This window comes from Urtica dioica, chromosome 7 (assembly GCF_054948205.1).
Source record: "Urtica dioica subsp. dioica isolate 48M chromosome 7, U.dioica_male_clone48M_v1_H2, whole genome shotgun sequence".
NCBI lineage: Eukaryota > Viridiplantae > Streptophyta > Magnoliopsida > Rosales > Urticaceae > Urtica > Urtica dioica.
In genome coordinates, this window is record NC_142762.1 from 37,082,921 (window position 1) to 37,155,009 (window position 72,089).

Here is a 72,089-nt window from a genome sequence, read left to right on the forward strand (position 1 = left end):
AAGCAATGGCTTGTTCTGAATCAAACCTTTGGCTTGACGCCATGAAAGTTGAGATGCACTCGATGTATGTCAACAAAGTCTGGAAACTTGTAGACCTTCCTGAAGGGATTAAACCCGTAGGGTGTAAGTGGATATACAAGAAGAAAAGGGGTCCTGATGGGAACGTCGAGACGTTCAAAGCACGACTTATGGTGAAGGGTTACACCCAACAAGAAGGGATTCACTATGAAGAAACCTTCTCGCCAGTCGCGATGCTTAAATCCATCCGCATACTCATGTCCATAGCTGCAGCTCTTGACTATGAGATCTGGCAAATGGTTGTCAAGACAGCCTTCCTGAATGGCAATCTTGACGAGCGCATTTACATGGCTCAACCAGACGGTTTCGTGGAAGAAGGTCAAGAGACCAAGGTTTGTGAGTTGCTTAAGTCCATTTATGGATTAAAGCAAGCATCTAGGTCATGGAATATTAGATTCGATGAAACTGTAAAGAACTTCAGCTTTGAACAGTCAATAGATGAGCCTTATGTTTACAAGTTAATACACGAAGGCAAACTTGTGTTTCTGGTACTATATGTCGATGATATACTACTCATTGGTAGTGACGTGGGTAAGTTATCTGAGGTTAAGGTCTGGCTGGCAAAGCAATTCGATATGAAGGATCTAGGAGAAGCCGCGTACATTCTGGGGTTCGAGATAGGAAAAACCGGACACTGTCGCTCTCTCAAGCATCTTATATTGATAAGGTAATGGATCGCTTCTCGATGCAAGAATCCAAGAAGGGCCAAACACCATTTAGGCATGGAGTTTCACTCTCTAAGGACCAGTCTCCCAAGACTGCACAAGAGATTGAAGATATGAGGAAGATTCCTTACGTCCTACCGTAGGAAGCCTCATGTATGATGTGCTTTGCACTAGACCTGACATCTGTTTCGCCGTTGGCGTAGTTAGCCGTTTCCAATCCAACCCTGGACCCGAGCACTGGATTGTTGTTAAGCATGTTCTTAAGTATCTTCGAAGAACTAGGAACTTGATGCTTACATACTCAGGTACTGACCTGACTATGACGGGATATACCGACTCTGATTTTCAAGCGGATAAGGATTCCAGGAAATCCACTTCACGATCTGTGTTCATCCTTAATGGTGGAGCTGTTGTGTGGATAAGTATTAAGCAATCTTGCATTGCTGACTCCACAATGGAAGCAGAATATGTGGCTGCTTGTGAAGCATCCAAAGAGGCTGTATGGCTTAGAAAATTCCTTAAGTATTTGGAAGTTGTTCCAAACGTCGACGAGCCCATGACCCTTTATTGTGATAATAGTGGGGCTGTCGCTAACTCAAAGGAACCTCGAAGCCATAAGCGCTCTAAGCATATTGAGAGGAAATACCATTTGATTCGAGAGATCGCGCAGCACGGAGACGTAGAGGTGAAGTAGATCTCTGGCAGATCCATTCACCAAGGCCCTAGCGAACAAGGTCTTCGACCAACATCGAGAGGGATTAGGCATGAAGAACTACACACATCTTCTTTGAGTCAAGTGGGAGTTTGTTGTCAATGGTGCCCACAAGAAAAGTTGTAATCTTTATACTGTACATTTGATGTAATAAAGTCTCATGAAGACTCTTGCTTGTAATTGCTTATTCATTAATAAAAAGTTGAAAACATTCATTCATTCTTCCTTGTCTGTTTGAAGCTTTATGATAAAACATTAGTCTTTAGTCCATAAACAAACTAAACAACTTACGAAGAGACAAATGTAGATTTGCATGAACAAACTCTTCGTAGTTTGCTTAAAACGATATATTCGCAATCTAAGGGTCAAAGGACTATTGACCTCAGTATGATTGTTAGAAGAATCTATGATGTCTGGTTATGAGGCATTGAGAGTTGGAGACTCTATAGTTCTTCTAGATATCTTCCGAAGGTACTGAATTGACCAGTGCACTTCTAGAGATAAGATAAGAACAAACCATTTAACCTCTTATGTCTCGAAGTCACTACGTATGAATTGCATCGTGCTTACCTTAATCCTGAAATGAGACATGCCATTTCACACCTTACGTATTCTCATTTGAGAAAGTCAGAGTTCGAACTCACTATGTGATTCCGAACAAGGCCTATTGGTGAAGTACTAAGTTGTGAGAATGTCATGATTAACTTTGTGAAGTTCTCATAGATATGGAATTCATGTACAAGATTGTTGAAATGCAATGTATATCACATCATGCTTTGTTCCTTGGAGTGTGAATAAATGAACTGGCCAGTGTCCAAATTGAGTCCTGACTCTTTTGGATGAAACAATGTGACTTGTTAGCTCCTCGTCAATACATTGTTTCTAACTTATTCACAAGCGACAAATGAGTTGAGGAAATAACAGCTAGAAGGGTAAAATGGTAATTTTGTAAATCCCGACTAGCTTATGATATTCATGAAGGGTAAGCACTGATAATATTCGGTGGATCGTCTCATTACAATTAGGTTGAATTCTTGAGTAGAAAATAAATTCATTTGAACCGAGAGATTTTCAGTGTCAACTCTTTAGTGGAGTCAGTTGACATTAAGCTAAACTTGTAAAAGGTTTGTGAAGTTTTGAGTCCAAGTATTTAGCTCAAGCTTTGTTCATTTGGATCCATGAGGTCACTGTCACGAATCACATCGAGTAGGAATAGTTAAACTGGAAGCTAAGTCAAAACAAGAACGAAAATTGTCAAAAGGGTATTTTTGTCTTTTGAGACATAGGATGAAATGAATGTCAATAAATTTTTTGACAAGGTCATTTGATGACTTGATATCACTCGACCAAGTTAGTTCAATTGGGCCTTGTGGATTAATTTCATTTCATAAGAATTTTAATGAAAATTCTTAATGGGTATTTTTCATGTTGTCATGAACAAATGGAAAAGCTTCTAGAAGCCCTTTCTAGAAGGCTATAGGCGCCCAACATACCCAAAGAAAGAGAGAATATTTTGTGCATGAATGTATCAAGATACTTGCCAAAAGAAAAAGAGGAAACAAATTTCCTATACAAGGTAATAGGAATTTCGGCCAAGAGAGAGTCAAAGGCAATGGATGGAACAAAAGAGGAAACTAATTCCTTAGGGATGTGCATGAGGTGGGCGCCCGTTTTGGAGAATTGGGCAATAAGGGGTTGCTCATAAAAGCTTGAAAAATAAGAGGAAACTACTTCTTTCCAAGGCCAACCCTTCTCCTATAAATAGGACCCTCATTCCTCTCATTTTATTCATTCCACAAAAGTTAGAGATTGAGAGACTCTCTCTCTAGACCTTGTGGCCGCCTCTCTCTTTCTCTCTCTAGTCAATTTCGTTTTATTGTTTTGGCACCTAGGTCCTCATTTGACCTAGTGTTTAGCTCTGCGACTTCAAGACTCGTTCTTAAGTCGTAGTGTTTAAAAGTGCCCACACACTAATTCCTTTTATTTCGAGTGATTTAGTGATAGAAACTTTCGTGGTTGCTCGAGTGGCCGAGGAAGGAAGAGAGACGTGATGCGAGGGGAGACGAACGTTGCAACCTTTTTCCAAAAGCTTCTCAACGTTCAAGCGTCTAAAAAGGTAGTAAACTTCTATGCTCATATTAGTTTTTATTTACATGTGTTTGCTCTTTGTCTAGGTTAGTAAAAACTGTTTTACTTGAAAAATAAAATTTTTAAAATTCCGCCGCTTAACGAAGCGTTAAACTTTTTCTTAAACCCTAGATCAATTCCAACAACAACGGTCTCCAGGAGCACACATTTCATCTATATAATAAAATTAGGTTGAATTCTACCTTTCTTATGTTGACCAACTTTTTATCCGAGCATTATGTCAATGTTATTGTTTCTTACATTAACAGTGAACATGGCGATGACGCTATCACCGAATTTGATATTAAGATGGCTGAATCATTTACTTCTTTTCTCGGTCTTCATACTATGACCGCAATTGCTGTGCATTTTGATAAATATAAAAACGAAACAATATTTGAAGATTGTATTCAAGCAATGAAAGCAAAGTTTTTAAAATATTGGGGGGCTGAAAAGGTTCCATTATTATACGGTTTTGGATCCATTCTAGACTGCCGATGTAAAATCGGTGGATTAAAAAAGTTTCTTAAATATATTCAAAATCATTTCGAGGACCAAGATTACGTTGCACTTGATCTTGCGAGGATCGTGCAAGTCTTTTATGATCTTTTCAGGGTATACGAAGCGAAACTCCTCTCGCAATATCAAGCACAACGAAATCAATCACAGACGCAGTATCCAAGAAGACATCAATACACGAATCTCTTCGTCAACGCGCCCGCTTATAGCCCATCTCCTCAACAAGAAGCTGGGACAAGTCAACCGAGGTCGAGCCCAGCCGACACACGGCCCCATCCGGAGATACAAGAGTACGATCGGAACGAGTGGGTCAAACCCGATGACGAAGCCATCGACCTATTGGTTTGGTGAAGACAGATCGAGAGGAGGTTCCCGGTCTTGTCATCTATGGCACAAGACATCATCACCATCCATGTTTCAACCGTGTCATCTAAGGCGGCTTTTAGTAGCGCGGGCCTCATCATCGACAATAGAAGATGTAGCTTGAAACCGAAGATGGTCGAAGAATTGACATGTGGTAAGGTTTGGATTCAACATAGAAATCGAGCACAAGAAACATTTATGTGCTTTGATATTCTTGACGATTTTGAAGTTGATTTCGCAAATGTAAACATCAATGCTTAGTCTAACTTCTATAACTAAGGGATATCTACTAGTACAAAAAAGACCTTTGGGTGCGACTTTTTTCGCACCCAAAAGTCAATTTTCGCACCCAAAGATATCTGTAGGTGCGACTTTGGGTGCGATTTTTTCGCACCCGAAAGTCCGCACCTAAAAGTCTTGGGTGCGAAAAGTCGCACCCAAAAGTCTTGGCTTTCGGGTGCGACATTTATGTGCGACTTTCCGCACCTAAAGTCGCACCTAAAAAGTCACCAAAATCCATGGAAAAGGCGGGTAAAAGAGCATTGGGTGCGACTTTTCGCACCCGATAGTCATAAAGTCGCACCCTATAGTCATTTGTGGTTACAAGAAATAGTGCTTAAGATGTCGCTCTATTATAAAGTGACTTTAAATCTTTGAAAAACGTAATTATTAGTAGTGCTTTAGTTGTCACCTGATTTAAAAGTGACTTCGATTTTTAATTTATTTATAAAAATAAAAAAGCAACTAAATACGTTCAGCCTCAAAATAAACTAATTGATTTAGTCAACGAGATTAAACAACACAATCAAATTGCCTTTAATTTTGACATCTTTACACAGAGTAAACAAATTTGAAGTGAAGTCAATGCTCAAGGCACGCTATCGCAAGTACGTCCGCCCCTCCCCCTCCCCCTCAGGTGGGCTTCCGGGTTGATGTCCGGCTGGATGCACAGCTTCGACCCCGGAATGAGCTTTCTCGCCCCCGCCACCGTCTTCAGCCCCGCGTCCACTTTGCAGTAACACGACACCGAATCCACCTGCGAAACACAAACACTAATTGCGTCAAATTCATTTCCTAACATATATCTTGATTGAACGCTCAAGTTTTTAACATCACAAAGACTGTCTATTTCTACATATACAAGGTTGGCCAAGATTGATGCTTTTTTTAGGTGCACATGGTCAAAAGAATAGTCTACGAAATGAATTCAGGAAGTTGATAAAAATTTAATGAGAGAAAATAGCAAATAAAATAAAATCCAAACTTTCATCATAAAATGTTGCAGAATTGAAAACCCAGAGAGTGGAATGAGATCTTCAAAAACTAATGTAACACTACTACAAAGTCTTATATCTTGTACTCAAAATATCTATGTGGGTCACTCTGTAATTATACGGAAACAAGATTACCACAAGGAAAAATGAATAAAATTTAACCAAACAAAAAAATAAAATAAAAAATTCTGACTAACCAGATTTCCATCTGGGTATGTAAGACTGGAATTTCATGAATTCAAAAAGAGGAAAAAAAATAGATTGAGAGAGAGGGATTATACTGACCAGTGGAGCGACGAGCCCGATTTCGACGTCAGCGTGGACCCGGCAGGCGCTGAGCAGCGCACCCCAGACGCGCTCGTTGGGCTCGAGCGGCATCGACTTGTCGAGCCCATAGGCCTCGGCGACCATCCCGCCCCGACCCAAGAGATCGACCATGACAGAAAGCCAATACCTGCACCAGAAACCAAACCCGTATCAATCTCTGACCTTTAAAACCATTCTTTTCGGTAACATCAATTTTTCCGGAGAAAGATCTCAAATTTAACGTGTAAAGGGTTTTCGGTGACATCAAAGCACGTCCAAATCAAAACCCCCAAATTTCAAATGAACAAACCCTAATTTTCGGCCAAAACTTTCAAGGAAAAACCAAACAACAATTTCAATCCATGAATCCGAGTTCTAATCATCACAACCAAGCTTAAACAATCACTCATCAAAAGCCAATCAATTTCACCAAACCAACTCTGAATCCAAAAACCCTAAAATCAATTCCAAACCCTAATCCAAAAATCCATCTCAAGTTTGATTTCTTACCTAATCTTTGTGAGATTCACTCTTCTCGGGGGTTACTCTCTCTTCCTCCGGCGTTCTTTCTCGGGCGGCGGCCACGGCGAGCTCGCGACGGTGGTGCTTTGCTCGGTCGAGGCGCGCGAGGAACTGAGCTACGTGAAGACGAAGAAGATGAAGTGAAGGAGATGTATCGGCCGATACTCTTCTCTCGGCTCTCTCTCTCTCCTTCTCTCGGTCTCTCTCTTTCCCTTTCTCTCTTCTTTCTTTTCTTTCTTTCCTTTCCTTTCTTTTTTTCTTTTCTTCTTTTTTTTTTCCTTTCCCGTTTCTTTCTTTCTCTCGTGTTGGTGAAAACAAATAAGAGGGAACAAAATCCCGCTAAATTTTTAGACCAAATGTTTTGGACTTTTGGGTGCGACTTTGTCGCACCCAAAGGTATGATGAACTTTTGGGTGCGACTTTTCGAACCCAAATTTAAAAAAATCAGCGAAATTTTTTGTGCGACTTCAGTGACTTTTGGGTGCGAAAAGTCGCACCCAAAAGTCATCCGCACCGAAAAACTGTATTTGTTGTAGTGATCCCGGCCCTTGTCCGGGATAATTTTTCAAATAATTAACGAGGAAATAGGTGCTATTTTTCCTCGCCGTCGCACCTTTATAGGGGTTGTTATGCCGTTATTTTCACATGGTATAAATAACACCCCGAGAGCAAAAAAACGAAACATCAAGCTCATACACAAGACCCAAGCCCACAAGCAAATTCACGCGCCAAGCTCCGAGTCAATACTCATAAAATGTCTTCTGAAATGAAAATAAAAATAAGCTTATATTATAGAAATCAAACATATAACTGAATTCATATAAATATCAGTTTAAATAAAAGTTCATATTTAAAGCTTGAAATATATTGGTTTAGAATACCATTATGAATTTTCAAAAGATGTTTAGTTGATCTAAAGTTAATGATTTGCAAAATAGTTAAGGGTTGTCTAAAATTAAAAAAATAACCAAAATGTACAGTAATCAAGTTTCAAAAATAAAATTAATAATATAATCAATATTATTAAAAGTGATAAATTGTTTATAATAATTGTAAAAAAACTTAATCTTGATGTAAAAAAAATTTGACAACGTAATTTTGACTATTTTACTGAAAATTTGAAACTTGAGTTATTTTGTTAATCAATTAATTTCAAATGACTATTTTGTATAATTTTTCCTTTTCAAAATACATTCCAAAAGTTCTTTAATTTACAACTCTTAAACGTTCATATTCTTATATTTATTCGTGTCAAAATTTAAAGAATTGTATATTCCTCAATCATATTAGAATGATTGAAAAATACCAAAATTACATGTATAGATGTGATTAATAAACCGTTTTCCTTTTCTTCACGTAACTATCTTAAAAAAAAGAAAGAAATACAAATCTCAAATAATTGCGCTCATCAATCAATTTATTTTGCATACATTAGATATATATACATATCTATATAATAATGTTCAATATATATCCTTTGTGTTGTCGAGGGAGTTTGAAATTCAAATTAATTAGGTGGCAAATACTGTTAAGAGTCGCTGTATTGTTATGAGTATGACAAATTATTGCCTTCCCGTTCCGTCCGATGCACGGTCCAAAATCCTTCCAGCCTTTTCCCGGAGCAACCAATTACATGTCGCCATGTCATCTCTCGAGGCTCTCCGTCGCTTCACGTAACGAGGAATAATTTTGGTTTCGAGCAAAAAAAAAGAGGAAATTTTTTGGTAACACACGTGCCACTCTGTTAATATACGCGAAAACGAAGCAACACATTTTCTGCCACGTATACGACGTCTGCTGTGAACCTGTAGTCCGTCTCACACTAGATTTTTCCCCTCATGGGAGGAGACACGCGCTCTTTCCCGCGTGTTGCCTTTAAACGCGAGTGGAAAATGGAATTTGGAAGTAGCTGTTTCAATTCAAGCCGTCAAAATTGCTCACGAGGAATCGGTTTTTGCTACATTCCTCATTCTTTTTTTTTCTTTTTTCTTTTTTCTTTTTTTTTTGTCACTGTAAACATACACAAATTTTTTTATATACATACATAGTATTCTTTTTTTGTTTTTTTTTTCACGCAATATATTCTTGTACATTCCTATCTCTCTCTCTGCTATATATATATATATATATATATATATATATATATATATATATATATTGGTTTATTTTTAAGAAAATTTACATTTTTTACTATAAAAATTTACATTATTGGCTCATTTTTTAAAAAATTTACATTTTTTATCCTAAAAATTTATATTTTTATATACTAGTTATTTGTTTATCTTATTTTATTAGGTTATATTGTCTCAATCAATATTAGTGTTATATCATCCTCGTAATTTTCAGCAAATGAATGAATGTGTCTTGTTTTTTTTTTTTTTGGTAAAATATAAACGATATAATTATGGTTGATGAAGCGTGAGAACTTGTGGACAATTTGAATGCAAATTAAGCATTTGATTATGAAAGGACTTATTACTAAGTATACAATAATACATGCATTTTTTATGACCTCAAGAAATGATGCTTTCGCCTGAAACTTCAATGTTATATATATATATATATATATATATATATATATATATATATATATATACACAAATATAGATATATAGGGCGTCGTAACTATTTAATAAAATTTAAACTTGATTTTAAAAAACTAGTCAACGTTTCGTTTATTTTAATAAATTAATTATTTATCAAAATTTACGTATAATTATCAATATTAGCGTATGTAATTATCAAAGATAATTATATAAAATATTATTTGATTAATGAGACCACGTCCCTAAATATGACTAAATTTTAAACATATTTAAAATGTCGATTAGATTATGAATCCAACGTTTTAGGTGACTAGTCTGTGAGATTTTTCATAAAATAATAAATAATAGCACCTTGAAATGTGAGGTATCATGCACGATAATTATAAAATTGATAGTGTCGCATGCTATAACCTCACAATATTGTAAGGTCTAGCATTATTATTTATTTATTTATTTATTATATAGTTCAAATGTTCAATGCAATATATTTCCCAACGAATTGCTGTATGACATTTGCAAATCAATACCTTTCAGACTGATCAATATTGCTTAGACGTTACAATGCATGATTCATTACATATATGTATATGTATATTATATATATATATATATATATATATATATATATATATATATATGTGTGTGTGTGTGTGTGTGTGTGTCAATAATAGAAGTGAAGTATGAATGGTCACGTAAGATAAATATTATAGAGTTGTGAATAATTGTATTGTGATAAGATGATATATTTATCCCCCTAAAAAATAAGTACTATATTTCTAACAAATGGATGTATACGGTGCCTGGTTACATAAGAAAATGCTAATAATGATCTCCAATAACACTTCTTCTTATATAATATATATATATATATATATATATATATATATATATATATATATATATATATATATATTGGAAAATTTAACTACAAGTCATATTAAAACGTATTGCATAGTAGTCATGGCTATATATATTAATAATAGTTGATAATAATTTGTCCATATCATTCAAATATTTCAGTTTCCTATTTAAATTAAATTAGATATTTTTATTTAATTCAACTAATATTAATTAAATAGAGGATTTCTTTCCAAATTAATAGCAATTAGTTATTCTCTCATTATTTTAGTTGATTGTTCTTTCAAATTTTTTGTTTCAATTTTGTATGATTTTCTTTCCACGTTTTTCACTTTTATAAGTATTTTTTTTTATCCGCATAATTACTAATGAATATTAACAATTATTAACATATTTACCATATTTAGTTTTTGCTAGTTTTCAACAAATCATATGAGAGTTAATGGGTATAAATAGTTATTAATATGTATTACGAACTTAACTAATGAACCTCTCTCTTTTCAACCCCATCTCTACAATCTTCATACAAAAATTTATTCCGAGAGCATTTGCACGCCTTGAGATCGACGCAAAGAGAGGTATCAACCTAGAAATATATTCTGCAAGATTCGGAGATGGCTCCGTTCAACTCCATCGTCCATGTGGGATATTTCACCGTTGAGTGTATAAACACTATCTTAATTGCGGAGGAACAAACCTAATGCGAATGATTGGCAACAACAGGCTTTAGGATTAAAAATGTCATATGAGTTAAAAATTGACATCGAACAACTTCACTGCTTTTGATTTTTATTTGATAAAAAAAAAAACCCCACATTTCATAATCAAATTATAGAAATTTACGTAATTTTACTTAAATAAATCTATAAAATTTTATTTATCTTAAATTAATCATAGAAACTACAAAAATATTCAATAAATTTATTAAATGGTTTGCAACAATAATGTTTGTATGTCCGAACATTAGTTTATTTAATATCCAATTTATATAACAGTTATCGAACATCTAATTGTCAATTATTCGTTTGAATTGTCATTTTTGTCTGTATCTTCCAACCACATTTTAGTTATCCCGTTTAAATACCATGTTTAAATAACCATGTTATAATGATCCAGTTTGAATGAAACGGATTATTTGAATGTTGCGTCAAATAGACCCTTAGCTAATGACTAGATTGTAAAATTAAGTAAATGTTAGTTACAATGCAAAATTTATTAATGTTCTTACACTACCCAAAATACCAACCTTATTACACAAAACAATAATAATTAAAACCCTGTTTGATAATAAGTTCAAACCTTAAATCTTGAAAACACATCAGTATAAAGATAATAATTTGACATACAACAAACTAAAAGACGTAATTAAATAGATTTCAAGATATATAAATATCTTATAATAAAATTAAGTGCTATAATTATTTAATTAAATCTTAAATGATAGATCTTTCGTATCAGATTTTTGTACCGGATGTATAAGTTGTACGGTTCGGTGCATATGTGGTTTTAACCGTTATACAGGGGAGATGGGGGTTTTCTTGAAAAAAAAAAATAACATTATATAAGGCATACAAGTATCCCAAAGACTTAGCTTAGGTGACAAGATCTCTTGCATGTGAGGTGACATCTACGAGAGGTGTAAGGTTCAATTCTTAGGAAACACAATATTGCCGTTTAAAGATTATATCTTGTAATTTATGCTTAAATGTTTAATGTTATTGATGATATGATGAATTGAACTATTAAAAAAAATAGCCATAGAAGTTTGTCGATAAAAAATGCGAGCCATGTCTAAATCTCGGTCCGTCTCAAATCGAACAATATTGATTATGCATATTCTATTTCTAAAAATAAAATAAAAACGGTTTGTGTATTTAATATATATACATATACTTCAAAAAAATTAAAAAAAAAACGTCTTGCGTTATTTTATTTTTCTATTTTTTCAAACTGTTATTTACTTTTCGAGTTATGGTAGCATAGTATTAGTTTTCCAATTTTCATAGTTAGAGTATCTTGATTGAATACTAGTGATAAATAAAGTGCGGTATTAATGGATAGTTATACAATATCTGTTGAGATTTGGTGCATGAATACTTAGAACATTATTGCCCTAGAAAATATTAAGAACTTTATTAATGAATAAAAAAAGTGTGGTATTTATGAATAAATGGATATTGGCTATGTTTGGTTCAGTTTATTAAGCTTGATTTTAGTTTTTTCTAAAAGTTAAATCATACTTAAGTGTTTGGTAAAATTGCTTTTTCTAAAAGCTAAAAAGTGTTTTTGAATATTTTAACTAAAAAACCAAAAGCTACAATTTGTAGCTTTTATACATAGCTTTAGTTTTTGGTTTGTAATTTCTCTCTCTTAACTTTTTTTTTCTCTTACACTAACTTTTAATTCTAATTATCTTTATATGCTTTTATCAAATAATTTTTTTGACGTCACCAAAATTTATAATTTATTTTTTACATTCTATAGACACCCACTTTGATATATTTTTTATATAACAAAATATATCTTATTATTATTATTAATTACATTTTATATAAATAATTATCACTTATAAATATTAATATATATTTTACCAAACACTAAATCAGCTTTTGTTAACAGCTACAACTATTTTACAATAGTTTATCAAACACTCATCTGTTTTTTAAAACAACAGTTTTTTCATACAGCTATTTTAAAATCACTTTTTAAAAAAGTAAAGCTATGCCAAACACAGTCATTATTGAGAATTTCCTATATATCTAATTTACAATTATCAGCTTAAGGTTGATCTCATAGTCTGTTGCAACCCAGACAGGTTGTAATAGTTATTATCGACACACACACAGTTGTGTTTTTGAACCCATAAAGCATCAAAAGTTTTGGTACAAAGAAATAATGTGTATATCTTATTAAAATGCATTAATAACAATAATAAAGTGATTGGGTGGAAATTTAAAACCCGTTGTAAATGAGTTGTCAAATTGAAGGAAACGATATGAAGAATAATTTGTTGGGACTAGTTAATTTTTTATTTTTTTTTAATATTTTAATTAAAGTTTTATTTTATTAAGAAAATAATTTATTAAGCATAAGTAAATTAAATTAACTAAAACAGTTAATTTAATTTATTTCTATATGGTGGACTATTTTTTTAATAAAATAAAAAATTTGGCTATTTTTAAATGAGTGTGGATTATTAAGCTACTGATCTAATTGTTCTTGACCATAACTCATACATTTTTTGCCAGGAAAAAAAAATCCATAAATATCCATAAATCTTATATATCCGTAAGGTACATAAATCTCTTTTGTTTCATGCGTTGCTGTTAATAAATTTTACATTTATTAAGCAGTAAATTTATAGTAATACTAATACCCATAAAATGTATATATTAACAATATTCATATGATTTCTTAACACAACTATAAATCTAAATGTATTATGATTTTTATGGCAATTCCACCCCTTATGTTGATTGTAAGAGGGAACATCTCATATATCATATTCTTACTCCATCGCATTAGATCTTCAATTTATTCTATATTATAATCGGATCTTTGTTGATTTATTGTTTTACACTAATTATATATATATATATATATATTCTCTCCCTTAATATTAAGTATACACCCATTCAATCTACTCAATCCACCGTTAACAACATTTGTTGATTTTAGGTAGGATTCGAACCAAGGAAAGAAAATCTTTCATTGGTCTAAAAGTTACGGAAATTCAACCAAGTCCTCTTGGCGAAGCACGTGTCACATCTATCAAGAGCCTCATTATCTCTCGCAAGAAAATGCCTAAATACTTCTGTCTTGAAAATTCGGGATATGATCTAAGTGGAAAGTGATTTACAGATACATAATTCAATCTTACTGAAGGAAGGTCAATATGCACTCATCTAAGGGCTGATTCCAAAACTGATCGATTACGTAAGAAAAAATCTTTCGCTGGAGAAGTAATGATGCTTAGGGCTCATATGTATCAATAAAAGTATAAGAGAACAGTTGACCTTTCTCGATACGAGTTGAACCTGAAGGATTGAGCTCATGAACTGACTATATCAATGGACGCTCATAACATCGAGTAAAATATAATTATAGTAACAAGAAGAGTGCAGTCTCGGCTCATCTTGTGGTATGACGTTGAGATTGACGAATCGAATGAATAATTATTCGGATTCGTGAGATTTTTAGTTAATAGGTCCATAGTCCCCAAGGTGGCTCTGATAAAGATTGATAGAGACACTCGTAATAATTAGATAATTGATTACACACTCACTACTACAACTTGGTTGCAATATCTTTTGCATACGTAATAAAGTATTTTACGAATAACTTATTAATTGTTTAAGTAACTACGAAATATCACTTAGATTTAAATGAACTTGTAAAAGAGCAATTTAAATCAGCCCACAAGGTCCAATAGAGCTTCTGGTAGGTGTGTACAATATGCTACATGAGCCTTGGATTTGTTTGATCAAAACTCAATATGATTGAAGCTTTTCTCAAATAGGAAATAAATATTATATATTAAAATGATTCAATTTGGTGAGTATTTAATATAGTAATTATTTATGAGACTATCATGTAGATATTCTTTATTGTTCTATTTATTAAATAGTATAGCTTATTTTGAGAAACAAATGATATATTAATTGTGTTATTTATTGAGAGTATCATGGAGATATTCTCTACTATCCTATTTATAGAATAGTATCTCTTATTGTGAGAAATAAATAGTATATTAATGATGTTATTTATTGAGAATATCATGGAGATATTATATATTAATCAATTCTATATATCCTATTTGTGTTGATTAAGCTTGTCTTAAATATTATATCTGTTGTTGTTGAATGATTTTGAGTATCCTGGTAATTATTGTTTACGTTAAAAATTAACGATTGTTCGTGTTTTTTTTATACTCCCCATATGTAAACATATTGCAGGGGTTAAAAGATTGGTTACCAATAAGAAGTATTAGAACGATTGTTCGTGTGCAATACATGAGAATCGTAATCAACCATTGGGAAGTAATTTACTCACCGAGTGACATTAGAGCTATCCTTCATGTCTGATATCCACCAACCTGTTTTCCCAAGAATTGATATCAGAGCGATTGTTTGTGTTTGATATCAACTTGTGACTTCCCGACAATTGGTATCAGAGCAATTTTTTATATTTGATACCAACTTGTGACTTCCCTAGAATACCAATTGTGTCGCCAAGCGTTCCTTACCTCCTTACTTGCATTCGGACTAAAACTCTTTGAGTATAGCTGAAAGTTAATTAGCATGTTGCAAAAGAGTAATTACTCAAAAATCGTTGATCACTTTAAACTCTTTCAGGTTGGTCTGAGAAGAAAGAAGTGGGTCATCCGCGAAGATCCGCGAAGAGCAAGTGACTGATCTAGTACTCACAAGTTTTCAAATTTCTCGTTGGAGAATAATGCTACCTTTATCAAGTTGTTGACGCTAAACAAAAATCCATGGGTGGAGAGGACATTCATCACAACTTTCCTCCATCACTGAACCCGAAGTTCGTTAGCATGAACTAAAAAACACCAACTTTATCTTCTCATAACCCTTGCTCAAATCGAGCTTGAGACTCACCCATACTTTAACCCCATAGTTTCTTTTCATCATTGAGTGGAGAAGCTTAAATGAATTTTCAAGTAAAAAAATGGGTAAAAGGTATAAAAATAAATTTTGAGGGGAGGCTTGAGCCCCTTCGATCTACTGTAGCTCCGTCACTGACTGTGATATCATCAATAATAAACAGACCCGATATAAAATATTATGTGTTTGATTTATTATTCAAAATAAACTTGGATCTTATTTGTCGAGCGTATGCAACAACGATAACTAATGAATGACAATAGACAGGGTAGCGGTTTTTCTCCGCTACATCATGTTGTTTCTTAAGAGATACCGAAACTCACTCTAGAGGAGGAAATGAAAGATTTAATTTAATTTAATTTTTTTTTTTTTTTTTTTTTTGTATTGATAATACGTCTCATTAAGGAATTTAATAAAACTCTTTAAGTTATAATGTGTATCTACTCATTAACTTCATATGGTAACAAAATAAATTATCAATATTGAAATAGCTAACATAACTATTGAAATATATTGCTCATTAATAGAAAATATAACTTGTTAACGTAACTAAGAAATTAAAAAAGATTTTATATTTTTGATAAATTTATAAATCGAAATTTTAAAATAACAGGATAACACGTAATTCTATCAACTCTTGGAACATAAAAAGAAAAGTAATAAAAAAAAAAGAGAAAAGGAAAGACTTCTCGTTATATGTTTATTGCCCACTAAATCGGGCGTAGAAGTAGAGTAGACGACGATCACGAACGTCTATTCCATTTCTTTCCACATACCAAACAAAGGTAAAAAATCAAAAAGAGAATTAATAATATATCAAAGAAGTAAAATAAATATATAAAAATATTGAAAAGGAGTTACAGTGGGTCCCACTCTTAATCCACTTTCTTTAATTTCTCCTCTTTTTCTCCTCCATTTTCTCTTCTTATGTCTGTATTACAAACAACAATCCTCAAATCTCTCTCTCTCTCTCTCGATCGACTCTGTCTGAGAACTGTGTGGACTCGCAGACCAGACCATCATCGACTACGAGCTTCACGAATTCCCAGAACTCCGCGTCTTATATATCAGAGAATCAATTACAAATCAAGTAAACTAAATTATATAAATACGCAAATACATAAGTCTTAGCTTTTCGTGTCAACTATGTTTGGGACTGGTTTGGAGGTTAAGCCCGTATCTTTGTTCACTCGCTTGCTTTGACAGTAAGTCATCGATTATTTTTTTTCTCCGAGACTTGTTTTGGAGTTCAAAAAAGGATTTAAATTTTTTAAATTCATGGTTTTTTTGAATTCTCGTCGCATTGTGGACCCAAATTTTGTCAACTTCTGAAAGTTTGGACTGTGATTGGGGATCTTTGCCGATTTCCTGAATCGCGTTGTGGATTTAAAATCTTTTAGCGAGCAGTTCATTTCTTATTCGTTGATATCACAGTTACATAAGTACAAAAAAAAAAAAAAAACATCATAGTTATCACCGTTTGCGTTGGATTTTTCAGCGAATATATGAGTTTTGTTGGATTTCTTACTATCTTTCTGAGAAAAAGCTAGTTATTTATCAGTGTCGTTTCATTTGTTTATTTGATTTGTAATTTCTTGAATATCGTGCAAAAATGATCAATGGTCATGGTGGAATCCGATAAACTCTTGGATGTAAGTACTCTGTTTTTTATTTGATGAATCGATTATCGATGTAAAGCCTTAGATTTGAGGTCTCTGTTTCTCTAGTTTTCATTAACATTCCATCGGCAGCTTGATTTAGAATGTCTAGAGACTTTCACTTATTTATATATGTATATACATACATACATATTATTATATTTTTGGGATAGGACAGGACTTACATAAGTTGATATGCTTGTGTATTCCGTTTTCTATCAGCATATATATTATTTACATGAATAGGAATATATAATATTTTTGTATGTTCTGAAAAAAAAAAAAATTCTCCTTCAGCTACTTAGTTAGATAACTCCTTGAACTTCTTTCTAACAAACGCGTGTGTTTGTGTGTGTAGAATGTTTTTGAAACTGCAAAAATATCACTTCATAAAAATACGTCTAGTGTTTACATCCATTTTTATACGAGGAAGAAAGTTTTGGTTGAAGACTCCAATTCGTGTGATGAACTTTCAGCCAATTCGAGTTATTAATACAATTATATCAAATTAATATATATTGCTCATTGATGTTTTCTTTGCATTGACATTGTAGCGGTTGAGTCTGGGCCGCGTTTTCTTGAGTAATACATGTGTAGCATGTGTCACCACTGCGGAGCGCAAATAAACAGTTCAAACGTTGATCGGAAATCAGTGGAGCATGTGAATTCTATTAAATTAAGCAAGCAAGACTCTACTCTGTCTTGCAAATGTTACAAGGTCATGGATGGGCGAGAAAACATACCGGGCGATGGAAGACATAGTTCTTGTGCGACACCTACGATCAGCCCAACCGCTTCTTTCTCAAGCAATGATCGCTCTATGTCTAGCTCTAGTAAGTGCTTTTCAGTTTATCGGTGCTTGGTTGCTCTTTTTATCGAATGGATTTGACAGCTTCTTTGGTGTTCCCGTGATCCATATGCTTATTATCATATGATCTTGTACTCTTTCAGGTGATATTTCTACTGACGTAAATGCTCATGATCGGTACGTGCTTCCACATAATTTTTGTATCCCAATGCTAAAGATGTCCTCTTTATTAGTACTTTTCGGTTATTTATAATCTGGGCACACTCTACTGATTGTAGGTCCACCCAAGAATGTGCGACAAACTCACGCCAAGTGAATCAGAAATCTAAAGCCAATGGACAGCTGCAAAACATAAGCTCCGAATCATCAGTAAATGGATATAAATCACACATGGAAAATGGGGAAAGTGAAAGCCATAGTGGCGATGATAAGGCTGACCATGTACCTACAAGTAATGGATTTGAAGAAGAAGAAGAAGACAGCATCGCAGAAGGCTCTAATGTTCAGGGCGACGAAGAGGAGATCGGCAATTCTCATCCTTTCGAAGATGATGCAGACGCTGATATCTGGGAATACCCCGAGCCAGAGGATCCGAATGACGACTTAGAGTGTAGCGTGGCTCATAATGACGACGACGATGATGATGAAGGTGACGGAACACAATGGGGAAGACCGAGTTCATTGAGTCCCGGTAGAGGTGAAGGAAACGGATGGTATAAGTTCAAAGATGAGAAAGAAAGAGCCATGGACGAGGTTTTTGACGGGAAGTTCAAGGCTCTTGTCTGCCAACTTCTTAAGTCTATAGGAATTAGCCCTTGCGGAGACGATGGTGAAGCTTGGGGCGATATAGTCACTACTTTGTCACGGGATGCAGCTTCATTTTTGAAACCCGATGCCGTTGTTCGTAAATCAATGGCCCCAGATGGCTATGTCAAAGTCAAATGCATTGCAACTGGCGTCCGCAGCCAAAGGTAAACCAAATCAAGCATTGTTATTTTTCGATGCTTTAGCTTTTGTAAAATGCTATTTGATTGATGAAGTTTTCCATATAATTTTTTTTATTTTTTGATTAGTCGTAGGCCTGGTTTCGCGTGAAGTCTTCTTCTTTGTGTCAGTACATCCATAGACCTTTTGTGGTTGAGTCTCATTGTAAAAGAGTCTGCATATGAACTCTAACCTTGTTGTACAATGATTGTTCTTATCTATTCCTTTCTCTGAGCCCCTAGGCTCATATACTTACGTTTATCTTGAATGGACTGCGAACCCTGTAGTTTTTATGTATCAAGAAACCTGCTCAAGCGTCCTGACAGCATGAAACTGATTCATAGGCTTCTTAAAGTATATAAGTTATTAGTGTTGCTTTGCTTTTCCATTTTGTTTAAGGTGTAAACTAGTGTTTGATGTTGCAGTGAAGTCGTTAAAGGCTCTGTTTTCAAGAAGCACGCTGCACACAAGCACATGCCAACTAAGTACAAGAGTCCAAGGTTGTTGTTGATACGAGGTGCGCTTGGTCAGTGCCCCAGTGGATTGTCGTCGTTTAGTTCGATGGAGCAGGAAAACGACTATCTCAAGTCTGTTATTGAGACATTGGAATTGTGCCACCCGAATGTGGTTTTAGTGGAGAAGTCTGTTAGTCGTGATATCCAAGAGTCTATTCTCAAAATGGGAATTACTCTGGTCTTTGATATGAAGCTCCACCGGCTAGAGAGAGTTGCTCGTTGTACTGGTTCGCCGATTCTGTCATCAGATTCTTTGGCAAATCCAAAGCTAAAGCAGTGCGATTCTTTTTACTTTGAAAGATTTGTCGAGGAACTTGCGGTTGAGGGAGGAAAGAAGCCCAGTAAAACTTTGATGTTCATTGAGGGATGTCCTACACGGCTGGGTTGCACGGTTAGTTTTTATTTTTATTTACTTTTTTTTTAATCTCTTTTCTTAGTTTCTCAAGTAAGTCCATGAATAGTTGACCAATTTAATTTAATTTGACCTTAAACTGTTGCGTTTTTTTGCTTGAACCCTAAAGCGTTGATGATTGGGCATGGACTTATTTTTGCCTTAGACTGTAAACCCTTTAAAGGATTTTTTCCCCTAATGGATCTTCTCTGGATATTTCTCTAGCGTAAGTAATGTATTCCTTTTTCTAATGGGAAAACTGAAGAATTGACGTCTTGATGAATGTAGAGAAACACAAACCAGAGAAGAAGAAGAATCAATCAATTAGATAATAAAGTGAAAAGACTGTTTATAACAATGGAAACTGAACTAAAACTGATTTGGTCTCTTTTGGACTGGTTGATAATGAAGTTTAAAGAATTTTTATCTAATTTTCTGTAGGCGGCCATTTCAGATTTCTTAGATTCCTCTCCATTATATACTACTACACCGTATTGGTTTCATACGCACACGGATTTTTAAACATAATAACTTAAGATTATAAATGGATTTCCTTCCCCTCAACTCATATGTTTGTTAGTGGTAAGAAGAGTCCAATTTTGCTCACCTATCTACTGCAGAAATCTATTTTGTTATGACAGATATTTCCTGTTTATTAATTGACTATAAGTAGTATTACTGTTCTTCGATTTTCCCTTTTAGTCCTGCAAAAGGTGCTTGTTAACTATTTGGTTTACTTCCTAACATTTGATGCAAAGTGACTAAATTTCTGTATAATATTGGATACCAGATTTTGCTGAAAGGATCGCACAGTGAAGAGTTGAAGAGAGTCAAATGCGTGGTACAATGTGCAGTTATCATGGCGTATCACTTGATCCTCGAAACTTCATTCCTCGTTGATCAGAAGGCAATGTTTTCGACGATTCCATCGACTGGCATAACAGGTGTCACGTTGACGGAAGCGGAAAATATGTTGTTAGGTGATCATCAACCTGCCACTTCTGATTCCGGGAGCACCCATTCTCTCTGCTATGGGGATGATATTAGTGAAACCGAGTCACCAAAAGTTGATATTTCAATTTCAAATGGCTTTGATGATGCCCCTGCCGAAATGGAGTCACCTGAAGTAGACATACCCATTTCCAATGGCCTTCATGGTGGAGACTTCCAGAATCCTGATGAAGAACTACAAAGAAATTCCCTTTTTCACGAGCCTTATAATCCTGCAATCATATCGAGATTTTCATCTATATCAGCTTCTCTAACAAAGTCACTCAGAGACAATCTTCCTATCGTATCTCAATATCAGTTACTTTCTTCATACTTGCCACTCTATGGAAAAGAGACCAATGGTGACATATCAAAAGCTACATCTGCCTCAACATCTCCAAAGGCATCAGACCATTTACTAGTGGAAGATATGAGTAACTCTGAATTAGAGAAGCCCATAAACGTCGAAGAGTCCCAGTCTTCAGATGAATCCTCTAAAGTCTCTCAAGAATTGAAGAAAGATAGAGTCACCAATGACGTGCAAAGTCAGAATGGTATCAACACAGTGTTAGATTCTCAAAGTATCTTGGTTTTGATGTCCAGGCGAAATGCGTTGAGAGGGACTGTATGTGAGCAGAGCCATTTTTCCCATATAATGTTTTACAAGAATTTTGACGTCCCTTTCGGAAAATTCCTCCAGGAGAACTTACTCGATAAGGTTTGTAGTCATTATTCAATATGCTTTTTGCGTACATTCTTAATACAGGTTTGAAGCATCACTGATAAAAATGGTGCAATGCAGAAAACTAGGTGTGCTGTTTGTGCCGAGCTTCCAGAAGCTCATTTATACTATTATGCGCATCATAAGAAGCAGCTGACCATAAAAGTAAAACGTCTTCCCAGTGGCAAGTGCTTACCCGGGGAAGGAGATGGGAAAATATGGATGTGGGGTCGGTGTGGAAAGTGTAAACACGAAAATGGGACAGCAAAGTCTACAAAAAGAGTGTTGATCTCCAGTCCCGCTCGTGGTCTTTCATTTGGAAAATTTCTGGAGCTCGGCTTCTCACATCATTCCCCGGGCCGTAAATTATCTTCATGTGGCCATTCGCTGCACCGTGACTTCCTTCACTTCTTCGGGTATGTACCGCTTACACAAATACATATTGGTGCTATGTCGAGCAACACTATGTTGTTATGGTAGTGAGTTCTTTACCTGCCTGGGAAAGAAATATGACGATAAGTATGTTTTGTCAGAAAATAGAATTCTTGTATAGTATCTTGTTTACTAGGTATGGTTTTATTTGTTGTGCCTGAAACTGGTAAACCTTTATTTATTTATTTATTATTTATGTTAAAGTTACTTGTTCTCATTTGAATGCCATGGTAAAGGTCAGAGGGCCAAAGTCCAGATTATCAAGGCAAATTTCTACTCTAGGAATGTAACAAGGTTTATCTTGACGTGGTACAGGTTAGGCCACATGGTTGCCATGTTTAAATACTCTCGTGTTGCCAATTATCGCGTCTCTCTGCCTCCTTGGAAATTGCAACTCAGTACTTCAATCAAACCAGACTTGCTGATCAAAGAAACTGAGAATGTAAATACCTTCTTTGAGAATGCTTGCTTCCTCGGTTCCTCATGAAGCTTATATTTTTCTAATGTGATTCCTTTTTTTGGTCTGTTTTAAGGTGTACATGAAAGGAATACTTCTATTTACTGAGGTTGAGAAATCTTTGAAGAAAGTTAAATCACAATATGAAGGTTTAACTTTGAATCTCCGGGGCTTTATTTTAGAATTTTCTGATATCGAGGAGATGCTGAAGGAGGAGAAAGTAGAGTTTGAGGTTAGTACTTAGATACAAACGATCCGACTTTTAATTTCCACTTGTCCGTATAAGGTGCATTGCATTGTCATTATATTGATCTCGATGCTCTCAGAAATTGGGTAATCGTTTCTCGGTGAAATCTTGCCCGGGTTTTCTGGGTCCTGCCATAGGCTTTACGTTCCTTACTTTTCAATATACGAACAATGACCAGTTTCAGTTCTTCAGAACGACGCTTATTAAATACAGAATGTGATTAACAGGTGAATATTAAGAAAGCTGTTTCTCTCAACGGGAGCTCAGGAGAGGCTGTGTATAAGCTTCTCAGGTTGAACCAATTGCTTTGGGAGCTTCTACTTGAATCATGCATTTGGGATAGACGCTTGCATTCGCTTCTCTCACCGGATGCTACAATGGTTGATTCTGGTGCCTCCAAAAAGGCACTTCAAGAACAAAGGAATACAAAATCCAATGTCATTTCAGGCGAGACAGGTGATCTCAGTTTTGATGGCGGTGCCAGTGTGAACGACTATTCAGATGGCTCCGAAGACGATTCTATTGTAAAAGACATCCCAGTTGAAGGTCCACCAGAAGAATCTAATGAAGATGAACCACTTGATGCGTCCTCGATAGAAGAGGGTCTCGAGATCCCAATCGAGGATGATCCTGAGGGACCGTTCAGTGATGATTCCAATGTCTCTAACCATTCGGATGACAGTCGCCCCGAGATTTCAACGTTCTTATTAAAGAAGAATGCGTCGGAGACTTCACTTGTGTCTACCTCGGAACATTTAAGCGGATGGTTCTGGTTTCCATTTGCAGATATTAGAGGAATCGAAATGAAGGATCTTCAGAGGTTGTACTTTCAAAAATTCGAATCTCTTAGTGGCTACACACGGGAAAATTTGCCCACGGCATATCAGCTCATCACCGAAGAGGGACAGAGGCTACACATTCCTCTAGGGAAAGAGAATTATATCATTTCAGATTACGAGGGTGAGCTCTCAAGCGTAATCGCCTGTGCTTTGGCCTTGTTGAAAGAGGGCGATAATGCTACAAAACCAATCGAGAGTTTGTATAGTCTGACCAGGATTCCAACCCTTACTTCCTCACATTGGTCATCGTCTGGATCCTCTGATTCTGACTCGGTACATTCACTAACGCCAAGCATGTCTTTAGAAGAGTCGCGCCTCTCAAGTTTTGATGGGTTGAATTTGCTGGAGTCTCTTGCTCCGCCTGGAACAGTCAATCCGGTGGTCCCTCTAGGATTCGAAAAATCACTCGGAAAGAGTAGATATACGGTCGTATGTCCCTATGCCAATCAATTTCGTGAGCTTCGGAGCTGGTGTTGTTCGTCCGAGGTCGATTATATTTCTTCTCTGAGCCGTTGTAGAAACTGGGATGCCAAAGGTGGGAAGAGCAAATCATTTTTCGCAAAAACGATTGATGACAGGTTGATTATAAAAGAAATAAAGAAGACGGAGTTTGAATCATTCATGAAGTTTGCCGATGCTTACTTCAAGTACATGAAGGAGTCTTATGAATTGGGGAACCAAACTTGCCTTGCCAAAGTTCTTGGGGTCTATCAGGTTTGTTATCCAGACTCTTTCCTTTGTTGCCCTTTTACGTGTATTTTTTTTTTCCTCTCTCTTTTACGTTTGAATTTGAATTTCCTTCTTCAGGTCATCGTAAGGCACCCAAAGAGCGGGAAAGAGTTGAGGCATGATCTCATGGTGATGGAGAATCTCACTTATGGTCGGAAGGTTGCTCGCCAATACGACCTTAAAGGAGCTCTGCATTCTCGGCTTTCTTCAACAAACGACCCAAGTGAAGTTCTTTTGGATCAGAACTTCGTCAATGACATGAATACCTCTCCGCTATATGTTAGTAATACCGCCAAGCGAAACTTGGAACGGGCTATTTGGAATGACACAACTTTCCTCAACGTGAGTCATACTATAGTCTATAATCATAACTTGTCTCTTCTCGATCAAACCCAAAAACCAAACGGAAAAAACCCGAAAAGCGCAGATAAAATTAAGATCTGAGATGTTTTTCATGTTGTGTATCTTTGCACTGCAGTCGATAAACGTGATGGATTATTCGCTGCTGGTGGTGGTGGACAGTCAGCGGCGAGAGCTCGTGTGTGGGATCATCGACTATCTCAGGCAGTACACATGGGACAAGCAATTAGAGACGTGGGTGAAATCTTCTCTCGCCCCGAGGAATGTACTTCCAACAGTCGTATCCCCAATAGAGTACAAGGGGAGATTCAGAAAGTTCATGGGTGCTCACTTCTTGAGCGTCCCCGACCACTGGTGCTCCGATAAATCCTCTGGCAGTTGCGACCTTTGCGGCGTTAGAGAATGATTGATTTTCTTTTGTTACGATGGTGACCTTGCATAGTATGTTTTCCGGTTTTTTTTTTTTTTTTCTTTCTACTTGAGAGTCGCTGCGTGAAATATGTAAATAGTGCTGATCGTAAGCGTGTTTAGCTATCCCACCCTGTTATTCTTGCAATTTTTAGCAAATTTCTGGGTAGAGTTTCATTGCCATAGGTACAAAAATGTGAAGCCAAAGTAAATTTTGTTGTTTTGTAAAGCGTTTTGAGAAAGTACATGGTTTTTGTAAAAGAGTATGTGAATGTCGATGGAAATTTTTAAGGTTTTATTAACTCACACATGTTTATTCTTTCTTGTACACGTTCAAAGGAAATATGGTGCAATTATTACAGAAAAAAAAAACCCTAAAAAGTTGTGATTTTTTTTCTACGAGCATCTCCAAAATATTAAAGTCGTTTTTTTTTTTTCCGCAAGAAATAGACAGTTGATTATTATAAATTAGTATAATAGTGCCGAAATATTATAAAAGAGCTGAAATTTTATTTCTCGTCTTCATCCTTGTTGGTGCAAATGCAAACAATAAAGAATTTGTATGCGATACGAAACAATCAATATTAAAGTGGTAGAAAATACAAAAATATCTGACCAAAGGCTCAAAAAACGTTTTCGAGAGTTTTCTCACATTATTCTTCTTAAAATGCATGTCCAAGGTAATATCAAAACCAATTTATCATTCAAAATTAGCCAAACATTAGAGTTGCAAGCTAGGAAATAGTTTTAAGTCTTAATCAGACTAGCAAGAATGGAAGGTGTGGCATATAAATTTGATTTTTTTTCCCCCAATTATAAACTTATTTTTTCGTTGTTTAAATAAACTAAATCCCGAATTTATTATAGGAAATCTTCATTTGATTTTGAAATTCAATTCTATTTTTTTAGAATGAAATTTGTATTATTAATGATATTGATAGAAAGAAAATACAGAAAACTCTGATAGATAAACAACAAAGAGCACAAAGTAATCTAGCGCGTGAACTGCGTTTTTTTCAGCAGAAAAATCTTCCGAAATCATCGCCGTGATTTATGGACAAGCAAATCTCGCGAAAAATGAGACATCACAACCTTAAAGAGTTGCCAATTTTTACGCGCTGCGATGCCATTTTGTTGCGAGGTGTCTAGCAAACTAGCCATATTTACTTTTTAAGATTGCTATTTAGCCAATTTTTAGTAAATATTTGGTAAATAACCACGTCCACATATACCTGTAAATATGACTATAATAAATCGTCAAAAGAGTAAGAATATTAAGTTTGACAAAATTCCATTTTGCAAACACCGTCGTCTTTGGCTTCTTCAATGGATGTAGATCTGAGCTCCCCTTAGATTAGAAACTCCCTCTCTATGTGTCACTCAACTTCTCCCGAAGATTATCAAACAGGTAATGCAGAAACACTCACTTGCAAAGTCCGATCAATGGATGATCAAGAAACTTGCAAGTGCCAATAGCTAGTTGTCGATGAAGATCTCCGGCGTAGAGAGACTAGCTAAAGGTATAAGGCAGCGTGAATTTACCTAACAAAAAGGACAATGACCTAATTCACTCAGGATGAGTTTTATACTAGGTCACGTCTCAAATCTCTCGCGTATCTCACAAAATCAAAAACCAAATATCCGATAATATATACCCAATATATTCTAAATTGGAAAACAGGAAGTTTCCAGTTTTGGTCGCGCGAGAGAACTAACAACTTGGAAAAATGTTGAAGACACGAATCTTGAAAGAGCAAAATCAAACTAGTCCACACATGCTTGCACGTCAAAATAATAAATACTTTCGATTGGACCGGAATTTTCTCATCGTGGAGATGTATTTATGAAGATTATTGTATCCTATCAACATTCTCATATTGTATCCTATCATGGCATTCCCAAAATAATAATGGAATATTTAACCGTTTTTAATTTTGTATAATTTTCATACAGGTTTAAACCACCAAAACTTGTTTCGAGGTTACCTGATTAATGATAAGCATATGGTGTATGAGTACGTGCGTGACACAGTCACCATTGCTAATTGGGTGAAACCAGTTATTGAGTCCTTAAATCTGCCTGCAAATTGGGTTCCATTTCCAATCAGCTGCGACCAAAACGACTTGTGGTATGCGCATCAATATTTTTCTGAGTTAGTAATGAGTGTGTCAGATCTGTTCAAGAAGGTCATAAGAAGACTAATCGACGTAATATACTATCTGCACACCCACCAGAAGTGTATCTTATGGTTTGACATGTACAAAGAGTGTTTTGAGAAAGTATAGGGTTTTGATTTGTAAATGACCTCTTAGTCGTGAATGTCAAACTTGAAAAGGTTTTATTAGCTCACACATATCAAATTACTTATTTTGCTTCAATGTGGTACTTCTCCGCCTGCTATTTACAACAAGGCACCAACAATTCTTTGAGTATCAAGACCATTACTGAACATTTTACTTATTGAACATTGGGAACTCTACATTTCACTTTTCTTTGGGTCGATTCCGGGGGATTCGCTTGGCCAGACATTACGACAGCGGTTCGGTTGACTTCGGTGACACTGACGGTTATGCTCCGAGCCTCCGAGGCGGTTATGAGGAGAGAGAATAAAAGGCTGGCTTTAAGAAAATCTCGCTCTCCCACGAACAATTCTACTCCCAAAAGACGAAAGAGAAAATAGAAAGACTTCGAGGAATGTGATGATCATTGTCTTCTTCACAGGTTATATTTAGAATTGAGAAAGCAATATGTCTCAGATGCATTGTCTCAGAAATTTAAGCTTATTTTTTCCAAACCAACAATAATTCGCATAGTACTGTTGTTGTTGATTGTGTGATCAATCGCAGTATAGTAATGAAATCATATATTGAATATTTTTAGGAGAAGGGGAGAGCATCATCAATTGCTGCTGAAAATTGTGGAAATGGAAGAGAATTCAACAAAAAAGATACAAAAATTAAAAATTCCACCCGTTTTTTTTTTTTTTTTTTCACGAACTTAGTTACTTCCTTTATTACATTGTTGCTCTTTTTTATTCTGAAAATAAGTTTCTTCCTATCTAATGAATTTTGTTGCTGTTGAATAATGATAACAATAAGCTCGAATAAGTATTTAAAGCTACACCAATATAACATCTGAAACTATATTCAAGTCGACGACGATCTTACATTGAAACAAAAATGAAGGTTTACAAATAATTTCGCATGGATTTATTGGCGCCGCGCTTTTTTTCTTGGCAGGAACGAGTTATGATCGAATACGTCTCGTTTATCTTGATGAAATGGGCGGAATGGCAATCAAAATTCCAAAAATATTTATGACTTTCAGTATCTTATCAATGGCCTCCCTTGCATTACCGGGAATGAGCGGTTTTGTTGCAGAATTGATAGTATTTTTTGGAATACTTACTAGCCAAAAATATCTTTTAATGTCCAAAATCCTTATTACTTTTGTAATGGCAATTGGAATAATATTAACTCCTATTTATTCATTATCTATGTTACGTCAGATTTTTTATGGATACAAGCTTTTTAATGCCCCAAACTCTTATTTTGTTGATTCTGGGCCCCGAGAATTGTTTCTTTCGATCTCTATTCTTTTACCTGTACTATCCATTGGTATTTATCCGGATTTCGTTTTCTCACTATCAGTTGATAAAGTAGAAGTTCTTCTATCTAATTTTTTTTATCCATAATTTTCATTAGTAAATTAAAAAATAAGAAAAATATTATGATTTTAAAAATTCTTTGTTGCAGAATGAAAAATAATTATTTTTTCTTCTCTGAAGTGGCAAATGGAAGACTAGTAATGATAATTAATGGAATTTATGAATGATAGCTCATAGAGATTATAAGTTTTCACTGGGGAAGTGCACTTATATTTTAATTCTTGATCAATCTTCAAAGTATATAACTTTGAAATCAAAGATGTAGAGACCAAGACGGCAGATTAGGAGTCCACGGTAGAGGATAAGACGCCAGGACATAGTAAGCATAAATGGAAAGAGTCAAATGTACATTTCGGGTATAAATTTAGAAATTATGTGAGATATCCGACATTTATGTTCATCACAACCTGGCTTGTTGGAGACGGCTTAGCGGCTTCCGTCCTTCCTTCTGCGCGTGAGACGGCTTAGCGGCAATGCGGCTTCCGTTTATACGGAAATTCGGCTTCCGCGGAGCCGTTTACACGGAAAGTCGGCTTCCGCGGATTCCGTGAGAGCCGTTGGTGGTATTTGACCGTTGGTGGCGTTTTAATCTCGGCCATTGATTTTATTACCGTTTTTTCATCAATGGTCACAAAAAAATGGCTGTTATTTTACTGTTTATACACGGATTTCTTAATTTTTTTACACTTTCATCCTTTTCTCTATAAATATAACTCATTTCAATCCAATTTCTCACAACATCATCCAACAAATTCTCTCTACAATTATCTCTACAATCTCATCAAGCTCTATGTAATTTATATAATATGAGGATATAATCCCGTTTCTTGAATATTTGTAATCCTTTCGTTTTATTTTTCTTTTTATGATATTTATTGTAACCACGGTTTTCCTCCGCCACAAGTGAGGGTTCATTAATAAAATTTTCGTGGTTCCGTCCACGTTTCTTACTTAAAACAAAAACGTCTCGAAAACATTTTCATTATATAGTTTGTATGTAAAGATAAAATTTAGTTTGCATATTAACCCTTTTTATTAAAATCGTAACATTTTAGTCCTCTTGATTTTACATTTTAATTGAAATCAAAACGGCTTATTGGCTTAACGGAATAATGGCTTCCAATAAGAAACAGAAACGGCTTAATGGCTTAACGGAAGGAAAATTTCCATTAAGCCGTCCTTATCGGCTTATTGGAAGGCCGATAATTCCGTTAAGCCAGGTTGATGTTCATGATTGATATAGATATAAATTATGAAAATTAATCTTCCACTTCTGGTTGATTTTTGTAGCAAGTGTTTTGTTTGTGGTTTTTTCCTTCAGCGTCAAGAGGGTTTGGGCATCCTTTCTTGCTTCACAAGGAAGCTCCGTATTCAAAGAGGTTGATTGCCTTTGGCACATTGGTCCTCTAGTTCGTTGAAGAATAATAGGTCTAAGAGCCACTTCGGCTGCAACGCACATTGGTTGAAATAAATTACGTGAGGTTGATTGCCTTTGGCACATTGGTCCTCTAGTTCGTTGTGGCCTATCTACTTGAGTTGCAACAACACGTGTAACCAAAACTCTATTTTTTTTTTTTCACTAGCTAAAAGAATAAGAAGCCAAGTAAATACATCAAAACTATATGTTCTGAACACTTCGAATTTTCCGTGTCCTTTTGATAATCCAATGAACGAAGGAAACTTTAGCTTAAGAGACTTGAGAATTAAATAAAAAAATGCATAAACACAGACAGAGTCAAGTACAATGACAGCGAAGTGGAAAAAATACACCTGGCGGTTTTCTCTTCTCGCGGACGACAGCTTCCTTGATCAAAGGCAGTTTTTGGTGGACCTTTTTCCATATATGATTGACGGCACCGTTCACAGGGACCGGTCCGATCCCACCTGGATTCCCATTATCATACTGAAAAACAGGCTGAGCCTTAGCCATGCTCTCGCGAAACCTGTCCTTTTGTGCTTTCGTAAAGCTCTTGAGGTGACTCACGAGCCACTTCGGCTGCAACGCATCGCCGACGGCCACGAAAACCGAGAACTCAGAGTAATCCAACATGCCTTCGAATGGGAGCTCGATGTTGTCGCTGACAATGACAGGTATGCACAGACTTTGAACGGCGTCGAAAAGCCGACACGACGTGGGAGTGTCTCCGGCGGGATGCAAGCAGAACTCCGACGACCTCATCCCTTTGATTGACTGTTCTCTCCCGGTGGAATTAGGGAAGCCTTCTTCGATCACAACGCTCGGCTCGTCCACTAGCAAGTCCCACAACTTTTCTCGAACTAGGCCGCCCTGCAACCGGAAAATTCATAAGTATTTTAATCCAGAATGAACTAGAGCAATAGTCATCTATTGTTACGCGTGTGTAAGGTGTGAATTCACAGTCATCGAACATAGTTGCTTGATAAGTGTGAAATTATAATGTTAAATGAAAAAATACCAGTTAATGCTTCCAAATATGAATGTGTGTTATAATCAGAAAGCTAATGTTTGCCTAGACTGTTAATCAATTTTTCTTTAATGGATATTTTTATAATAAGAAAAACTAATATCTGCCCTTCATCTCATTAGGGCATTCACCTCCTTAAATGAGTATTTTTTTTATAATGATAAAAACTAATGTTTGCCTAGACTGTTCCTCCCATTTGAATATCAAGCTAGCCATCAATGAAATTCACATACTAGTTTTGGTACAAACTAGTATTAGGGTCACTCTTTAATTAGAAAATCATTGTTTATGACTATCGTATAAACCACACAGACGTACATACACCTCGGTCGCTAAAATAAAATTGAGCACCCGAAAAATCTCAAACAGAGATGAATCTTTATTTATTTTCCAATGCTCAGTAAAGTTCAGATATTTAATATTCTCACCCTGTGTCGATGCTTGGCACCTTTAAAATACAGAAGAGTCTTCCGGTTCTTGTTCTCCGACAAACTCAATCGGGGAAGTAAATGAGTGTACGGGACAATCACATCTTTCAAAAGAGAAACTTGCGTATGCTGAATCATATCCGACGAATTTCCACTGTTGGATGATTTTGAGTCAGCCCTCCACCACCCACCGAAGTCAACCACGAGGAGGATCGCCGGAGAAATCTCTTCTCGAACATGCCACATCGCTACCGGGTCTGCCAAACAATGCTTCAAGTTTTAACATAACCTGACAATCCACACATTAAAAATTAACTCATAAACCTAGCACAGCATACAGAATAACCATGTTCTTTGTCCCCTTAAGACCTGAAATTTTGATCAGGAACCCAAAAAAAAAGAGGCAATGTCTTGATTCATACCTAAAATCCATATTACTAAAATAAATTGCCCATCAAGGTTTAGGACACGACTGATTGTTGTAGCTCAGATCATCACACAGTGAAATCATACGCAAGTCATCAGAAAGAATTGTAGCTCAGATCATCACACAGTCAAATCATACGCAAGTCATCAGAAAGAATTTGTAGCTCAGATCATCACACAGTGAAATCATACGCAAGTCATCAGAAAGAAATAGCCTTTCCTAACTTTAAACTGTAGTTTGATCGAAGACTTGTTTCATACCAATGTATTTTTCAGCTAATTACACAATCCACAGAGTGAAACCCAATTAACGAAACAAGCTATTGACTCGATCTCAACTTGTTCTACGATGAAGAAAGAAAAATAATTAGTGTACCGGTGAGAACAAAGACGTGGTCTCTGCCACCAGAGAGCTTCCATGCCCTAGAGTTCTTGACGAAATCCACAACCTGTCTCTGCCTCTGATAATCCTCGTTACTCGCGACTTTCTTCCTGAACACGGACTTGCCTCTCCCCAGCTGAATCTCCGCACTCAACGTCGCGAAGAACGGAACGAAAACGACGTCGTAATCATCTCCGGCGGCGACTCTCTCGGCGAACGACGCCGATCTCTGCTCCGGCGGGGTGTCGAGGTCGCCTAGGATCCAGTACTCCGCGCTGTACTGCTTGATTAGTGGGCTCTGCGGGTACGGAGTATTGGATTTGGGATTTAGGGTTTCGGGTTTGGGTTGGGATCGGATGCGATCGTCGTCGTCGCTGCCGAGCCTCGAGTCAGAGCCGGAGGACCAATAGGATTCGAGGAGTCCGTAGTTGAGGGATCTCGGGAGCTCTGCCACGTGGACTCTGATCCTTGGCTGGCTCGGCTCCGGGAGGAGGGCATTTCGGGAACCGGAAAAAGATGAGGAAGAAGAAGAAGCGAAGAGGAAGTAGAAGAGAGCGAGAGGGAGAGCGAAGAGGAGCGAGAAGGAGACGAAGAGAGATGGGACTGAGAAGACTTGAGAGCATAATGACGATGACGATGAAGACGACGATGTGTTGTTCTTCATTGCCATTTCTCTGTGTGTGTGTGTACTTTCTTCGACTGGCCTCTAATGGTGGTTTAGGTAGTAGAGAGAGCCTTTGTTTGCTGAATTTGCAAAATCATTGGTAGTAATTTATTATCATTGTAAGGGCATTGCATTTTTACTAAATAATTTGTAGGGAATTTGTGTGTCGTCTAAATCTAACAATAAAGTTACGAACAATGGACTTTGGTAGTGAAAAAAACTATTAGAAAGAACAAAAATTAAGTTAAAACTTTTTTTTTTTGCTCAAGAAAAATTAAGTTAACTGCATAAACTTTTTTTTTTTTCTTTCTGTACCGTGTATAAGTTTAGATTTAGAAATAAACTTGATATGAAATATGAGTCTACCGCTTTAAAAAATAAGACATCCATGTCCAAATCCCAGAAGAAATCTCAACCGAGAAAAGCCTAAATCTATTGTCGTCACTATAAAACGGTTTAATTCTAAATTAAAAAGGTTTGAATGTTTTGAGCCATGCATTTAGTCTAATTAGGTTGTTAAGTTTTAGGTTTCCGAAAATCGAACATGTCATTGAATGTGTTCTGAGCTTATGGTTTGACCTAAGCAAGAATAGGAGAACATAATTAGGACAAAAAATTATAAGAAAACAGTCCAAAGTCCAAATAAGGACATAACCAAACTAGTCTAAAACATTTTAGTGTAAAGTCCAAACAAGGGAAGAATTCGAACCGGTCTAAAACGATTTGGTCTACTCAAATTTCGATATCTTATCTAATTTAAGTCCGATTAATTCTAGGGTTTTTTTTTTTTTTTTTTCAAATGTGCGTTTAGAGAATGGTTTAGGCCTATCGACTGAATTCGCAATACAAACAAAAGGACACACACGTTGAAGAGACGAACATCTCACATTCCCTTGTTTACAAATAAGAATCATTCTACAGAAACTGAACAACACAAAAAAACAAAATTAGTTTTACTATACTAAACCCTAAAACCGCTTTAAAACGATGCGCTAGTTAATAGCCTTGTTCGAAGTTCCAGTCTCTAACAATGTCCCTCCTAACGGCGCAGCTCCGCACTAAGCGAGGCGCGCCAGCAAGCACCGCAGCAGCACTAGTGGGGATCAACGGCTGTGGAGTCACTTTGGAGGTTGATCCAAGGGCTGTGGACGGTCTCCTTGTCAAACAGCTGGCAATGGCGGAGCATCTTCCCTCATTGTCGGAGCTCGACACCGAGTAGCTTCGGAATGAGTGCGACGGGCTTTCTACACCATGGCAAGCCAAACACGCTAAACTCATTTTTTTTTTAATTAATAACAACAATTTAGCTCTCGGATTCAACCCTGTTCTCCACTTCGCTGCAATTTATTTTAATACAAGATATAACATCAGATTTTCGACTAATTACAAAAACTGTACAGGCAACACTTTGTTGATGATATCAAGGGTATTATTGAGACTCTGGTTAATAGTAGAGCAGGCAAACACAGAGAAAAAAACCCCTCAGAATCACCGGTGTTTTACATCAACGTAGAGCCTTCTCTCAAAGCACCAAAAATCTTTAATCTTATAAAGGGTTGGATATGCATCAGTTTGAGCAGAAAGAGACATTTTGTGTTTTTAACGGATTGGTCGGGGCTTCATCGATAAAAGTGAGGAAACGGGATAGGAATATTCAAGTACTCCATGGAGGTATATTTATAGCGTAGGAGAATTTAATGCTTAATGGTTTACATATAAGAATCTTTGCTGCATCGAAGGTTTGGGTGTATAAATCAAATATGAGAAGCGAGGTACTATTTCTTTGACGCAAATCAGAGGAAGCCTTGGAATCACATCCCCTTGGAATTTCTTTATAGCATTTATAAACGGCATTTCACAGGTTATAGAAAAGTGAGGAAAATGAAAAATACTTGGAGAACTCGGTTAAGAATGAAAATTATGGTAAGGAAAATAAATTACGCTTAGCCACGTACACATTAAGAAAAAAAAAATCAGACTTTTCCACAACTACGGTGAATCATAAAGATGAGATCTTCGAGATTTAATGAAGAAATCACATTGGTATATCCTTAGCCCAGGCCATAACTTCTCATCTTCTCATAAAATACAGTGTAATCCGCTAAAGGCTGAAAGGAAGCTAAGACACAAATAGTTCATAGAAAACCCTGACTCTTAGCAGACACGATATCGAGAAAACCTGAATAATTTCATTTTGAATTGGGGAAAGTAAATATAAAAACTTCAGAACTCATATCATGCCACCGCTAGAAATCAGACGAAGAACTCGCCGCTCTCATATTTTAATCGATCTTACAAGCCTCTAGAACTCATTTGACTATAAAATTCCAATACAAACTCGTGAACGAAAAAAAAAAGGGAGTGTAAAATCAGAGGTTTCATGTTGCTGCAAATGGATTATGTATGTGCCTCGTTGCACTAATGTAATTCCATATCTCAAAAGCTTACTAATTGGAGGAAATAAACCAAATTAAAACAAAAATTGTCTGATAAAAACATGTTTTTTTTTATCACCTTAGGGCTTTATAATTAGTTCATACTTCTCATACCTTAACCTTGCTGAGACTGCACGTAAATCCTCATATTCAATAAAGAGGTTTAAAAAAGAGAAAAAGAATACCATCACGACTCTCGAACAACACTTCCTTGTATTGCACATTTAAAATTAAATCCATATTCAATACAACTCCCCAAGGCTAACAAAGATATGCTCTGAAAACTCTCCAAATCACTACACACACAGCCAAAATAGAAACTCCAGATCAAAATCCCCTTTCTCTAAGAATACAATGAAATTATACAACTCACCACTCGAATATCTCTACCGATTTCAATTAGCCACCGAATTCAGAAATCAAAGCATATACTCACAAATTAACAAGATCCGATGAGGAGAATCAAACAAACAATGAACATATAGAGAAAGAGAGAGAGAGAAATCAGATCTTACTGAGTAGAATAGCGTTCGGATGTGATATGCGAATATGAGATATGAACTTGCAATGGAAGGCGTTGATTCCTTTGGAGGCTCTAAAGAAAGGATCTTTCGAGACTTTGAGTGGACTCGTTTTTTTTTTTTTTTTTTTTTTTTTAAATTAATTAGTTTATTATGATCTATTAGGTTCGGTTGGGATTTTATCTTTTTTTTTGTTCATGTATAAAACGGTTAAAAGGTTGTGATTAGATTCTCTTAGACCCATTAGCCTCGACAGTTTTATTTGGATAATAATAATTTATTTGTTATTTAATTACTTTTTCTATTTCTAGCTCTGACCCTGCTCAGCTTGTCAAGAACCGGTACCACATGATGAAACCTAACTCTCATCAATAATTAGAATTAGATGACTTAGTCAAGAGATTATTGAAGACAAAATTAAGTGATTTGTTTGCCTGTCAAAATATAAAGCTGGCTGAAAGAAATCATCAATGTCATTAATATGATATACGTGCTTCTAAAGTTTAGTTAAGGATTATTTTCATTTAATTAATCATGCTGGAGTTTAATATGCAATGTATGTACTTTGCTCGAATGTATAGACATTAATTCCATAATGATGTTGTTTTGGTAATGATTTGAGGGGCTTTAATCTGTTAAAATTCACTTTGGTATTGAAGTATTTTTATTGGATTACTCATTGATGTATGTCAAATTGGATTACGATATTTTGGAAATTTGAGATCGTTGTAACGGAAATGGATGTTAAAGTAGTGTTTTTTTTTTTAATTATTACTATAAAAAATGGCATAATAAAGAGGATTCATTGCTATGCACTAGGATCCGGTGATTTAAGTCAAATTCAAAAGTTTTGGACTTTAAAATGACATTTTATGTTTTCGGCCATTTATATCTTGAAATTCTATTTGCAGGAAGAGGCAAGATGTCACGCACAATATAGAGTCAATGAGTCCGACAACTTGCTCTAACACAAATAATGGATAATGAAATAAGCAGTGCGTAAAAGTAAAGACACACAATATAGTTATCCAGTTCGGTGTAACATCATCTACATTTGGGGGCACTCAGTCAGTGAAAATGAATTCACTATCAAGTAGTCAATAGTACAAACAATGACTAATATGAACAACACAAACATCAATGCTCTAGAAACTATTACTACAATTGATTACCAAAACAGAGACTTCCTCTGAATTTGAGACCCCTCTCAATTCCACTATTCAAGCACGTTTCAATGTTTGGTCAGCTTCAAAATCAACGCACGTGAAAAACTTCAATCACGTAGACACAATACCCAATCTCACAGACACTCAGAATTCTGGAATAGTATTGTAGAATTACACCGCTCTTATCAAAATAAATAATCTCCCAGTCCGCCAATCGTGCACGCCTATGAACCCTAAGTATTTTGATAAAGCGTCAAGAACTGCTAAGGGGTAAGCACTTGACTTTTATAGCAGTCATACAAGCCTGGAAGTCGATCTAGGGTTTCCTTACCCATAAACGCATGAAGATCATCAAGGAAAGTCTTCAGCGATACGATCTAGCAAAACAAAAAACTTGCCAAAAATACAGTCTGCGCACAAAGAGAAAGATGTCTCTATAAATCCTGAAGCATGTTGTCCGACATCTTTCCTTAACAACTTGCAGTAAAAAATAAGTCAACGCATAACATAACAACATATCCGATTTCGGTTTCTTTTTTCTTGACTTTTAAGTTTTGTTTTGATTGTGTATCTATTAGCTTTCAGTTTCCGAGTGTAAGACCTTTCATATTTTGTCGGTGTTGGTTTGTAAAAAGTATCAGAGTCTCTTATAAAGCCTTGCAACCTTCTTTGATGCAAATAAGATTTTGATTAATGAAAAAAGTATAGTTCTCTAAAAAAATTCATGTTTTCGGTATTCTTTGTGAATCAACGAATTCGAGATGTCCTAAATCTGGTATTCGTAATTAAATGAATCAACATATTTTAGAAGAATCGTCGACTGGTATTCGTGAACCAATCAACAGTCGTGGTTGTTTTATCTTTTCTACTGCCTCTCGTTAGTTGGCGAGCAATTTCGTTCGCCCGAGTTGATGGTGTTGACTGGGTGGTTCCCGTTTTTCCCTCTCGACCATGAGGGTGTTTACCAGGCGGAGGAAGTCTCTCGCGCCGCGTCGTCTCCCATGAGTGCTAGCTGGTCTTCCAGGTACTTTCGCCTTTCGTCTTGTGATTTTAGTTTCTTTTGGTCAGAGTCCTGATCTTCATTGTGTTTTGCAGCTTCCTCGTCCAGGGCGATGGCTCGGGCGATCCAAAATATGCTAATTAGTGAGTTTATTCGTTTCCATAGACTTACAAGAATTTCAACATTAATTCTATCGTCTTTTCCATCGGTCGGTATAGTGTCAAGTGTCAACTAATTGTTTTCCAGGGCAGTCAATTAGCTTAACAAACATGCATGTATTTATAGAAATAAGGAAAAACGTTATATATATATATATATATATATATATATATATATATAACTATCATATATATATATATATATATTATGTTTAATCAAAATGCAATAGCCATGGATTTTTAGTAATATTAGATGTATATCTTAATATCACTATTAATAATATGTTTATATCTTATAAAGTTTTATCGAGTCAAATATGATCATTTTACGACTTTCAATTAATTTTTTTAAAAATATTTATTAAAAAAGCTAATCAGAGAAATATTAGTGACATTATTTTTTTTAAATAGTAGAAAATAATACGTTTATATACATATGTCACCTAAGCAAATTATCAAAACCCCCTTTTTTTTTCCTTTTGAAGAAGAGAAATGATAAATGGCATAAGCAATGAATACTATATTTTTATATCACCTGCAAATCAACATCATAATAACAAAATGGGAAGGGAATTCATTCTGTAAACATATACGAGTATATTTTGTTGTCAAGTGTATATGATGCATTACGTGCTCATTTATCTTTGCGATCTTGTATTATTTGTCGCTGGCGTGTCATTCTTATATTGCAAGGTTCAAATTCAAATAAGTCAACAAATTTTCCTGGCAAATCTACGGAGGGTGTTCAGATAATTTATTCGCAATAGTCTTTTCACCCAACAATATTGTCAGAGAAGTATTAAGAAGGAAGAAAGAAAGAAAGAAAGAAAGAAAATGTACTGAAGGAAAGCAAGCTAGCTAGCAATAGCATACGCTGGTGAATAGAACGCAATGTCGTAGCTCCAACAGACATTAGGGCATAATTCCATTCAATACCCCAAACTACCTTACCAACTTTTATTTATTTTATCGCTCCACATTTTCATCAACTAAAATACCCTTACTTTTCATCAACTAACCACAGTTATTTAAAAAAAAAATAGTTATTTTATTTTATTTTTATGGAAACCACAGTTAATTAACAGCACGTATATTGTTGTGATTTATGAGCAAAATTATTATAACAGTTGCTTGGTGAAAAAAAAAAACTACTTACTTTGTCGAACATGAATGCTAAACAACATGCTGAAAATTCTTAGATTAATATTTCTCTAAATGTATATGTAGATGAATCAACTCTAGAGTGAAGGATAAGGAGGGTTGTCGCTTGAGAGATGAAACGTTTAGCTGCTGGGTGATTATGAATTAGAGCGTCACGCTCTTCTTGTCATTTGCCTTTCGTAGCTGACTTTGTGGCAATATTGAGATTTATTCCAAAAAGTGTGACAATTTTATAGTGTTTTTTTCCCTAATATCCGACATGAATCATTTATTCGAAAAGTATGACAACAAATATCATTGAAACAGTTGTTTGATAATATTTGTAGTTCGTGAGTTAATCAGATCTATAATCCTTCGATTATTTTTATTTTATTATTGAGTATGTGTGACTTCAAATAAATTTTCGTAATTCTAATCCTCGAACTGGTTGCCTTGGACTACAAAAAATATTATACGTTTTCCTTTTATACATCTTAACTCAATAAATAAATCTTGGATCAAGTAAAAAAAATAAGAATTTGATATAACCTTGTTCGTTACAGCATGCATACACTTCTTTAATTACACAAAATAAACTAAATATGCAAGAGCATTTTATTTTTCAACAATGTTGAGTATTGTAATTAAGACTACCATCTCCAATGGAGACGCAAATTGCACTCACTTTTAGAAAATTTGCTCCAACCAAAATGCAAATTTTAATGCATTCTTTATATTTACATCTCTTTGCAATAGTAGTGATCCAAATATATATCACCACTATTCATAGAAGCATAAATTTTATTTAATACCAATTTTTTCATCATTCTAAAATTGACCTTAATTTGAATTTTTAGTTACAACTTTGTCTCTAATGTATATATTTTTTAATAAGATTGCTTAAATTACTATTGAATATAAATATTTAAATATATATATTAATTTAAAATACATCCATTCAGATAGAACTCATACATTAAAAAAAAATTAAAAATACTTCAATTAAACCATACTACTACATAGATCATTGAAATAAAAATAACAAAGACATAAAAAAAAATTAAAACAACTACAATCAAACCACAATACTACTACATAGACAATTGAAATACAAATAACAAAGACATAAATAAAATTAAAGTGGGAAAAAATATACTCATAATATTCTTCAAGCAGATGTAAAATAGTGATGAGGTAGAAGTGTAAAACACTGTTCACTAGGGAGGGCATGATTACCTGATACTCGTTAAACCATCTGTTACCTGATCTAAATGGGTCGGGTAATACCCGTTTGAAACGGGTTAGCGGGTAATACATGTTAACATTTAAATGGGTACGGGTATGGGTACAAGCTTTACCCGATCTGCTAACCCGTTAACCCGGCCCGTTATTTTTTTCAATTAGATATCTTTTTACTTTTGTTTGTTTTGTAACTATTAATTTTGACTTGTTCTAGTGTTCCCACTTTAAATTATATTTTGATTCTAAATTGTAGTTTATAATTTATATTTAGATTTATTGAGCGGTTTTTTTTTTTGTTAAACCGGCTTCACGGGTATTGAAATTTCACACCCGCTATCCGACGGGTATTACCCATTCTTCCACCCATTTTATGTTATGGGTTCACGGATATTTTTTTAACGGGTCGGGTACCGATTTAGATGCATTTGTTCATACCCGTATCCGTTGTCATTTTAACTGTTCACTGATACAAAGATGCATTTTAGACAAAAATTTGCATATGCATTGGAGATGCTCTAATTGTACCTTGTGAGTTTCACCAAGTTTGCTTACTCAGTTTTGTTATTTGATACGTCATTAATTATAACTCTTTTTTATTCCATTTTTCCTAATTAAGGGTTTTTTCCCCTTTTCTTTTCCTTTTAACAATGTAACACGATAGATCAGCACTTTCCAATGTGAAAGTAGCATTAATCTCAAAATATTTAGTTATATATAAGTTCGGCTACTATTTTATAAAGTATTGATGTAACTACATGATGTACATTGGTAAAAAAAATTCAACGTGAAAAATTTATTACCACACCGATTTGCAAGCAACGTTTTTCATAGCGACGTAAAAAAAATCAAATGATGCTTTCTTCAAAAACAACATAATAAGCATTATTATATCTAATTTGATCTAGTGATAATTGTATAAGGTTACATTGACAATAAATGTTCTTAAAAAGAAATTGTTTGATCGCCTCGATTGTGACATAAACGCATATAAAGTCTCCTCATGAATATAGATGTCGCTTGCTACGTATTCAAAAGATTTGCATGCAATTTCTACACTAAACACACAAATCTTCATCTCAGCGAGAGATTGGTAGAGAGAAACAACGTTGGTTTGCAATTGATATTTTTAAAAATTATTATTTTTTAATTAAATTGGCCTTGTAGACTTAAGCTATGTACAAAATCAACTAAAAATTATGGTTTTGAGTGACGCATTACTACAAATTAACATATTGGGTGCGGAAGGGTATTAGGTGCGACATGTCGCACCTAATAATCACACCTAAGCCCATATTAAGTGCGACATGTCGCACCGGATACTCATCCGGATGACTAAAAACTTCGCTAATGTTTAGTGTTATTCGGTGCGACAATGTCGCACCTAATATGAATTTGTCGCACCTAATACCTTTAGGTGCGACAAATGTCGCACCCAATGGGTTTCAAATTTAAACTTCCCCGTCGAATCCCTCCGAAATTTTTCGGATCTGGGATTTCATATTGGGTGCGACTTAGTCGCACCCAATATGATTATTAGGTGCGACATAGTTTTAGGGGTTTTAACCCCGAGCCTCTTCTTCTCTTTCACTCATTCGCTCTATCTCTCTCAGCCAGCCCCGCCCCGCGCTCTCTCTCTCTCTCTCTCTCTCTCTCTCTCAGCCAGCCCCCCGCCCCGCGCCCGGCCGTGACCAGCCTCCCCCGCCCCGCCGCCTGGACCAGCCGGCCGCCCGCTCCGGTACGTCCTCTCTCTCTCTCTCTCACCGTCTCTCAATCTCACACTCTCTCTCTCTCTCTCAGCCAGCCCCCCGCCCCGCGCCCCGCCGGCCGTGACCAGCCTCCCCCGCCCCGCCGCCTGGACCAGCCCGCCGTCCGCTCCGGTACGTCTCTCTCTCTCTCTCCGTCTCACCGTCTCTCAATCTCACTCTCTCTCTCTCTCTCTCTCTCTCTCTCTCTCTCTCTCTCTCTCTCTCAGCCAGCCCCCGGCCCCGCGCCCCACCGGCCGTGACCAACCTCCCCCGCCCCGCGCTCTCTCTCTCTCTCAGCCAGCCCCCCGCCCCGCGCCCCGCCGGCCGTGACTAGCCTCCCCCGCCCCGCTGCCTGGACCAGCCCGCTCTGGTACGTCCCCCCCTCTCTCTCTCCGTCTCACCGTCTCTCAATCTCACACTCTCTCTCTCTCTCTCTCTATCTCTCTCAGCCAGCCCACCGCCCCGCCGGCCGTGACTAGCCTCCCCCGCCCCGCTGCCTGGACCAGCCCGCTCTGGTACGTCCCCCCCTCTCTCTCTCCGTCTCACCGTCTCTCAATCTCACACTCTCTCTCTCTCTCTCTATCTCTCTCAGCCAGCCCACCGCCCCGCCGCCTACATCAGCCCCCCGCCCCGCCGCTGCCTAAATCTCACTATCTCTCTCTCTCTCTCTCTCTCTCTCTCTCTCTTTCTAATTTTTTTAATTAAAATAACATATTAGGTGCGACAAAGTCGCACCTAATATGAAATGATTTGCTTGGACATTAGGTGCGACATGTCGCACCTAAAGGTATACATATTAGGTGCGACATGTCGCACCAAATATCTTTAACAACGGACTTTTAGGTGCGACTTTGTCGCACCTAAAGTAGGTGCGACTTTTGAGGTATTTGGTGCGACAATCGTCGCACCGGATGACTATATTTGTCCTAGTGACGTGTAGTTGATTTTATTGGTCATTTTGTCGTTAATCAAAACTTTTCAATAAACTAAACGTTTGGGGTCGCTTTTTTAAAAAGTGATTTTAATATAGGAGCTTTTATTACAATTGTAAAGTAGTGAACTCATTATGCAATTTTTTTTTTTAGAAAAGTCTGTATTAAAGCTCTCAAGGAACAAGGGCCAAATCGGCCTTGAGAAGGTCCATAATACAGGGAGGGGTGGTATTTAGCCACAAAGAAGGAACAGGGGATTTAGAACCCAGTTCAGCAAGCCGATCGGCAACACAGTTTCCGGTTCGCCGGATAAAATGGAAAGAAAAATTACATTGAAGAGAGATGGAAATGATATCTTCAGCAATCAGCCCCTCCTCTTTAGCATTCTTTCCCCCGTCACGAAGGAGCTTAACAGCAGTCAAGGAGTCCGTCTCAATCTCGCAGGAGGTAAAGCCATACCTGGTGGCGACGATGATGCCTTCTCGGATGGCTATTAACTCCGCTGCAAGCACCGAGGAGGTATTGTGGATGTGGCTACAGAAGGCGAGGCAGACTCCACCGTCAGCGTCTCTAATGCATCCTCCAATGCCGCCAAAGTCGGAGTATGGGGTCAGCGAGGCGTCGGTGTTGAGCTTCCACCGTTTGGTGGCGGGCGGTGACCAAGTAGTTAAGCCGCTGGGGGCCTGGTGTTGCTGGGGGGAGAGGTTGAAGAGCGCGTAGTCGTCAGATAGACTTACCGCTTTGCTGAAGATAGCCGACATGTCAGGTTTCCTTTCTTCATGGATAAATTTGTTACGGCAGGACCAGATTTCCCAGGCCATGATGGCCAACATGCCCAAGTTGTCGAGGGTAGGAGGTTTCGTGGCGTGCATAATCGTCTCCCACAGGTTCTGGTCTTGTCGATGGTCTCGTAGGGTCTCGAACGGGGAGTTGGTCCAGGCATCCTCAACGAAGGGACAAAATATGAGGCTGTGGACTGTGGTCTCGATCTCGAACCCACAGAACCGGCAGCGGGGGTCGATCGGGATATGCCTTTTCGCCAAATTTCCTCGTGTGGGGATGTAGTTCCGGCAAGCTCGCCAAAGGAAGATCTTGATCTTGGGGGGGATTTTAGTCTTCCAAAGGGGCGCCCAGAGAGCACTTGGCGGAGCGGAAGAGGAGCCTGCGGGTTTTAGTCTTCCAAAGGGGCGCTCATTATGCAATTGTATAGTGAACTCATTATGCATCTAAGTAGGAGTAGGACAAGAATAAAAATACAAATAAAGATTTAATTTGGATGTTCAGCTAACTTTAGGCGTTAGTTGAGTAAAATGTAGCTACAAATATAATAAAGAATAAAACTAAGCATAACTAAAAAAAATAAAATTGTGTGTGGGTAATTTAGCATGAAAATACAAAGAAATATAGAATTTACACTAAATAATATGTTACTTTGACACTGTAGGATTTGCTGAAAAGATTAAATAGACCTCATATTTGATATATCGTACGAATACATATTTGATAACTTGATTGGTTGTTATAGGTTCCAATTTATAAGATCAAACTATACAACTTAGTAACTTTTGAATAATCATTATAACGTGTGAAATATATGTATATAGTATACACATGTTATATACGTATAAATAAATATATGCTATACCCTATATGTGTCTTCTCCTTAGAGGCTCGCTGTGAGGGGGACCTTAGGCAAAAAGTTCCACTTGTCCGATCTTCCAGCGCCACCGACAAAGAAACTAAACTATGTCAATTTTCTGTTTTTGTACCATAACATTTATATATATTTAATCAACCAATTCAGTTTTTGGGTTTTGAAACGGACTGAATTTATTTAGTGTGCGTTATTCTTAACTCGAAAGAGAAATTCCCTTGAGGGCAAATATTTTTTGAGACCTCAGCGCTGAGTTGAGGTGTGTAATTAAAATAAACAAATAAAATAAACAGAAGCAGAGTTTGCTAACAAATATATATTTATGTTTTATATTTTCAGCAATTCGAAAATAAAGAATCCAATTTATTGGTACGCTACTACATTTGGCTTGTTAGGTCGTACATAGAATAGAATACGTCTTATTACAGGTATATCTGTATCACGGATTTAAATGACATCTATCATGATTTGCGTTAAGCTTCGAGTATTAATTTACCATCCAATGCGTTCAAATGGATACAATAATAGGAATAGTAGTTATTGAAGTTTATTTGTACAGTATTATTTGGTTTGATGATCAGCAATATAAAAATATATAAAATTAATATATTATCGCTTTTCTTTCAGTATACTTCTATTCATATGGTCCATGTATTCATATGCAGAGGTGTCAACTTCCTTATCATATGGTCCAATTATTGAAATAACTTTGAGCAAAAATAATATTGAAAAAACATCAAGCCTACTACTTTTTGTAGCTTGTAAATAGTATTTTTTTTTAAATGCTAAACTTACAACGTTATTACGACAGCAAATTAAAAGGCATATCATTTAGCACGAGTTAATGTTACGTATATATTTTATAAAATTAAAATGAATTCGAACAAAAGAAAGCGAGAAAATGGTAAAGATTTTTATGTATTACCATTTTTAAAATTTGTTAACGAACAAGTCAACGATAAGGGACTCTTAGTTACTATTACAATTAGGGACAGTTAAAAAGTAAATAGGGGATAAGTAAAATCAGTCGATATATATATATATATATATATATATATATATATATATATATATATAATCTTCTCTTTTTTTTAAATACGCAAATATAAAAATCAATTTTGCATAAGTGATAGGAACTGAGATCTTTGATTTTCACAAATACATAATAGACTAAACAATTTATAACCTTGATTTATGACGACATTGTGAACTAGAGTTTATGTAGTAGTGAAGCGACTTGTTGCGATATTTTCGTAGCTAAATGCACGTAATCGCTCAAGTAGTATAATGGTAAGAACGAGTCGATCTCATGAGGACTAAACTAACCAATAATTAATCAAGCTTGCAAAGAATTAAACTCAAGAATAAAAATAATGATTGTAACTAGAAACACGCAAACTAAATCAAACACAAAATAAATGTGAGTGAACGGATGCGTAGAAAGCAAGAGTAATGGCTTCACAAAACTCTCATATGATCAAGATTCCTAGAAATAAATAAGCATGATCTTTCGATTCTATCTCTTTACTAATCACACACACGTAATAATATCTCTAAATCTCTCTCGAGCATCTAACAAACTATGTCAATATCGGATTTTTATCTCTCAATCTCAAACCCTAAAAGTACGAAAAACATTACATTCAAGAGCGTACAAACGACTCCATAGCAGCCTACATATCTCTAGTTTATAGAAATGTACTACGGTTATCTAATTCACTTGCATGATTATTTATTCTCTCTTAGGCAACTAAACAATCCAAGCATTCATGAACGCGGTAGCTAATCACATACAACCATTAAGCATGGAATTAAATAAAGCAAAAGAGATAAGATGAACATGAAAAATACTTCGATCAAATAAATATGAATCCACAAGCACGCTTAACCATTTCCCTTCAGGGAATTAGTTCATGGCGACGAGAGTAACAGACGAAGAAAATAAATAAAAGAAAACCATAATTCAACTCAAACAAATAAACATAAAAACGGGATTTCCATAATTAGAGATAAGAATATGAAACGCTGAATCGATGATGGCGAACGGTGGTGATAACGAGTCTTCTTCTCCGGCCTTCCTTCTCTCCTAAGTAGACAAACACTATATTAAAACTTAATTTTACAACCTAACTTTTTGTGTTTTTAGAGTCTACTTCGTACATATAGTGCTTTTGGTTATTTTCGGAGCCTTAGGACCTTTGGATTATATCCGACGGTCGAAAACAAAACAAAATTGCAAAATCTGCACTGTTGAAATACATACCCGCGCGGCGCGCCATAAGGCCAGTGCGGCGCTCTCGGCACTCTGTGCGTTGGATACTTTGCGGTCCGTGTGAAGTGTAATGGAGGGGCGCTTCACTTTGGTGGGGTGCATGCACGGATTTCGGCGCGGCGTGCTGATCCATTTTTCATCGTTGCTTCATCTCAAATGCCCTTGTTTGAATGACGTTTACACTCGATTGCTCTGGTACTTAACAGAACGACCCAAACACCTCTTTAACACCCGAATATGCTCTCAAACCTGTAAATAGCTCTAAAACATATCATACACACTAAATATCACTCAAGACTGTATGAGTTTCAAGCCATATTATCACGTATAAAACTTACTTATCACGACTCGTTTCAATTTTGACAGACTTTCTTTAATAATGAGAAAATAATATGATGATTACGCCGTTATTTTTCACAATTGAAAAATGACGTTCGTAATAAAAAAAATGACAAGCAAACGACTCTGAAGGTTGAGCCGCAAAACGACTCTGGAGGCTGAGTTACAAATGGCTCTGAAGACAGAGCCTCTAACCAGGCCCGGCCCAACCATGAGGGAGCTAAAGCAATTGCTTTAGGCCTCATGTTGAGGAAGGCCCCAAAATTTCGAAAAACTTATTACCTCAAATATCGTATTTTATAACTAATTTATGATAATACTTAGATAGCTATTTTTATTCCGAGAATAGCTTATTTAATTCTAAGAATATCTCGTTTATTGTTTTTCTCTTGTTTAAATTTGCTTCAAGTGTGATAATTACAGTAGGTATCTTATTTTTAAAATACAATATATCAATTTTCATTCTTTTCTAATAATATATTTTTCTATTATAACAACATCTTAGTTTCCAATTTTTTTGTTTCTCTTATTAATCAGTGTTTTAAATAATTTTACCATATTCAAACTAAAAAATTGTGATTTGAAATTAATAAGATAAAAAAAGGCCAAAAGACAAAAAAAAAAAAAGACTTTCAGTTAATTATTTTTTTTGGGATGATTGAAAGAAAAAAAAAATTAGGCCCCTTTTTTTTCTTCGCCCAGGGCCTTCGATTTAGTTGAGCCGGCTCTGCTTATATAAAAATCATATATGCAGTCCATTAATTCTTCTATATATATTCTCCAAATTAGGCTCTCTTATGTGCAAATAAATATAAAAAAGTAATTATCATTTATATTTCTCTGTTTATTATTGTTTTTTTCTTTATTATTTATGTTGTTTGCGTTATAAATATCAATTAGACATTTTTTTTCCTGATTGTTATATATTGTCAATAATTTTTTGTTTGGGTTACTTTGCAAATATAAATAAAGAATAATTGCGCATACTACCAGTAAAAATTAGTAATTGGAGTACAATAAAATTAAGAAAAAAAAGAATAAAATTTGCATGTTTAAAAAAAATTTAAAGGCCCTATTTCGAACTTTCGCTTTAGGCCCCATAATCTATTAAGCCGGCCCTGCCTCTAACGGCTCTGAGCCCCAAACTTTCCCACGAGTGACTCTGAAGGCTGAGCCGCAAAACTACTCTGGAGGCTGAGTCACAAATGGCTCTGAGCCTCTAACGGCTCTGACCCCCAAACCTTTCCACAAGTGACTAAAAGGAAGATCACGGCAAACCACACCACCCACGTCAAGTTCTCAAAGGTCTCCACCACAGTCGTAACGCCACGAGATATTCCCGACCCGTTACGATCCATTCGGAGTCATAGGAGATTCGATGCCTACAACCCAAGATCGATACACGTCGCAAACTCGCACTCCGACACGTGTTTCGTGAAGGTTGATAAAAAAAATGCATTAACAATGATAGAAATAAAATTCTCCTAAGATTTTTCTTTCATTACCACACATGTAGGGCAAGTCAAGCGAAGCCACCACATATATTCCATTTTGTGTATCAGTGTGTTTTTGTTTACACATTTCATGAGTGTATTAATAAGAATATTTCACAATAAGATTTTATTTGTATTTTATCAAGCTATTGATTTCATACACACACTCGGGCCACTTAATTAATGTCTTCCCTATAAGTTTAAAAAAAAAAAAAAAAAACCTAATATGATTATTGTTAATATAGGGGTCGGTATTCACATATACCAAACATAATAAAAGCACTACAAGGAAAATCAGGCCAAAACAATAAAAGAAAAGATTAAAGACGTTGGGTTTAGCCTTTTGTTGAAATGTCCCCATATTCATGAGTCATGACTTTTGTCTACAAATAGAGCTATATATGTGACACTCGCCCAAACAACAACAACAACAATAATATTAAACACAAACACACACACAAACATGACAAGTGCAAAAAAAGCAGTAACGTTAGTCCTGATTATAACAACAGTCTCTCTAATTTCGATCCCTCAATGCAGTGGCTCTTGTTTACTACACAATGATGATAGTGATGGGGACATAATGGGAATGTTTGTGTTCGGGAGCTCTCTAGTTGACAACGGGAACAACAACTTCATGGGAAACTCGATGGCAAAAGCAAACTATTTGCCGTACGGGATCGATTTCCCTCAAGGCCCGTCGGGGAGGTTCACCAACGGCAAAAACGTGGTTGACCTAATTGCCCTCAAGCTCGGCCTTCCCTCTCTCACGCCGCCCTTCGCCGACCCTTCCACCGCCGGACCCAGAATCGTCGCCGGCGTTAACTTCGCGTCCGGTGCTTCTGGCATTCTTGACGACACTGGCTTTATCGCTGTAAGCTAATAAATTAATATTGTGGGTATATCTGGATGTTGTGTACACATAGCTAGCCTAGCTCGTCACTTTCATTTTGTTTTTATCTGTTGATTTTTTTTTCTTCTCTCTTTCTCTGCTGGTAGGAAAAAAAAAATACTAAAAAAGTATTAAATTACGTACATTTTTGTACCATCTATACGCTATACGTGTTTCGTTATTTCTGTATAATGGCTGGATAGTGTAGGATGTGCAATTAAAATATGAACTCTTTAACAATATGCCCTTTTATTTTTGTAGTAATGTAATTTACTCTTAGTTATCATTGTAGACTATAAATGTATATACATTGAGTATCGAGTTAGGGTTTAGGCTTGTTAATGGTATACAAATTAAACATATATATACGCGCAGCGTGTGATGACAATTTTGTTGCAGACATATTGCCCTCAATAATTTCATGCAATTATTTTAGGTGCTTTGAAATTTTTGTCACGTCTAGCTCTCTAGCTTGGAGGGAATAGTTTAATCTTTTTAAAATCAATGCCTAGAAGACCCTATACATACATGGATGGTACAATACGTGCACATTTTGGTTTTGTTGCATCGTAAATAAATAAATAAGTTATATACACGTACGGGGGTGGAATTAATTTTCTCAAATTAAATAATTGACGCAGGGTAATGTAACAAGTCTGAATGAACAAATAAGAAACTTTGAGGAGAAAACAGTGCCAGAACTAGAAGCTGAGGTGGGTTGCAAAAGGAAGCAATTACTGAGGAAATACGTGTTTGTGGTTGGAAGTGGGTCAAACGATTACTCTTTCAACTACTTCCTCAATGGCCTCAATCGCACTCTCTCTCTCCAATCTTTCACTGCAAAACTCACCGCCTCTTTCTCCCAAAAGATCAAAGTACGTACACCCATCATCATATTGCGTATTTAATTTTTCACTAACTCTATTTACACGTGTAAATTCCAAAATTCTAGTTGATTTATTTAAAAAAAAAATTTATTTGTGTCTCTCCAGAACAATTAATTAGATAATTTTGTAAAAGTTGCATTGAGTTTTTGGCGCAAACATATGCTAATTCTTTTTTTATTATGGCATTTTGGTTACTAATCTTTCTAAAAGAGTATTTTTGTCCCTAACTTAATAATTATGTAGTATTGAGACCAATTTTTAACAAATAAATTATTGGCTAGAAAAAGGGAAAAAAAACCATTTATCGTAGTTTGTAACACCGTTACCAATAGATGCATTCTAGGTTAGATTATTTATTTATTTATTTCACTCTTTATATAAAGATAACATACATAGTTGCATACACACTCAACGATAAAAATATGTTGGACATTGAAGTACAAATTACAAACAACATTTTAACTTCTAGCAAAGACATTTACATGTGTGGGATTTGAATTTACACTCTCAGACTTTAGGTAATGCCAACGAGGCTAGACACGTGGTGGTGTCGTTGGTTGGATTTTATGAAGATACTGGTTGCGTTTGGTTCAATTAAAAAGTATTGTTTTTGTTTTTAGAAAAAACTAAACTGCTTAATAAGTGTTTTGCAAAATTGTTTTTACAAAAAACTTCAAAAACGATTTTAGATTTTGTACATGAGATGGAAAAACTAGGATTCTTAGCTTTTAAAAAAAGTGTTTTTATGTTTGATATATAAATTACTGTAATATCCTCGTACAAAATATTATTCATATATATGTATATAAATAAGCATATTAATAATATTATTAAGAACATGTCTATTTTAGTCTTTTTACTATAATATATTTATTTTACCAAACGGTAAATCAGTTTTTGTTATCAACAACAGTTGTTTTATAAACAGTTTATCAAACACCTGGTCAGTTTAAAAAAAAAACAGTTTTTTTAAAAAACTGAATCTAAAAGCACTTTTTTTAAAAACAAAGCTATGTCAAATGAGACCACTAACAGAGACGAAAACACATTTAGGCATATACCTTAATGGTTAAGTTGTTTTCAAAACATGTAATCGTTTAAATATTATAACAATTTGCATATTAAATGGACTAATTAATCTCAATAACTTTATAGTTAATACTCGTTTAGCCATATATATATATATATATATATATATATATATATATATATATATATATATCTAAATTTACAAACGAACCACAATTTATATTTTCAATTATGACCATATGAAGTAAATTGAATTATAATATCCTAAGAATGTTTTTTCTAGAGAAAACATTTTCAACTCGTTTTGTGGTACTCAGTTTGAGATTTGAAGTCATATCAATGAGAGTTAGAATTTATTTTACTAATTTTTTTTATCAGCATCAAACTATGATTAATTTACTCTTTTTTAGATTTCACATCACATAATTAATACATAACTTTCATATATATATATATATATATATATACATGTATATATCATAGAATTTAACTCTTCTTTGAATGATATAGTAATTTTGATACTAAATTTGTCCATCTTAAATGATATATATCTATCTATATATAGACATATAAATGATTCATTATATCACAAGAGATAATTGGTTATAAAAAAACAAAAAAATAGTTAAATAGCTATTTAAACGTTTGTAATTACTATATAAGCAACGTTTCGTAAATCTTAGATAAATAATTATAAAAATAATATGACCTAATAAATAGAAGCGGTTATTTACCTAAGATTTAGGTCTATAAATACATGAAAGTGGCTTCGAATATTTAGTAATGTAAAACTGTAAATGTGATTATTTACTTAATGATCTTAGAAAAAAAAAAAATTAGATGTCTCAATCACGCAAATAAGTAGCGTAGGGTCTCCCGGGTTTGGCTGTCATGTTTTTGTCCGTTGTAATAATGTGATAAGTAGCGTAGGGTCTCCCGGAATTGGCTGTCTGATATTTCATGTTTTTCCTTTTCTCTTTTTCATGGAAATGAGATTAGAAAACTTTCAAGTCACTTTGCCGAGTATTATTAACTCAGCCTGATCTATATATGGTCATTATATAGTGGAACTCAAATCTCAAATAGCTGCAAGGCCATAACAGCAATCTACTGATTTCAAATAGTGTAAAAAAAATCAATTAAATGCAAAAGGTTTAACTTATGCAAAATTAAATATGCATTTTACACACTTAGCTGACCACTTCGCCGTAAGATATGTGAAAAACCTTTGACTAGTAATTCAAAATTTACTTATGATTAATATCTTGTGAGTGCATTTCTCTTAGACTTGTTGGTGATGCAGAAATTGTACAGATTGGGAGGTAGAAAATTTGTGGTGATGGGAATAAACCCATTAGGGTGCAGTCCCATGGTAACTACGATGGGGAGGGAAACACAGAATCAAAAGCAGAGTCAGTGCATAGAGGAGCTCAACTTCGCAGCCCGTCTATTCAATACCAATTTGAATAAGACTTTAACTGATTTCGTCAAGGCACAAATGCCCGGCTCTGATCTTGTTTTTGTCAACTCTTACAAGATTATTATGGACATAATCAGAAATCCTTCTTCCAAAGGTACTAATTGCAATTTTTTTTTTTTGTAGGTATGAATTTCCTTTCCTACCAAATTATTTATTATAAACAAAAAAAGTTATAAACGGACATAAATTTTGTCAGCCTTTGAAAAACACAGCCTATATATAAATAATAACAATTGAGGTGGTTGTCATATCCATTCTTTAGCGATACGCTTGATATAATAAATTACTCGAGAAATCAACGTTTAATCATTGAAATTGTTCCAATCATGACGTACCTTCGTTGACTAGAGCTTCTAGGAAAAATGAATGCTTAAAAGATTCCCATTTTCTTAAGATCTCTCTAAACTTGTAGTCAAACATAAATAATTACTTTTTTTATTTATGCCAAATTGTTTGATTTTACTTTATTAATTAGGTTTTGAGGAAGCAAGCAAGCCTTGTTGCAAGGTCGCATCGGTGAGCAAAGGCGGGAACGGAGTTTTGTGCACAAAAAAAGGGCGAGTTTGTGGCAATCGCAATGCTCATGTCTTCTTCGATGGCTTACATCCCACGGAAGCCGTGAATATACAAATAGCAAACAAGGCTTACGCTTCTAAACTCGTCACCGAAGTTTACCCTACTAATATCCAACAAATAATTATGACCAAACCCAGTCCAACTAATTAATTAATAAAAGATATGTATTATGTTTGGCTGTTGATTATTAATCAATCAATATATATATATATATATATATATATATATATATATAATTTAGATATATGTACGTAGTTAAGCAGCTTGTTAATTATAAGTTAATGTGGGGTATTGTATAATAATAATACAATGCGTTTATTCTGTTATTTCAAAAGTTTAGATGAATCTATAGTTATAACTAAGTTTTCAACCGATTACTATTGTAGTTCTACCTTCGAGCATGATTAAGTGAGAATCGTCGTTCAAATTATTCTAATACTTTAGATTATTGACTTTGTAAGAATTTGTAACATAAATTTTCTTTTGGAGAAATCTCATAATGTTCTAGTATCGTATATTGTTTTGTAGATACTTGTCTCCATTACTTCTATAAGAGATTTTTTTTAGTACGATGCCGTTATCTAGCTATTTAAATGTTTAGGTTTAACAAAATAGTCCATTTTAAAATTTATAGTAAATTAGCTTAAAAAAAATACCATTTTAATAAACTCCAATACCTACCGACATCACTATTACACAAAAAATCATTGAGCACAATTTTTTTTAACATGCTCTCGATCTCCATCATTTGAACTAGCCATCTCCATCGTTCAAACTCGCTATCGTCGTCGCCATCGCCGTCCCCATCTTCATCACCATCTCCGTCTATCTCCGACGATTGCCGTCGCCATCTTCGTCACCATCCTCGTTGATCTCATCGCCGTCGATCGCCACTATCGTCGATCTTTGTCGCCACTACAACCGTTGATCGTCATCACCATCGACATCTCCGTTGTCGTCGATATCCGGCGTCATCGATGTCCACCTCGGGCAATTTAACTTCTTCTTCTTCTTTTTTCGGTTTGAGTATTTTTTATACACAATTAAATATTTTTGAATTAAATTTTATGAGCTTATTATAGAAAAGTTTATTAAATATTTTAAAACCAGGATTAAATGTTTTGACACTTCGTTGCCGTCTCGTAGCTGATCACTAGGTCAAAGAAATACTTCGAACATTTTATCACCATTTTGTTGCATGTTTAGATGGGGGATTCAAAACTTGATTTCTTTAGCTAATTTTTTTTTCTGCTATAGAAGTGGATTACATTTTTTGGAGGCACGATTAAATATTTTGAAATCACGTACCTTGCCTGAAAAATATGTTTTTTGTAAGTAATCTTTTCTATTGTTTGTGTGTTTTGAAACTAGATTAACAAAAGAAGAAATTGTTGTTTTGCCCCCTGAACTATGGCGTGACTGACCAAAAGCCCCCTGATCTTTAAAAACTGGTTAGTTACCCCCTATTCTATGTAAAAGTTGCATCCAGGTCCTTCCGTCAAAAACTCGGCCCAATCGACGGTTAAATAGTCACGTGAAACGCACATGTTCGTTGAAAGAAGGGTAATATCGAGATATCGTTATTTCGGTGAGGAAGTGTATTTTTTTTTAATTAAAATCTAAATATTAAATGGTAAAATGTAAATTAAAATCGTAAAAGTAATTAACAAAAAAATATCAGATCTGAATGTGAATCGACTAACACACAAACCCTGGATATCAAAAATCTCTGGGAATGGCGAAAGGAAAATCTCCGGGGAAGCGTGGTGTGAGGTCTGTGGGTGCGTCATCTTCTCGTGCGAAGTCGAAATGGATCACTGAATCGAAGAAAAAATCGCCTGCACGGACCAAGAAAAAATCGCCTGCACGGACCAAGAATCCAAAATCGAAGGAAAAATCGTCTGTTCCTACTAAGGAGTCTCGACCAAGGGAAATGATTGTCATGGTATGAATATTTTTCCTCTCTTTTATGGGTTTGATAAAGGCGATTATTATTGGGGACCACAATGTGAAAGCCGAATTTGTCGAATGGGACCATGGTTTGATAAAGAAGAATATTATTTGTCTGCTTGCTTTATTGTGTTTTTTTTGGTTTGTTTAAGTTTGTTGTCCCCTTTAAGTAAACAATGGGTCCTTAGTGTCAGTTGGGTATATTAAATGTAAGCGTTGTGTTGGTTGGTTGACTGTATTTAATTACCAGGTTTTTTTTTTTATTTTCTTTGACAGAGGAATTGTTGAATAGTTTTGTCTTGAACGTTCACCATGGGGGTACGCTGTTGTTCGCAACTACTGATCGTGATTGGAGCTATGAAGGTGGAATTATAGAGCGCATAGACAGTGTAGACATAGACCGGATGTTTATTGGCTTGTTGGACAAGCTACTGACGGTCACACTGGGATACACTAAGGCGCCACTATACTTCATGAAGTCCACGTTGTGTGACAAACTGGAGTGCATAGTCTCTGATGAGTTGCTATTAGAAGTGATAACAGAGACACTGAAAACAAAATGGGAAGTGGACGTGTACTGTGACCACCCCGATGGTTCTCACCCAACTGGACCGGGGGCGGTGAGTGGTGAGGTCAATGAAGGCGTTGGACTGAATGAAGTTGTTGAGCCCGATCAAGAGGGTGAGCCAAATGAAGATGTTGAAGATGGTGAGGTTATTGGCTCCGACGTTGAGGCTGATGAAGACGTTCAAGATGCTGGTTTTGAAATGAGCAAAAACGACGTAGAAGTTGATGGTGATGCTGTTGACCTTGGACTGGCAGGCATAGGTAAAGACATTAATCAGGTTAGTGATGAAGATGATGATTCGGAGGACATTGATTTTGACATGGACGCATACATCGGTGTTGAGGACTCATCATCTGAAGATGAGGTACGACCACCCGGTGAAAGTTCAAGTGGCCAACAGTTCAGAGACGTGAGGAAAAAGAAAAAGATACTCCCAAACTTCTTGGAGTTTAAAGAAAATGAATTACAGAATCCAGTCTTCAAGCTGGGTATGATCTTCCAAACTGGTAAGTTGTTTAAAGAAGCCATAAGAGAGTACTCAATACGCACCGGTAAACCTATTTTCTTTAAGAAGAACGACCCCAACAGAATTCGTGCAGAGTGTGAGGACCCAAAATGCAGCTGGACGTGCTTCGCTTCATTGTCGGGGGAAACAGGTATGCTAATATGCATAGTTTTACTCTATTAATATGCACAGTTTGTATTCATGTTATTTGCTAAGTTTTAGTCAAGTATAGTACTCACAGTTTTCATTGTTGGTTCATGCAGGTTTATTCCAAATCAAAACTTATAAGCCTGAACATACCTGCCCCCGAGTAAATGTTAACAGGTTTGCAACAGCTAAATGGATGTCATGTACGTACATGCAACAATTCAAGAATTGTGATTCCTGGTCAGCACCGGATGTCATGAACCAACTTCAGAGAGACTTTCTAGTGGAATGTACTCGTGATAAGGCGTACAGAGCAAAGAAGCTTGCCAATCAAGCAATTGAAGGCAGTTATAAAGAGCAATACGCTAAGCTCTGGGACTACGGTGCAGAGTTATTAGCCACAAATCCTGGTTCCACTGTCCAATTTCAAACAGAGAATGTTGGAGATGGGAAACTGGTATTCAAGCGGATGTATGTGTGTTTCAAAGGCTGCAAAGACGGATTCAAACATTGTCGGCATGGATTGGCTTCGATGGATGCCACATAAAGGGTCATCATACAGGTCAACTGTTAATGGCCATTGGTATTAATGCAAACAATGGTATTTATCCGATCGCATACGCTGTTGTTGAGTCCGAATGCAAATCCTCATGGACGTGGTTTTTAGACTTTCTCAAAGTGGATTTGAGTATTGTGAATGGTCATCACATTCATATCTGATAAGCAAAAGGGGCTTCAAGAAGCTTTGTCAGGGATGTGGGAAGAGGGGTCTGTTCAAGCCGAGCACAGACATTGTGCAAGGCATTTGCAGAGTAATTTCACGAAGGTAACTTCACAATTCTGGTTTATTTGTAGTCACATAATACGCTAATTTTGAAGTCAATTATGCAGGTACATAAAGGACTCTTTGTCAAAACAAAAATGATGCACGCGGCCTTGTCATATTCCACGGCTCGTTTCGAAACAGAAATGTCACTAATCCAGGCTGAGGTTCCTGAAGCCTATGAGTGGCTAATGAGCAAAGGTACTAACCACTGGGCTAGATGTCATTTCAGAACCGGACCTAAGTGTGAGATTGCACTCAACAACTTGTGTGAGAGTTTCAACGGCACGAGGGCAATACTACTCGCTAGGCAGAAACCAATACTTTCTATGCTTGAGCGCATTAGAATGTATTTGCTGCGAAGGTTCACCAAGCAACGAGTAGCCGGTGAGAAGTGGAAGTCAGAGGTTGGACCACTCATTTTCAAGATTATTGAAGCCAACAAGGTACTTAGTGCAGAAAATATTGCGCATTGGGCTGGTGATTTGGATTATCAAGTTTCTAACATGTATGGGAGCATGTATAAAGTGGATCTTGGTCAACAATCGTGCTCATGTAGACGCTGGGATTTGTCAGGTACATTTATTCATCTTACAATTATTTCAAAACATTGAGAAAATTCATGGTTATATTTGTTACATATGCAGGTATACCATGCTCACACACCATTAGTTGCATATGGCAAAGGCATGAAGATCCACTGAATTATGTCTCCCATTGGTACAAAAAAAGTGCTACCAAAAGACATACAAGAACAAGATTAATCCTATTAATCCTCCAGATCAGTGGCCCAAGACAACATTCACTCCTATGGAGATGCCCGAGGACAGAGTCAAACCTGGTAGGCCAAAAAAATTGAGGAGGGTTGAGCACGATGAGGTTATTCCTCGCCAAGGAACAAAGATGACAAGACATTACGTTACAACAAAATGCTCCAAATGTGGCAAAAAAGGTCACAATGCCCGTACATGTTTCAGACGCCAACAAGAGGAGCATGTACATATTATTGTTTTAATGCAACAAAATATTGTTTTAAGAATTCATGTTTTAATTCTACTCAGAGACAAGCGAGGACTAGTAGAAGAAACAATGGTGAAGGACCTCCACCATCACAGACGACATAACCAGCACCATCACATACGACACAACCAGCACAATATTCTACTCAAGCACCCACTCAACCAAGTCAAACGACTGGAATCAGAGTAAGGACCATTTGGATAGTGTGACATAATTGTGTGACATTCTCATGCTCATTCTATTTGTTATTTCAGATGAGCCCTCGGCTTATGAATCGCAGGACTAGCAACACCAACAATGAAGTGCAATCCGGGCGTAGAAGATTGTTTGCAGACTGATATGAGACTAGGATTACCATGTTTTGATAGTAGGGTATAAATATGTAAAGGCCCCTTTTGGAACTTGATATGGGACTAGCTTAATAGATGTGTAATCCTTTAAACTCACATCCTTTTTTGGAACTTTGATACCTTGATCTAATATGTAGCTCAATGTAATAGCTTCATGTATGTAACAGCTTAAGAATGCTTAATTATGTGTAAAGACTTGATTTGGAATATTTATATATTGAAGGCCTTGATGTGTGTTATTTTTGCGTCAATTATTATGGGTCAATAGCTAGTACTAAAATTGTATTCATCTTTACACCAAATCAAACATCTGCCATTGATTCCAAAATCAAAGCAATACAGATGACATTACACTTGGAATACAACACACCACCAAATTGTCTACTTGAACAACAACACATAAAAAAGCAATAAAAACACCAAACACAAAAGCAATACAATGACACAAAGCAACAACTTAATTTGCAAAGATTCACTAGTTACCAATCTGACCAAATAATCGCTAGTATTAACAGAGGTAATTGGACTCTGAACTTCAGACTCTCCAATTTCGTTGACTGTGTTCATCACTTCTGTACTCGTTTTTGTCGATCGGGTACAAGTAGGGGGTCCAACCATTGAAAAAATCCGCAGCCTGATTCATTTTTATTCTGAGGAACCAAACAATTTGCACTCAATCAACAATATTACACCCAAAGTCAAATAGAATATCAGAATATTCAAATACCCAAATTTGTGAACAAAAAAATAACACTAACCTTGTACATAGGACATCCAAAAAAACGTCTTGTTGGGTTACGACCCGTCCGTGAAATCCTCTCCACAATCTTCATTTCGCAAGTACATGTCGGCGGCTGCACTGACGTTTCGTTGAAGAACACACGGGCTTTCTTGCGACTAGACGTGCTATGACTTCTCTCCATTATGATGTCAAACTCGATTTGCTTTCACGATGAACCCTATCCCTTGAAATCGAATCAGAGATGCTAACCCCTAGACCTTGAAATCGATTAAGAGATGCTAACCCTAGCTGAGTCGATTTCGTGATTTCATTTGGGAAGAGAGAATTCCTATTTTTGACGGATTTCAATGTGTATTAATCAAAATAATTAAATAGCAAAAAAGAAAACCACGTCCGAGGGTATTTTTGCGAACTCGGGTACCACGACTACCACGTCAGCATTTAACTGACAGTTTGGGCTATAAATACACGGAATGCCCATAAATTTTGCAGCTCATTATATTGAGGTCCAATATCACAGATTTTATATTTTAAGTAGTGTATCGTCAGTGAGGCCATAGTTCAGGGGGCAATCGTACAATTTCTTCTTAACAAAATTGAAGGCATGATTAAATTTTTTGAAATTTGGTTGTCTCGTTTAGACAATGAAATTAGTTTTGAAACTGTTTGGTATATAAAGTGCATTAAAAAAATAGTAGATTAAATTTTTGGACACCTAGATTAATTATTTTGAAGTCCTGAAAAAACGGGTTCACAAACACAAACATAAAGACCAAAATCCTAAAAATGAAGAAATTCTTATGAAAATCAAAATAGACAATTTCGAAATCGATTGATGGACCAAAATGTTGTTTATGGGATAAAGAAATTTATCAAAATCATGTACAATTCCTTTTTTAAAATGAAATAATTTATATCCAAACATGAAGGAGGACTATATTAGTATTTTTACACTATAAATGACTACTATTTAATAGCTTATAAAATTTTGGCTATTTTACTAATCAATTAGTTTAAATGGGCTAATTTATACCAAAAAAATCCTTCTTTTTTTTATATCTTTCTCGTTTCATATTATCTGAATTTATTTTTCCGTGGGGATACACAATGCTAATATATTATATAATACAGATGATTCAGTCAAAGATTTTATTTTATTTTAGAGAAATTGCATCATTTGCCACCAATTTCATAACATTTTCGCACTTTCCACCAAAACACTAATTTGTCTCAAAATGCCACAATTTATGTCAACAATGTTGACATCTATTTTTGGCCTTCACTATGAGATGTCAACATTGTTGACATAGATGTCAACAATGTTGACATCTCGGTGGCATTTTGGGACAAATTAGTGTTTTTGTGGAAAGTGGGAAAATGTTATGAAATTTGTGGCAAATAGGGCAATTTCTCTTTATTTTATTCCCAAAGAAACAACTGTTACTTGCTTGTTGGTGGCTTTTTCCAAGATCTATGGCTGCGCAAGACTAATTGAAGTTTGTTTGTAGAACCCAATGAGGAATATAGCTAAATTATCCGAGCTACTTAATTTTAGAAGCGTTTTTTAGAATAAATCATATGAAATAACCAAATCGCTGCCTCAATTATAATTATAATCTAAATATTCAAATATTAAAGAAAAAGTCTAACTCATTTCTACGTCTCAATATTATGTCGCATACATCTTGCTTTATTAGTTTGGACTATTTTCTTAATCAAGCAAAAATGTCAATTAACTATACGTCTAACTTCTTTTTTTTAAGAAATTATCTCATTTATCATTCTTCTCATGAGAATATCTCATTTTTACAAAAAAAAAAAAATAATAATCTTGATTTTTACAATTTTATTTGACATATGTACAATTTGTTTATAGTTTAATTTAAGATAATGACAAAATAATCTAAAAGTTAAAATTTTGGTATTTGTAAAATATTTAAAAATTTATATTTCATAAATTTATCATCTTCACAAGAATTATTTGTGAAATTTCCTAGAAATATAGTCCACCATTTTATTTTCTTTAGATGAAATCATGAAACTCAATGCTAAAATTCACCATTTTATTTTCTTTAGATGAAATCATGAAACTCAAAGCAGAAATTAAAATTCCACAAATATCCCATTTGAAAATGATAATTATCTTATTATCTCAAATATAAAATACTATTTAGATACTTCTTTTTAAATTATTGTTATTCTCGCCATTATTTTAAATGAAATTGTAACAATTTTTTTTATAAAGTAAAAATGTAAATAGTAAAAATAATTAAGTAAAATAAAATTATAAACACCAAGTAAAAAAATTATGAAAATCAAAATTCTCGAAATAAGAATGTGTAGTAAACTATTTGAAATATTCCATGACTACATATATATATATATATATATATATATATATATATATATATATATATATATATATATTTGTCAAATATTACTTAGCAGATTCGTAGCGGATACATAGTGAACATTTTGACCTATCACTCCACAAATTTGTAGCAGATTTGATTAATGTACTTGAAAAATTATTCCTTAATATTATTGGTTAGTTATTGGTAATTAAATATAATATTCTTATTCAAATTCCCATGAAAAGAGGCATTGGAAACTATTTGATGTGATCCTTATATATAATGAATTTACCACTATCAATAAAATTATTGACACGTCATGAACTATTTTGTAAATAGGCTGTTTTACTAATTTTAAATAAACTTTGACAATTTTACAAATTAATTAATTTAAATTGATTAAGCTAGAATACCAGTTTCTACCCACGCGCTTATCATATAATAAATTAATTAATATACCGTTATACCCTCGAATCACTTATGAGCCTTGAGTTCCACCGATTCTTCAGCAAAAGATTTATTTGCCACTCATAGTGCAAATGTGCGCGCAATCTAACGGTTCTGGAATTGACTATCATGTGAGAGAACATTGGCTCTCTTTATTAAGAATTGGATTTCACTTTTGATGTTTCCCTTCCATCACTGATTCGACATTGGTCTCCCAAAACATAAGTATATGAGCATCTCTGTAGCTGTGAATGAATGAATCAAAGAGCCGAGTATATAATCCTGATTTTCAGGAGCACCTTGGGATTTAGATTGATCTACACTGTGGCCATCAGTTGTGATTGCGATATGTCTCATCGTAACGGTCACTTAAACGATGCACTTAATCGCAATATGTCAAGTTCATGTACCAACTAGTTGTACCGAATGCTCCCACTCAGCGAAAATCTATCCACTGACGACCCGCTTATGTGATCTCAAATCTAGCTACCCAAACATAGATTAATCACTGACCAGTTTAAGCGCTCCACTCGAGACTTATGTTTCTCACATCATATGTAGAGATACAATCTCTGTTAATGCAGAGGTCTAAGGGTTTGACGAAAGTTGTCATACAATATCATTAACTAACTACTAACTCATATATTCTATTATTGATTATGTCTTTATCTCATTCAGTTGACAATCTAACGTAATTACAATAATACTCTTTAGAGGGAATTACCATAATACTCATTTGTGGGCAAGATTCCTAACACATACCATCTCATGCTCGTCTATAGAGGCAGAGTTCAAAAGTCTAGCCAATGTTGTTTCAGAAGTCACTTGGCTATGTGCGTTGATAGCTGAACTGAAGCCCGAGCAGACTCGCGTGACCTATGTTTGGTGTGATAATCTAAGCACGAGCATGTAGAGATGGATTTCTATTTAGTTTGTGATAAGGTTGACAGGGGTTGATTCAAGTAAAGCATATGCCTGCTTGCGATCAAGTCGCAAATGTTCTCACCAAGATGGTTTTTCAAGTTCTCAGTTTCCTTTCCTCGGATTTAAACTAAAAGTTGAAGGTAAGTCGACGTTCAATTTGACGGGGGCTATTGAGAGAAAGGATACTCGCATTCATCACGCATGCTCTACACTGACGTGTATTAGTAGTCCATGTGTCATTACCTTATATGCTGTTAGTTTACTCTCGTCATTCATTAGCTAATGGAGTATGTATAAATACTCTGCTTCTTTGTAATGTTGATCAAGTTTTCCAACCAATCAAAGCTGGTTGATCTCTCAACCTTTTCTCTATTTCCAATAGGGGGTTAGCGAGGAGGTATATTAATTGTGTTTAATATTGATTATATTTCTATTACTTGAGACCTTTTTTGTTAGTTTAAACATTTAGAATTATGTTATACGTATTTAAACTATTATTACCCTATGTTCAGGGCCGCCCTAATGGCAGACCACTTAAGCAAAAGCTTTAAGGTCTCAAATTTTTTGTGAAAAAAAAAGTTTTTAAAAAAAAGGCTTCAATTTTTTTTTTTTTAAAAGCTTCGAATTTTTTAGAAAATAAGCTATTATATCTAATTTTTATAATATATGTTTAAAAAACCCTAATTTTTTTTATTCTTGCTTAAGGTCACGTATTAGTTTGCCCCGATCCTACCTATGTTGACCTTTGAGCTCGAGCTTGAGCTTGAGCTTTTGAGAGTTTCTGTGAGAATTGGTGTTCTTGTTGCGGATCGTTTTAATATATTGTGCTTATTTAGGAGTTTGTGACATGGATTAGAATTTCGTAAATCTTATAATTATAAAGTTCATTGTTTGGGAATTTATCTTTCCAATGAGGATACATAATACTAATATAATATATTTAATTTAGTTAAATATTTTATTCCCGAATAAACAACTAGATCTTCACTTAATAATAGTTTAGGCGGCTTTTTTGACAACTAGTTACCTAGACGTTTTGTGATAGTGTCAAAAGACTAATTAAAAGTTAGTTATGTTTTCGAAATGTGAATTTTTTTTAGGATCTATGGTTTTTGTCGAAGTTTGATTTTCCTCACCCTAAGCTATATAAATATAAAATAGGAAAGAAGGTAATATTTAAAATCTGTTTTTTTTTTAGAAACCTCATGAGAAATTCACACGGTAAAAATTTACGGTAGAAAATAGGTTATTCACTATACCTTTGGAACCTGGGAAGGAAAAAGTGAGAATCTCTTTGTTTTACTCATTTTATTTTAATGCGAAACAATTTGAGGAAATGACGATTAGAAGGAAAGAAAATATGGGAAAAAATAAGAGATTAAATGTTAGCTAAAATGGTGTTTCAATTTCTTTGGAAAATCAGGCGATAATAATAATAAAGTAAATTTGTATGAAAATTCGGTGAATAATAATTAAAAATTACACGGATTAGCTAACTTCAAACGTTGATATTGCAAAATAGCTAACGTCTTAACCAAAATAACCAATTTTAATGACATGACAATTAAACAAAAATCTTGCTTTCAATTTTGCCATTTTTTGTTTAAAATCGATATATCTATCAAATAATTACAATCATTGTCATGGTTTAAATGCATACTGCAATTAGAATATATTTGGAAAAAGAGTGGTAGCAAATTAAATAGTCAATTCTCACTTATTCTTTCTCTCTCTAGCGACTTTAACTTTTCCAGAATTATGTCGAAATAACATCACGACCACTGTCTCCGACCCGCACGACCCGAGTCGATCTTCCTCGAGCGTGGCGGTGCCTTTTTCCTACAAATTTGTGTGCGACGAAGGGGTGCACTTCCCTGACCCGCTGTGGTCGCGTATACCAGATCCGATCTTTGGCGTTCCTCACGATGCCGACCAGACCGTCTCAGCTCCAGGAACATCCTTCACCTTGGGTTCGCGCGATGGAGACAACCCAGTTATCCATTGCCCTCGGATCTGGCGCGGGTGGTCCCACTTGACAACGTCCGATCCTATCCAGACTAGGCGGCGTCTTCTCTGCGTGAGTCTTACCACGCAAGGTCCGAACCAGTCCGGCGAGCACCGGGTGAGGACGAGGGTCGGCCTGCGTTATTGCCTCCATTCGCGACCTGTCCAGATCCGACTTCTCAGTCAGTGAGAGAGGAAAATTCTTTGTGAGGCCGGCCCATGGGGCCGAGGCTTAAACAAGGAGGCTGGGGATCACCTCCATCAAGGCTTTGGCTGCGAGCCGATCAGTGGAGCAAAGACTACCCGTCAACGAATCGTAGACGAGACATTTGAGGTTAATCGACGAGGATCCAATAGCGAGATCGCGGACCATGGAGATTGAATAATCCAGGTCGAGGATCGGTCGAGGAGGTTCCGGATCTCATCCATCAAGACATCGACTTTAGCGGACCGGTCCGCCATGACCGTCTTGGAATTCCATAATCAGATTGGTATATTTATGTTTATTTGTGTTTTTTTTTGTAAATCAGGTTTATTTGTGTTAATATATATGTAATTTCGGTTTATTTCGATTTATTCGTATTAATTTGGTTTATTTGTGGGAGACTTAACGGCTTTGCGTCTCCAGTCGGAAAATTGGCGGCTCAAGATAGATGACAAGTTGACTCGGCTGTGAAGATCGACGATGAAGATATCATAATATTTTTAGAGAATTTCGTAATCTATTAATGGAAGAGTTATTTATTGTAATATTTTTCATTTATTTATTTTATTTTTGTTGATTAATTTATATTTAGTAAACCTTCATTTTAATGAAGAATATTTTTGTCTGATCAAGTGGGTTAATGTTGTTTATTAGCTGTTTTGTAAAATAAATCAAACATTGACTATTTGACAAATTTATATTTCTGATTGACAAATCTACTCAAAATCCCATAAAAATCTAAGTAATTTTTACATATGTGATACATGTATCTCTCTGTTCAAATTTTCAATAATTTCCATTTTTTTAGAAAAACCCAGGATATATTAGATAACCCTCTGGGGGGGGAGAAAGCCAAGTAGCGGGAATACAAGAATATAAACTAAACTGCGCGAGAGTGTGGGCCACATAATTGTCCTTTTTCCTAATAAAGCTAAAGCTAGACTTGGACTGCGTCGCCAAGTCACTAAGGTCGTCGGAGAGGAAGCCGATTTCGTCAGCGGCTGGGACTTGCGTCCTGAGTAAGGTAATGGCCTCCTTAGAGTCAGACTCCATTTCGCACAGTGTAAAAGCCCCAGTTCTTCGCAAGGGTGAGCCCTTCTCGCAGCGCCTCCAGTTATGCCTCCAAGGTCGATATGGCCTTGGGTCTTGACTTGCTGAAGCCTGCTATGAAGTGTCCCTGTGCGTCACGAATACACCCGCCTAGACCCATAATTGATCCGTAGTTAGGGAACGCAACATCCACGTTCATTTGCCATATGTACTTCCTTGGGGGGGGGGGGGGGGGGTCCACCCGGCCCTCGGCTGAAGAATCCGGTGCTGCACCGCCTGACCTCCATCTTTAGATTCGTCGCTCGAGTATAGGCGTGGCCGAAATCGCTGCAAGACTCATGGGCCTGCTTATTCCTCTGGTTCCAGATATCCCACAGGAAAATTCTAAGAGTGGAGAATTCCCTGCAGAGACATGGTCTTCACGGCTTCCATAGGGATGTCTCCAAGCTTCCAGTTTGGATTGGCTTCTTTAATGGCCTCAAAAGGCGAGTTGGACCATGCTTCCTTCACCAACGGGCAAAAAATAAGCGCATGAGCGGAGGAAGCGAACGAGCAGCCACACTGTAGGCAGACCAGGGCCACTAGGATGGAGTGTTGCGCTAAGTTACCTCGTGTCAGGATAAAATCTTTACAATCCCTCCATAAGAAAGGTCCTGGTTTTTTTTTTTGGGAGGGGTATCCATGTGCCAAATTTTCTTCCATAGCTTGTCTGATCTCCAATGGGAAGTGCCAGATTCCTCGCTAGACTTTCTAGCCTCCCGCGCGACAAAATAGCCACTCCTAACCGTGTAGACTCCTCTCTTGCCGAAGTGTCACGCAATGGAGTTTTGCTTGTTGCAATATGGACGAGCTAAGGAGAGGATTTTTTCGGCTTCGAAAGGCAAGAAGGACTGTCATATCAGCCTGGTATTTCATCCTCCTGAGTCTAGGACAAGCTCGTCACCTGCCGCAGACGGGTGAAGCCAAGCAGGAGATTGCATAATGAAGCTCGAGGGAGAAGGGATCCACCTGTCACCATACACCTTGATGTTATTTTCGTCACTCACTCTCCATCTCCAACCCTTGTTAAGCAACTCGATACCCCACAGCAGACTCCGCCATATGTACGAACAACTGGATTTCACTTTCTCATCCAAAATTGACGATTTGGGATGGTATTTTCCGGCCATGACTCTCGCGACTAAGGAGTGTGGCGCTCTCGCTAGTCTCTAAATCTGCTTTGCCAAGAGGGCCTGATTAAATTCTTGGAGGCTTCTGAAGCCGAGACCTCATTTGCTCTTGGGCTTGCATAATCGGCCCCATCTCTGCTAATGGATTTTTTTTCCTTCCATCTTCGCCCCACCAGTAGTCCGCGTAAGCCTTCTCAATTTCCCCGCACACACCGGCCGGAATCTTAAATGAACTAATTGCGTAGGTAGGGATAAACTGGATAACAGACTTGATGAGAGTCTATTTCCCTCTCATCAAGACAAGATTCTGACTCCACCCGCTGATCCTTTCAACGGCGCGCGTGCGAAGGTAGCTGAATTTAATGTTCTTTGAGCGCAACGAGTAGGTGGGAAGCCCTAAATACACATCAAAACCATTAGTAAGTCTGACTCCTAGAATATCCTTGACCGCGTCAATGTTGCTCGGTGACGTATTAGGTGAGAACGAGATCGCCGACTTCTCAAATTAACCAGCTGACCCAAAGCTTTAGAGTAGTTGTTGATACATTGACAGATGGCGTGACATTCGGCCCGTCTGCCCTGAAGAAGACGAGATTATCGTCAGTGAAGAAGAGATAGGACACTGTTGGACTTCGCTTCGAGATTCGGATCTCGTGCAGGTGCTCGTGTTGAACATATTGGTGAATTAAGGATGAGAACCCTTGAGCACAGAAAAGGAATAAATAAGGAGGCATGGGATCACCTTGGCGAAGTCCTCGAGTCGCGGCGAAGGACTCAGAGATGAAGCCATTTACTAGGATCGAGAAGTTGGTCGTAGAAATGCAGTCCATAACATGAGCGATACACACCGGGCCAAACCCCATGACTTCCATGATTCGTCGCATGTACGACCATTCAATCTTATCGTACGCTTTGCTCATGTCCAGCTTCAACGCCGCAAAACCCGTCCGACCCCGAATACAGCACCGGAGCTAGTGGTTACACTCGAAACCCACCATAATAATGTCGCCAATGTTTCTATTGGCTATGAACGCGCTTTGATTGTCATCAATAACACTCCCGAGCACCTCCCTCAACCGGTTCACAAGAGCCTTCGCCACTATCTTGTACATAATATTGCATAGTAAGATGGGCCGGAAGTCAGAGATTCTTGTTGCCTTCTCAACTTTCGGAATGAGCGAGATGAGGGTATTATTCCATGCCGTGACACTTCCTTTGCTATTCAAAATGTCGAGGTAGCTAGCAATGACTCTATCCCCCACCACGTCCCAACAACTCTGAAAGAAACAAGCCGACCACCCGTCCGAACCGAGAGCTTTAGTAGGATGCATACCGAACAAGGCCTCTTTGATCTTCTCCATACTGAAATCCTCTTCGAGTTGCTGGCGGAGGCTACCCGAGAGGTTTGGGACCGTACCAGGGATGCCGGCCTCGAGCTCTACGCCGGATGGGTTGGTTGATGAGAATAAAGTGTTGTAATGGCTTGCAAAAACGCCTAGGATGTCAGGAGTTTAAGAGATTTTCACTCCCAAGTTGACTGTGATGGCCGAGATGAAGTTTTTCTTCCGCCTTTGATTGGCATGAATGTGAAAAGGTTTTGTATTCCTATCGCTGTGAGTCAGCCAGTTCACTTTAGCATGCTGCTTCCAGTGAATTTCCTCCGTCGAGAGAAGTTTCTCAAGTCTCGCATTGAGTGAAGCAATACGAGAGACGCTAGGCCCGTGAGAGTTGTACCTTTTACATCTCTCTATTTCCTTCCTGATGTCCGAAATCTGTTGTGGGAGTTTCCAAAAGCGATCATGGCCCCAGGTGGTGAGCTTCCTCTCATTCCTCCGAAGGTCAAGTGAAACCTCCCCGAAAGTGTCTCTCCCTTGCTGGGACCAGTCCTCTCTGATCGTGTCCTTAAAATCATCCTCGTAAGTCCATTTTTCCTCGAAATGGAAGCAACATTTTGGCCTCCCGAGCTGCAGGTCCGGCACCGCCTCGAGACGAACGCTGATGGGATAATGGTCCGACCGGTTGTTGATAGGTGCGTGTCGTACGTAGAAAACTCATATCATCCCAACTAAATCCGAGCTTGTTCTTGAGTAGTTTTGAAGTTTTCGTGTGTTTTGAAGGTTTTCAGGTCAAAAGTGGGATTTCTATGATACTCTGGGCAGATCCGTACAAATCGAGGCATTCGGGATAAAAAACAAGCCAAAAACGAAGAATATGTCAAGAAGACATCCAAACCTCGCGCCGCGACCCTCATAGTGCGCGCCACGAGGTCTGGAAATCATCCCGAGCCATTTGCGCGTTCCGCGAGGGTATGGAAGTGTTGACCTCGCGCCGCGACCCCCAGACCGCGCGCCGCGAGGTTGAAAAACTTTAGTGTCGAAAATCCCCGAGCGTCAAGCGCGGAACGCGACCTCCCGAGCGTCTTGGTCAATCTGAGCCGTCGGATCAAGTCTTATTACCCAGTCTACTCCGAAAATGAGAGGAAACACAAGAATTTCAACCTAAGCCTATAAATACACTTCTCAACCTCTTGTTTAAGGATCTTAGCACTTTTTTATTGTTTTCACTTAGTATTTGGGAGAGATAGAGAAAAAAAGGAGAGCCGTTCTTCATCAATTCGCGTCAATCACAGTTTTATTCTTCTCATTTACTCTTGAACTCCCGTATTTTAATTTACAATTGAGTATTTAATTATGGTTTCTTCTTCTCCCTATTCTTTTATTTTATTTTTGTTTTCTCGCTACGCCATGAACTAATTCCATTAAGGACTATGGCGTAGCGGGTTTAGGATTCGGTTATGGATATGATTTAATATATTGAAGTTCAATTTTCATTCACTACTACTTTGTTTAATTCAAATCCGTTTTTAATGCATGATCGAGATTAGCTACCCTGTTCATGATTTTATACTTCAACTTGATGCTTGAGAAAGATTAGGTTGTTAGTGTGTTGGTTTGAATTACTATGATGCATGCCTAAGCTAGAGATAGTTAGGTTGCCTTAGAATCACGTGAATACTCTTGATATTAATGCATGTTTTTATTAGGGATTGAGATCGAGAGAAGATTTTCCTTATTTTGACATAGGTTTTTAGATGCTCGAGAGAGATTTAGCAATATCATTATGTGAGTATGATTAGCAAAGATTAGTGAGTTGATTATTGATTGTGCGTGAAATTCGTGAATCCAAACCGTTGAATAAACCCGTGAAGCCTTGGTCCTTAGCCTCTCTTTCTGCTTACAATTGTTATTTGAGTGTTTTGTTATTTATTTGCTTTAGAACTTGTCAATAATTTGTGACATCTTTCCGTCTCCTCGTTAGTTCAATTCGTGCTAGTTGATTTGTTTGCTAATTAAGCTTGTTCCTCGTGGGATCGACACTCGTATTTAATTCACTATATTACTTGAGCGACACGTGCACTTGCGCGCTTAAAAATCGCAACAAGTTTTTGGCGCCGTTGCCGGGGACAAAGTTTTTAATTGCAATTCAATTAACTAGATTTAAATTTGAACATTCTTTTTATTTTTTGTGTCTCACCGGTTTTTTTGCGTTGTCTTTCTCTTTTGAAGGTTGATGCGAAAATACGGTGATTCGAGTCTCTTTCCGATAGATTCCGAAATCGAGAAAACGTGCAAGAGAAATCGAAAGGAAAAAAAGAAAAACATAGACGAGGGAGACATTGAAGAAGAGACCATGGCCAACGAAGAGAGACCACTCCTCGACTATGTG

The 72,089-nt window shown here is 36.3% G+C and overlaps 4 protein-coding genes across 4 annotated transcripts; 2 read left to right on the forward strand and 2 right to left on the reverse strand.

Annotated features, from left to right (window-relative positions):
- Positions 1–16,519: 16,519 nt before the first annotated feature.
- Positions 16,520–25,429, forward strand: FAB1D (FORMS APLOID AND BINUCLEATE CELLS 1A). The gene is made up of 12 exons (XM_089618677.1): positions 16,520–16,799; positions 17,807–18,085; positions 18,204–18,237; positions 18,339–19,031; positions 19,470–19,950; positions 20,741–21,658; positions 21,743–22,077; positions 22,409–22,535; positions 22,627–22,782; positions 23,025–24,350; positions 24,444–24,707; positions 24,844–25,429. The coding sequence occupies exons 2-12, from the start codon at positions 17,842–17,844 to the stop codon at positions 25,129–25,131; spliced, it is 4,866 nt and encodes a 1,621-aa protein (XP_089474803.1). The 5' UTR covers positions 16,520–16,799; positions 17,807–17,841; the 3' UTR covers positions 25,132–25,429.
- A 4,943-nt stretch (positions 25,430–30,372) lies between these two features.
- Positions 30,373–33,361, reverse strand: LOC149391236 (Exostosin family protein). Its single transcript, XM_089621484.1, has 3 exons — positions 32,475–33,361; positions 31,673–31,929; positions 30,373–31,087 (listed from the first exon to the last, which is right to left on the reverse strand). The coding sequence occupies exons 1-3, from the start codon at positions 33,148–33,150 to the stop codon at positions 30,536–30,538; spliced, it is 1,485 nt and encodes a 494-aa protein (XP_089477610.1). The 5' UTR covers positions 33,151–33,361; the 3' UTR covers positions 30,373–30,535.
- A 620-nt stretch (positions 33,362–33,981) lies between these two features.
- On the reverse strand, positions 33,982–36,309 carry LOC149391237 (PyrD). Its single transcript, XM_089618622.1, has 3 exons — positions 36,095–36,309; positions 35,765–35,875; positions 33,982–34,481 (listed from the first exon to the last, which is right to left on the reverse strand). Exons 2-3 carry the CDS (start codon positions 35,817–35,819, stop codon positions 34,141–34,143), a joined length of 396 nt encoding a protein of 131 aa, XP_089474748.1. The 5' UTR covers positions 35,820–35,875; positions 36,095–36,309; the 3' UTR covers positions 33,982–34,140.
- Positions 36,310–49,591: 13,282 nt separating this feature from the next.
- Positions 49,592–54,611, forward strand: LOC149391238 (GDSL esterase/lipase At4g16230-like). The gene is made up of 4 exons (XM_089618714.1): positions 49,592–50,115; positions 50,775–51,008; positions 53,353–53,623; positions 54,005–54,611. The coding sequence occupies exons 1-4, from the start codon at positions 49,705–49,707 to the stop codon at positions 54,253–54,255; spliced, it is 1,167 nt and encodes a 388-aa protein (XP_089474840.1). The 5' UTR covers positions 49,592–49,704; the 3' UTR covers positions 54,256–54,611.
- The last annotated feature ends 17,478 nt before the right edge of the window (positions 54,612–72,089 follow it).

Coding starts and splice junctions, on each gene's coding strand:
- FAB1D (XM_089618677.1), top strand. CDS start 17,842: ATGTGTAGCATGTGTCACCACTGCGGAGCGCAAATAAACAGTTCAAAC. Junction 19,951..20,740: donor CTACACGGCTGGGTTGCACG/GTTAGTTTTTAT, acceptor ATTGGATACCAG/ATTTTGCTGAAAGGATCGCA. Junction 22,783..23,024: donor AGGAGAAAGTAGAGTTTGAG/GTTAGTACTTAG, acceptor TGTGATTAACAG/GTGAATATTAAGAAAGCTGT.
- LOC149391236 (XM_089621484.1), bottom strand. CDS start 33,150: ATGGCAATGAAGAACAACACATCGTCGTCTTCATCGTCATCGTCATTA. Junction 31,930..32,474: donor CCACGTCTTTGTTCTCACCG/GTACACTAATTA, acceptor ATTGTTTGGCAG/ACCCGGTAGCGATGTGGCAT. Junction 31,088..31,672: donor GTGCCAAGCATCGACACAGG/GTGAGAATATTA, acceptor TTCCGGTTGCAG/GGCGGCCTAGTTCGAGAAAA.
- LOC149391237 (XM_089618622.1), bottom strand. CDS start 35,819: ATGGATTTAATTTTAAATGTGCAATACAAGGAAGTGTTGTTCGAGAGT. Junction 34,482..35,764: donor GTTGTTCGAGAGTCGTGATG/GTATTCTTTTTC, acceptor AATAAATTGCAG/CGAAGTGGAGAACAGGGTTG.
- LOC149391238 (XM_089618714.1), top strand. CDS start 49,705: ATGACAAGTGCAAAAAAAGCAGTAACGTTAGTCCTGATTATAACAACA. Junction 50,116..50,774: donor ACGACACTGGCTTTATCGCT/GTAAGCTAATAA, acceptor TAATTGACGCAG/GGTAATGTAACAAGTCTGAA. Junction 53,624..54,004: donor CAGAAATCCTTCTTCCAAAG/GTACTAATTGCA, acceptor TTTATTAATTAG/GTTTTGAGGAAGCAAGCAAG.